Below are 59,676 nucleotides of genomic sequence, written 5' to 3' on the forward strand. Positions count from 1 at the left end.
AACATGTAATGAATAATATACTACCTCATGAATGCAACTTGTAAGGATCTTGGGGTCACCCTAGCTTTTTCTTTTATTTTTGACAAAAAGCGATGTACAACCCTTACACCTGTTCCCTGGATCAGCTTGTCCGCAGACAAACTTGGTTCCCGATTCACAAAATAACGAGCAGTAATGTTACAACTTCAAACATTATGTAACTGCTGCCACTTTCAAACATTTTGTCTTCTTAATACGTCTGATTTGCAATGTAACAAACCTCAGACTATAAACAATATATAGCATGATACAAATAGAGATTAACTAATTTAAGAAGTCGACAGGATGACTTAACAAGAAGGTAACGTGTTGCAGAGTTCTTACCTTATTTTGAAATTGTTTGGAATGATAATCTGTAACTTGCCTAATGATTAATCTAATTTTAATTAATGCATGTCATTATCGTAGTTCAAAGAAATCCCAATTTAGTTAATCTTGTGTATTTTTGCTGTTCCCGAGGGAGACTACCAAAAACATGATTTTATATTTTTGAATTGTTTTCTAATATGCTTGGAATACTTTCATGTTCAATTGGTATACATTGTGGACATATCATAATTTACCACAATATTAGGGTTAATCAGTTGAACTACGATATATGTGCCTAATCGAAGAGATTATTTTGCTATAAAAATTATCCATTCGCTGCATGTGTATACCTACGGATTCGACATCGTTTGGAGGATAAAGGAAGATTTCGACTTTCTTCCGGAAGGGAGGATGTGACGTGAGAAATTCGGATAATAAATTCCCACTCGGGTTCTTACAACACTTACGTAAAAAAGGAAATGTAACAGCATGCCTATAATAACAAAATTTATTATCGCACGATGCAATTACCATATAAGCTGCTTTGCTACATTAACTTTCTTTTACATAATATAATTACTTAACGTTCTTGGCGCCCTTCTTTCAATCAACAGAAAATGTTCCATTTAACCTAACGAAATCGGTTTATTCCTCCAGTATAATTCTCTTGCTAACTAATCTGGCGTTAGTAGATATTTCTTTTAAATAACTTTCTCTTGCTGTACAACCATAAATGACGCTATAGACCAATACAAACTGCAAATGGATGGAGGGCCTCAACGTTGGCCGCTACTCACGGATCTTCCGTCTCGTGGCTCCTCTCTAACCTAAACAGACAATGGATTAGCGTTCCCCATTATTTTACTACAAAACGGAGCACTGAGTTTCGTCCCCCAGGAAATGGTATACTGTAATAAAATAGTTACAACGATGCATACACTTATCAGTAAAAAATGAATAGTTTACATCATGTACTCAATCCCTCTGCTCTAATTAAGATCACATTACCACCTGATAATAACAGAACCCCTTTTCGTTATAGAGTATTACTAAAAGTGAACTATCCCTAAAACTAACATTATTATCATATAGCCAATTCCCACCATTCAAATAGAAAACGGATTTGTCTCTGCAGCACTTATCATTAATATTCAACCGATGCTTTTCAATTAAGTTAAGCACAAAAGGGTTATTCGGTAACAGAAAAAGAGGGTGTGGCTATAGTGTGGGCCGTTCAATAATTTGAACCGTACCTTTTTGGTAGAGAATTCATAATTCAGACTGATCACCAACCACTCGCTTGTCTCAAAAGAAACAAAATCGCAGTTGCTATAACAACCTTATACAAATATTCAAATAATACAATAGTAGTAGATTTCTCTCACAATTACCAACCGTACGATTTGACGTATGTGCATGTTTTTATGCACCTTAGCCAAATGAATAATCCTTTTCATAATGAGCATTAAACCTATGTAACTAAACATACAGGTCTTTTGTTTGATAAAGGCAAATAAACATGTTGCGCGTTTTGTTAAAGAACTGTGGTTCATCAAAGCAGGAAAAGACGAAATAACGTCATAAAGGCTATTTGGCTGCTATATATAAAGGTTATCGCAACCCCTTCCCTTTTTTGTATCGATAATTAAATCTATTTAAATGCAGGTAAGACCGATGGGAATCCACCAATCCCCCTCAACCCCCACCCCCTTCGAAAAATTAGATATAAATAAAAATTATTGTAACAATTAAATAACGAAATATTGAAGCTCTGCATTCTTATTTTTCTCTTGAAGCAAGCCGTATATGAACCTTCTTTCAAATCATTAAAACCAAACTTGAAGCCAGAATGGAATAGCTTATGAATTGTTGATTGCATGCGCTGGGAGAGCCTGTAATACTACGTTAAGAAACAGTGCTTATGTAAGTTCCGATTTAAGACTGCAAGTGAATATTATGTTACAGATATACCATGTTTAGTTGCATTGAGACACTAATTTGTACAATCTCGTAGACACATCCAAGCCTTATGACGTCACATGACTTGCCGAATGACTGGATTAAACTCACTGGGGTCGAATCGAAAGCTCTAACAGTTGAGATAAACAAGTTCTACATAAACAACTCCAGTCCAACCACCAAACACCGTCAAGGGAACCACACACAACTAAGGAGCGAACACCGAAGAAAGGCAAAAACCCCACCAACAGAACTGACGCAAAAGAGAATACACCAACAGCCGAACACCGAAGAAAGTCTAACAACCTCACCAACAGAACGGACGCAAAAGAGCATACACCGGCAGAAGAACAATACACCAACCACCCTATAATCCCCGGAAACCCCGACGAGGATCCTATATATTCATGGAGCATAACTTGAAGCTACCAGTTGTCTGACGATCGCTAAAACGCGTGAAACTCCGAGTTACAACTACTAGTGTTCCACTAGTCTCAACTAGTATCAACATATATTCCTCTCTGTCCACTGGACATAGGGTGGCATACTCCTATTAGAGTCTATATCAATCCGCTCGATTGTTCTCCTTCAGGAAAAGTGCCAAAAAGCAGCAGGAGAACATCTTTTGTGACCTGTTATCAATCATAATCTAGTTTTTTGTGGCTTGCATGTTGAAGAGCATGAATGGAAGTACATGTGGTGAGAAAATTGGGTCAATTGAGGCAATTTTAGACCCCTTAAGGTCTCCCAGGAGCAAAGTAGGAAATTTGTTTACCACTGAGTGAAGAGGTTTGTTTACAAGTGACGAAAACTTCCGGCTCGGATAGCAAAAACTTTTCACGGTCATGGTACAAAAAATTGATAATGCCATGAAAGGCCAACTTGTCAGCTATCCGGTGATGGGTAGCGTTTAGCTAGTGAAAACTTCTATCTAGACTTAGAGACCACATTACTTTTGTGATTTAGTGTGTAAGTCAATGGGGCTTTTAATGGGCGTATGCTACCATAGAGCACTCTGCGCCAAGATAGACGCCAACCAACCAACTCCCTCTCTCTCCACCTCTCTCTCCACCTCTCTCTCTCTCTCTCTCTCTCTCTCTCTCTCTCTCTCTCTATATATATATATATATATATATATATATATATTTATATTTGTGTGTGCGTTTGTTTTTCTATCTGACCGAGGACTTGAACAATAGAATTCCAGGTCCTCGGTTGTGATTTCTAAAGAATCACCACGTCCTCAGAAGAATTTCTATTGTATGGGGTATTGTTAAGGTTAGGGTACGTGGATTTGAACAATGGAAAATACAATGGGGTCCTCGGTTGCAACGTAAAACCAACATGTGTGGGTGTATGTGTGTGTGTATATATACCAGTTAATATTGTCTTCGTTCATTCGGTCGTATTTGCGTAAAAGCTCAACGAAAGCAACACAAGACAAGGCGAGCACAAGACAAGATTATTTAGAAAACATTCTTTTCTTCTGTGATTATCGGTGTTTCTATCCATATTGTTCAATTCCGTCTTTTACAAAGTATCTACGTAATATTCACACACGCGCGCGCACCCACACGCACCCAATCCATGGCTACATCTGACGTCCTTATCAATATCTCTATAGTCCATCACAGACCATTCTTCGTCATTCATATATTTACTTTCTTCTGTTTTCTTCCATTTTGTCATTAAAGCATCTACATCCCATCAATGGTTGAAAAATGCGTTTCTTTCAATTGATATTTCGGCGTTTAATTAGTAGAAGGTGTACCGACATGTCTGCATTCAATTTCGTATAACTAGTAGATATTATGTCTGTATGTGTTACATCATCTGAAGCTCAACAAGAGATAAGGAGAGTGTTCTTAAAGCTTAAATGTTTTCTTTACTGCTTTAATTCCTGTTGTTCCTTCTCTTCTTAATTAATGGTATTAAAGGTAATATTCACAGCAAAAATAGTGACTTTTCGTGCATTTTATGTCGGAATAGAGACCATTATTTTTAGTCACTGCGCAGTCTTGGCCTCTCAAATCATTTGGTTGTCCTTCTTCCCAATTGTGATACGTCAGTGGGCTACCGTCCTCATATATCCATTCTCCTTGAAAGAAAATAGAAAGACAACAAGTTGACAATCCATGTAGTCGCAGATCTCATTCCAAAAATTTGGGTAGATGGCCAATACGAGTTCATCACTGTGACCCACAAGGCTTGATGTACATAGAACTTGTGTTTTACAGACCCCATTATAAATACCCAAGTAAGAAGTTTGTTCGGTAAAGAAATGTTGCTTTCAGTTTAGTGTAAAAGTAAGTCAATGAGAGCGTTGTGATTAATTTAATCACAAACAGCCGTAGTTTTTGCCATAATATATATATATATATATATATATATATATATATATATTTCTGGGCACGGTTTGTGGAGGTATCGACCAAAGACAATGGCTGGTTTAATGTGTTTGTTTGTTACCTTCTTTTTCCGAGTCATGGATGCCTATCCAGATGTTTGCATTCGATATGTTGGCTTGATATCGAATTGCATTTACTTCATTATTCTCCTCTTCGTTGTCAATGTGCACGAGGTGACCATTGTTGAACAATTGACGGCATCTGTCCACTGCGTCAGACCAAGTTGACGTATAGTTACTAATCCAGTACATCGATTGGTCTATTTCAGTCATAAGTCAGTCGTTTACAAAGGTAGAGAGAAAAATGAAAAAGAATGACATAAAGAATCACCTCCCAATATTTCAATCTCAGTAAGTTCACCATTATGATATCTTTCAATAATTTCCTTTTATCTATATCTTGCTAAATGTTGTTATCAGTTCTACTGAAATAAAATAAATCCCAATGTTTCAGTTTACATTGGAATTTTAAACATTGTAAGTGCAACATTACTGATGGTAGGAGAAATGTCCAACACTAACTTTATAAGGAATAAACACAGGTTGATTATTGTCCTGAGGTACAATGCTGTAAGTTCAGTTTATTAACATTTCTGTCAACGGTACCTTTATATTTATAGTTGGCTACCATCAACCGAAGACACTTACGGTTTACTCTCTCCTTTGTTGTAGAATTGTCTTGTGTCATATTGAGCAATCTATGCTCCGTTGCACCGTCACATGGAGTACCTACAGTACGTTCATTAACATCTGGGAAGAGGGTATAAACATATATATCTGCATATATATAAATATATATATATATATACATATTTAATACAAAGAAAATCCATTTAAGCTCAAAAAGAAAATATTATTAAAAAAAGTAAAGAAATTAGATATGACTCATATTTCACAAATAAGGAGTATTGTTAAAGAAAATATGTTGGAATTGGAATTTTCGGTGCCCCTAGGACCTTCGTCAGCAATACTTGGCAGTGGAATGAAAAGTTCAAAATGTAACACAATGAAAGTATCAGTTGGGAAGCAGACCCAAGGTTCGCCGGAATTTATTAAGCTTTGGTGACATTTTGAATTTCGGCGGTAATCGTTCACTGAGAGACCAGGGGCGTATCCAGGGGGGGCGCAACAGGCGCGCGCCCCCCCTATTGGCCGTCACCAAAAAAAAAAAAGTTTAGCAAAAAAAAAAAAAAAAAATTGATGACGACCTTTATGTGAGATGTCGGTGATCGCTCAACCCCCCCCCCCCCTCCCGTATGCTTTATTTTTTGTTTGCCAAAAAAAGGTTCTGGCGAAGTTCGGCGGCATAATAGTTTTAGAAACATAGATGGTAATTGTGTTTGTATTATCACTATAAACACTAAATGACATGCCAGCCATACTAAATTGTGCATTTTGTGTCCATATTTACTGGAAATGTTGCTTATTATTAAGGTCGAAAAATGGATCACATATGGCCATGGGCGGCGATCCTGGGTGGAGGGGGGATATATCCCCCCATGAAAATGGGTGGGGGGATGTAATGCACCATATCCCCCCCCCCCACCAAATGCCAGGGATAAGAATATTTTCATGCCTACATTTATGCATCTTCGTTAATGTACGGCTCTTTTTTAGCTTCATTTCTCGGCTGCCATAAACGCAGTGCGATCTTTTCAAATAAAGCGTCTTTATAAAGCAAAAATAGTTGACTGTAGGCTTCATTGGCCCTATAACAACAAAATGTATTATTGCGCCCACGGTATTGATATAGTACATATATGCACCCTCATAGTATTCATATAGGCCCTATAGTAGGCCTACACACGTACATGTTCCCTCGAACAGCTGAGAATCTCATGTAACCAGGGTAATGCTTAATACACGTTTCACCTGGATGCCCTAGCAATCGGTACCTAGGAATGTAACTATGTGTAATTGTGTATTGCATGTGTATAGGCCGCATGAGGCCATTTTCTTCATCGAATAATATAACAGAGCTCTCGAACATTCTAACGTTGCGCCTGAAACAAGATTGACAGGGGCAATTTTCCCAAAATAACACCCGAAATTTAAAAAAAAAAGTATTTTGGATCCTGATTATGAGATATTTCGGACATGACATCCCTATTTTAAAGTTGGGTATATGCGGCTTGGAAACCTCGGGAAGTGCCGTTTTCGGCCATCTAGAGGGTTTGTTAATCCCAAAATTTTCTTGTTAGATAGTCAACAAGGTCATATCCCCCCCCCCCCCCACTCGGAAGTACGGATCGCCGCCCATGCATATGACACCATTTTGCATTTCAGCCCTTCTTTGAAAGCAAAAATTGTACACCCCTCCCCTTAGACCCATCCCCCAGGACGGCGATCATTCATGCCTGGCGCCCCCCCCCCTATTGGAAAATCCTGGATACGCCCCTGGAGACGACAAATAAATGTTGAAATAAATGTGTTGTTTTCATTAAAACCTCATTCAAATGTCTACTGAACCTGGAAACTAAGATAAAAAGGTTTCTGACTTACCACTAGCGATAAATTCGAACAGAAATACTCACAGGAAATCCGCTAAATTACAGGTGATATTTAGGTCACGGCTGCAAAAGCCGTAGCGACCGATCATGAAATCGACTCATAAAAGACTTAAAATACCGGAACAAACGCCAAATGTTCACAAACAGTTAGATACTTTCATTCTAAACACAGAAACATCCGTCAATTATCACAGTCTGCTTGAAAACGGCCGATCACAATTCATTTCACATGTCTCCAATGCTCGCGGGTGATGTTCGGCCGCCATCTTTGAAATTTTAACAAGTTAGCATCCTATATACAGCTATACATTTAACACAGCGTATGCGCTGGAATGCAACAACACAGAAGCCAGTGTACATACTTCGATCGATTTTAGCAGATGTAATAGGTTTATATAGGTTTTTGCTTGGATAAATCCATACCACAAATGAAAACATTCGTAAAATTTCAGGTTGCTAGAAAACAACCAGTCAAAATTCAGTCCACACGGCACCGAGTGATGTTAGACAAATTCAGTGATGACTGAATTTGTATAGAAGTTAGCATCATATGATCCAGTTCTACATTCAACTCGTTTCCACGGTTCGTAGGGATATTCATAAGCACTACGTAGCAGCCGATGCTCAATCACCTGGTTCGGTTTCAATTGCACGTTTCAACGATGGTGTGTGCTGGGGGAGGTGGTGGGTGATCTCAGACTAGTGATGTGCTTAGCATATTACATCACACCCTTTCTGAAACCTTGAGCATGCAATTCAAAGAGTGGGGGTGTGGTTACTATCGCGAATTAATTTCTCTGCATGTGCTTAACCTTATCATAGTAACATTGCACTGCATATTCCTTAGCATGCCATGAGAGGTGAAGTCAAAATAATTATTGATAGGAACAATCCCCACCCCCACCCCACCCACAGGAGGTATCCGCCTGTTGCATAACTTGCATGGTGATGGATAAGTATGTGCAACTGCATAACTGTAATCACTTTCTTGCAAGAGACTGCAATTAAAGGAACAGAGGAGCAGAATAGCATGTTTGTCTTTAAGGAGCTGTAAATATTATTAGTCTTATGGACATGTGGTATGAGGTACAAGATCCAATTTCTGACACCTTTGACAAACAAAGAATCAAATAGAATACCAATTGTAAAGGAATTTCTCTTTTATTGGAGGAAAATTACTTTTACCTGAAAGACTGATTGCCTTAAAAAAAAAGGTTAAAAGAAACCTTAAAAGAATTACTTGTTTAAAATTAGAGAAGAGGTTAAGCAATACTTAGTAGTTTGTACTAAGGTGTTGTTCATCAAATATATGAACACACAATACTTTTGATAGTTGCTCATTAGAAAACCGCAATTTTAAATTGATTTGAAACCCATAAAAATAATGTTACCATGCTGTATTTGCCACAAATATGCTAGATATTCAACTATGGTCACCTTTGTCAAAATTCTTAAACTATTTGTATTTTTGCTCACTGAGACAAAATGTCTGAGAACAATTCAAAGAGTAAAGACCTCAAGGAAAGTACTTTTTGAAAACTTCGAGCAATTATAGCGTGCTATAATTTGGGGCCTATACTGACTACCTTTAGAAATCATTCAAAAAACTTCAAAGAAACACAACAGATACAGTATAAAGACGCTTTTCCATAAATGTAAGTTAAAAGGTGTAATTTTAATTGAAAGAATTGGATGACTATGTCTTCAATGAACTGTTTTGGTACGGCCAAAGTAAAGGAAATGTTTCATGCTGTTTCATGAACAAACACTCATGACAAAATAATTGTTTGGTAAGTTAATGTGAGTGAGATTGACAAAACTGACTTTAGCATTTTACTTCTGTTCTTAGCAAGCACATTAAGATGTTTATGAGGTGTCAGCAAATATGTAACGAGAAAATTCAGGGTGAAGTAACAATGTAACAACCTGTGCGACAGCAAAACTTTCACAATTTCTCCACTTGCGTTTTTGCAAGGACCAGCAAATTGATCTGACTTTACACTCTTGACTGGAAATTACTTGATTAGTAGCCTGTTGAAACAAGCTTTAATTAAAATATCTATTATACCTTGGTGAACAAATGCCATATTACTGTATAGGGTTAATGGGCCACCCAATCTTAGTATTAAGCCACATCCCCTCATTAATATACATAATCAATATACCAAATATTATCATTTACCTGTCATCGGCCAACAACCACAATGTCTCAATGCAGTTAGACCAATTGCTGGGACTATATTTTTGAAACATTAACTTTGAAATTGTGGCCTCATTAGTATTCATGATGAGTACCACGACTTGTCATTATTTGAAATTTGTCAGGTTTGACCCTGTGACAAAGCAACAAGAACAGGTCACTTTTACCCATTAGATTGTGTCTACACAGTGAATTATCAAACGTAGGTGTCACATATGCATAAACACAAAAATCAACTTGAGCCTTATTAAATGCTTAGGTTCGTGTACTTTCTGCAAGGAACAAAAGATGCACAATTGACTTCCCATTCCACCGCAACATTATTTCAACCTGGACCTACAAAAACAACCACATGCAATTGCATCAATATTTGCCACATGATGTATGACAATGAAGATAATATGGTGAGGTTTTTATTTTACACATGCATATTTGTTGAAACTGAATGATGTAAAAAAAAACACATTAAGGAAGCAACTTGAAATAATTGCAGGCTACAATTGTCTCGAATATCGATGCATGTACTATATCCCAACTGCCCACATAGGAGAATCCAACCCGCAGATGCAGAAAGAGTCCTGAAAATAAAAGAAAACAAAAATAAATATTAACAGAACATTGGATAATAGGAGACAATATATAAAGTCACATGACGAATGACTTCACATTGCTTTTAAAATGCAACAGGCAGAGATTAGTTGCAACAAGCCCATATTACGTAACATTGTAGTGGAACTTGTAAATGCATTTTCTCTCTGAAAATGACAGAGACATACAACAGTACAAGTTGAAGAACTTTGAAACAAAGTGAAATGGGCACATGCACAATCAAAAAAAAAAATAAGTGCAATATGAATTCACACACAAAAGAATACTACCAAAATGTGTTGTGAACAATGTACAAAAATTCAGTGCAGAACCAATGTTCACCTGTCACTGACTTGACCAACCTAGGTATCTAGGTACACCGGATTAAATCACACAAGGGTAAAACTACTTAGTACTAACCAGAGCCGACCAAGGCAGTCCCTTTTTCTTTAAATGTAAGCTTTTTAATTTTCAAGTACTATTATATGTACTAGTACATTTAATACTACTAGTAGTAGTAGCTGGGCTGGTATGAAGGTATTGCCATTGCTGACAACCACCAGTGGCAGAAGTCAGTAGTAAACTTAAAATTACCAGCATAGGCCTAGTATTGTGTAGTTGTACTGTAGGGTCCTACTGCTCGGTCACTACAGTACTAGCACTACCCTAAAATTCAAGGAAACGACATTGTATTCGTAAACAATGTCTAACATCATTCATAAACACAAGGTCCCGTAATATGAATACACTGTACTGTAGAATACTTAAAACTATAACCCTAGGATACACACTATGGTAATGCGCATACACATGTACATATTCAATTAACCACGATAGGATACGTTGATGCCGGTGATCAAGAGCAACCTTACAAATGTCACTTTAATTCAACCCAGAATGCTGGAACAACTCCGAATTTAGCCCAAAATCATTGTTCAATTTGTTTTATACCATTGACCGGACGATGGAGGTAGTACCTTCTTGAAAACGGAAAATGTGCAATTCGAAAGATGAAAGGTTTTTACTCACGTTTCGTTTTTATTTTTCAAGCCGGGGCGAAGAAATTTCCGAATTTCATCCACATCGTGAGTCCGATATCGTCGCAAACAGATATTTAATGAATATTTAACTTCTTTTCTTCAAGGTTTTGGTTCAAGCAATTCGATTGCTGCTCTATGAATATGTATTAAAACGGATTTTCAGACGATATCCAAGCTGCAGTGTACTGAAATGTAGTGATGGACTAAGCTCCCACAATGCATTTCACCGCTTTTGCGAAGTGTTTAATGATTGCAAAATAACGGTCAAAAGTCGCAGTCTGATTTCTGACTGGTATGACGTTAGATAAGTGTCAGTGGCATTGATGAAAATATAACAAAATAAATCATGACTATACAGGAAGCGGACTAACGAGCAAATAATAGGAAGAAGGGATTACATTTGTTTGATGAACTGGTAGTGTTTTAGGGGTTCCAAGTCTTTGTTGAGTCCCGTGATGTAAGACTTAATACGAAAGATCCAATCGATTTCTTTTCGCTTACGTTCAGTTACGGATTTAAAGTTCGAGGCAATTAAACGTATTTTAAGAAAAGTTAACAAATTGTTTTCCTTCTACAGATCTACATTTAAACCCTTTAGAATAGTAACATAGCCCATTATAGTAACTTTCCCCAATGAGTTAGACAGAGATGTATTTAATCGCCCACGTTCGGCAGATCTGATTGATCATTCGATTCAGAATGTTCTCATCATGTTATTTTATATTTAGTGACGGCTTGATTCAGCCTTTTAAAGTAAGCAATCCAGAATGTTTTGTCAACAAATTTCCTTAAGTTGTCCTTAAAAACTGTTAACATACTATATCTGTATATCATGAATCCTGACAAATGTTGCTAGAAAACAAAACTCTAATAATAAGTCAAATTGGTATATTAGGTAATTATCCAAAATTATTCAAAATTCCTTAGTACTATTTGAAAACGTTTGGAAAACCGTTATTGAAGCAATGTAAAACAGACATCGTTTCAACGGCACAATTTGTTTTCTTTATATGCGGACACCCTTACCACGTGGTTTTGGACGCTGATTGTATGTTCAGAGGTTCGAAACCGGTAAGGAAGGTCGTAATTCCACTGTAGGCGTTTGGCACCTGTATCGAACAATACTAGTTCTGTTTGGTGACATATTTGCCTTACTCTAGAGATCAAACATCATGCTGACCAATTCGAAATCATTTGTGATCCCTAAAGCCGGATCTCGAAAGAGATACTTTGAACTTTGACTGTATTAATGAAATGGAGGTAAACGACAAAGGCAAATGAATATATATAATTGAAATCGCAGTGAGTTGGAAAATCAAGAACAGTGAATAAACTTCCAGCCTCCACAGTCATTCGAACCCAGTCCTCCCGCTTTATATGCGGACACCCTAACCAATAGGCTATGGACGCTGATTGTATGTCCAGAGGTGCGAAAACGGTAAGGATATATATATATACATATTCTATAATACTGAGAAATTTCATGCATCCTTGCGAGTGTGCCTACTCTACTAGCTCTTCTCTCAAATATTCGGAAAAGCTTACTAATTTTTTTAAACATTTTAGAATAATAACATTTCATTTTGCTACAAGTGTTCATCTCTAGAACCCACGTGCCCATATCAAGACATTCGTTGTAGGCGTTGCTTACTTGTAGACACATATATCCTATTATAGCCATTTCCCCCATATGTTAGGCAGAGCTGTAGCTAATCGCTCTCGTTCGGCAGATCTGAATTATCAAACGATTCAAAATGTTCTCATCGTGATTTTTATTTTAAATTAGGGCCGATAAGAGACCAAATGATTCAACCTTTTAAATTAGGCAATCCAAGAAATGTCCTTAATTTTACCATTCAACATTTGCTAACAAATTGTCTCTGTATATCATGAATGAAATCCTGATATCTGAGATATAAAGCAACGATATTCGAGTAGTCGGTTGTATACCTACATCATACCATATTCCATTGAATACTCTCAAATTAGGAATATTAGGGTAATTGTACAAGGTAACCCAATGTTCCTTAGTACTATTTTAAAAAATCATTATTGTTTACATTATTGCTTAAAATGGTATCTGGTGTCATGGAAATATTTAGTTTAGTAACTTACCTTGGTAGTGTCTGTCTGGTATAAAATTTAGCAGTGATGTCACAATGGACGAATCGGGTGGCACTTCTAAGTCATGATCCCCGTGGCAGCTAGTCTGTCTGAAAATGGAGCTACGATCAGACGTTCTGTGGTGAGAGTAACAGATGCTTGCATCTAAAATTAGGAAAGTGGGATAATATGATATATTTGTCTTGTTAGTCAATAAGTTAATGAAACATATTCAACGAATCACTATTCATAATCATGAGGCACGATATAAAACAACACCCTTATTTAACATCCTAGAAATGGTTGATTCAACAGAGCTGTGTTGACAGGGACGATCGTAGATGTGTCATCTTAAACTCTTAGATTGTCTCTAATAGGCCAATAAACGATCAGAGACTATATGAGGTATAACCACTAAATCAGACAAAAGAGCCACTACAATATAGTCTGATCGTTCTGGTAATAACTGTAACACTTTTCGTGAAATATAATAGACTATTGTATAACATATTTATGCCCCTCCACTCCCTTTTCCCTTTAGTCCCCGTTGCGCATATCAACTAATACGAAGGTGGTTTTATACAAACGACACCTTCCGAATAAAGATTCCATTCAGTTACATCTAAATAGCAAATCCAGAAAACAGCAATGAATGAATTTGAAGAGAAATTGTTGACCTAAATACTAACAACTTTAAATTCGTTCAATACTTATTCTATCATTTGGGGTGGGGATTTAAACTTTGTATTTAACCTTGCCATTGATAAACTCGGTGGTGACCTAGAACAAACTTTAAAAGTCCGTGATGAATGCCTAGCTCTCATGGATATTCAAAGCCTGGTCGATATCTGGAGAGAGAAACCCTCTCTTAAAAGATTTCAGCTGGCATTCTAACATTGCCGATATACATTGAGATTAGATTTTTTCTTTATATTTCGTAGTCTTGTAGGTAAAATCGTCAATATTGAATTTCAGCCTCCTCTTCAATCTGACCACTCTATACTGGTTTTATCGATTCAAATTCATTCATTCAAATCGAAATTTTACGCAGTATCTCCAACCTGGAAAGAGAGTTGTATGAAAAACCACATAATGCCCGTAATAAATTAAAGGTTTTTATCATGACAAGCTTCATGGCATTATTGTTCGGTCGAGAGCTCGTTGGGTTGAGGCTGGTGAAAAAAAAACACTAAATATTTTCTGAAGTTAGAAAGACGCAACAAGGCAAATAACAGCATATTTAGCTTAAATATGAACAGGGGCAATGTCACCACCAACAGTAGAGAAATTCTTCGTGAAATAGTACTTAATACTCTCATTCACAATGTTATCCTTCATATTTTATTAGAGATTTGGCTGACTTTCACTCTGAGGAATCGGACCCCAGTTCTTGCGACGGGCCCATTACTTTAGATGAATGTCATTTACCGTTGGCTCAATGGCCAACGGTAAATCTCCTGGTAGTGATGGTCTCTCTACTGAGTTTTATATACATACACGTAATAATGTTATAGCTAACAATAGGCCTATTAGTCTCCTTAACACTGACTACAAGATAGGAGCAAAAGCATGAGCCAACCGGTTAAAACGGGTCGTCGACAAAACTGTTGGGGATAACCAGACTGGTTTTATCAAAAATAAGTTTATTGGGGAAAACATTAGGTTTGTGCTTGACTTAATCGATCACACTACCACACTACCACAAATAACATTCCGGGTCTTTGTTCTTTATTGATTTTGAAAAAGCTTTTGATTGTATCGATTGGGATTTTATTGACCACACCCTTATTTATTTCAACTTCGGGAACAGTTTTCGACGTTGGATCAAAACACTCTACACTGGTAGTTCTTCCTGTGTTCTAAATAATGATTATTCGACATGTTTCTTCCCTATTCAGAGAGGTATGAGGCAGGGTTGTTCCCTTAGCCCGTACCTCTTTATTCTATGTGCAGATATTTTAGCTAGAAAAATTATTTGTGACTAATCGGTCAAGGGGATAAACATATTTGGGCGGGAGATTAAAGTACTGCAGTATGCCGACGACACCACTTTATTTTTAGACGGTACCCGCAACAGCACTGTTAAGGTGCTGAATACCTTAGAGCATTTTCGACTATCATAAGGTCTCAAAATTAACCTCAGCGAATCCCAGTTTTCCCCCCCCCTGGGTCCTTGCATTTCAAATAACCCAGCTCATGTCAGTGAATTCAATATTTTGATTACTACCTCTCCTATTAGGTATCTCGGTGTCAACTTCACTCACAATGGTAACGATCTCTTTCGCTTAAACTATGAGGAGAAGCTATCTAGGCTGAAACACCAGCTTAGAGTTTGGAATGGGATTGATCTCACACCTATTGGCAGAAACACAATAGTGAAGTCTTTTGCAATCAGCCAACTCGTCTTCCTTTTTCAGGTTCTGCCTACACCCCCCAAAAGACTTTATTAATAAAATCCAAAGCATTCTTTTTGACTTCATTTGGAACGGGAATCCTGACAAGTTAAGAGACTTACTATGTACAACCCAATTGAAAAGGGAGGTTTAAAAATAATACATGTTCATAGCTTTGTGGAAGCTCTTAAAACCTCATGGGTCAAGCGTTATTGTAATAATACCAACACTATGGGTATTGGAAGCTCTTTTTTCATTCCTCTCTTTCGCCGTTCGGTAAAGAGTTGCTTTCAAATGTAATTTTCATGTCGAGGATATTTCCTGTATCAAAAATATCTTCATTAAGCAAATTTGCATAGCTTGGAGTAAAGTTACCTTTAAGAATCCTTCGGATCACTTTGGTGATCAAATCCTTTGGAATAATTATTTTATTAGAATTGATAATACCATTGTTTATGACAAAAAACTTCACGTTGCCGGTTTACTGTTTGTTAAGGATATATTTTTGCCAGATGGGAAGCCATTGTCCTCCAATGCTTTTCTAACCAAATTTAAGATATTAAGGTATCCTTTTACTTGTTTTCATGGGATCATTTCTGCAAGTCCTAGAAGTTGGAAAGATTCTGTCAGTTTAGAAAACGGTGTCGAGGAACAGCAATATCACCATGTCAATCTTATGTCTAGCATTTCTAAATTGTCACAAGTAGTCTATCCTCGCCTTATAGACTGTATTTCACTCCCGCCAAAAGCCTGCTCTAAATGGAGCGTTACCTTTGACTTCTCTCAAGACGATTGGTTAGTGATATTTAAGGTGCCTTCCCGTACGCTTTCTGAAGCAAAACTACAATATTTCCAATTCAGATTCTTACACCGAATCTTAGGAACCAATCGGCTTTTAAATTTAATGAAAATAGCGGCTTCTCAACTCTGTACATTTTGCAATATTGAAGAGGAAACTATTGAACATTTATCCTGGTCCTGTCATGTGACGCCTAATTTCTTTTTAGATTGCGAGCAGAAATTTTTTGGTAGACAGTTTATCTGCTCAAAAAGAGATTTTTTCTTCGGTAAACTGGTAACAGGTTACGACCCATTGAATTTTTTTTATCCTTCACATAAAATACTTTATCTTCAATTGTAAACAAAACAATGTTAAGCCTGACTGCTACAATTTCTTCTATAAAATGAAATTCATTCTTAACGTTGAGAAGCACATTGCCTCGAAGCGAAACTCTACTATCTTTGCTCGTAGAAAATACATTGCATTAAGGACTTGTTTTTCTCATTCATTCAATGAACTCTGCGACTCTTGACTTAACCTCTGCTTATCATCTATGTTTTTTTTTTGATATGTATACATATATTTCGTATAAGTGGAGAAGAAGAAATACTCAATTCAGAATCAATTTTCACATTATGTTAATGATTCCTTTGTATCATTCAGATGACATACCTATGTCGTTATCAGAACTCTAAATATAATCGATGTACCACATACATGTTTAATAATCGTGAATAAATGAGACGGGGTAAAAAAATTAAAATGACAATTTTTTTAATTGGTGGTAAATACATATGATCTGCCAAGCTTCGCATCAAGGCATTATAAACCTCTAGTACCGATAAGAGGGGAAATTAAGGGAAATTATAATTAAGTAATTTATTTTTAAGATAACATAAAAGGATCGGGCGGAATGGCAATAGAAGACAAATGCAGGTTACAAATGAATTTTATTCAACAAGAAATATTGCTGCTATAGAGCCCATCAATGCCTATTAGCTGCTGCAATCATCACAAATTATTTGATGTCTAAACTTGGTATGAAATGTGTGTATTTATAAATATTTTTTACTATCTACGTATTTAATATTTATACTCTTCCTGTCAAAACTAATAGGGCATTGCTTTGCTTCCAGCCTGTAAATTAAAACCTCATTGTTTCATTTCGCTGTGTGAATTCAAAGAAGAAACACAGAGCATATGATGGCAAATGCTTTATTTGTTGGTTTTTCGATCACTCCAACGACACTTTAATGTAAATGGCACAATATTTTAGTTTCGCATCGATCATATACTTTACATTGAATGTTTGCAAATTTGGAAAGATTCACAATATTCATCGATACAACATATATCCTTGCGGTTGTCTGTTTTTCGAGTGATCTGCGTGTTTGTATTTTAAACACTTGGTGGAGTTCAGGAAGTGCAACTATGAGATCGTTAGATCAAATCGGATATACTTAAGTACTATATTTTTAAACCTTTTTTCGTTTTTAATGTTATTTCCCATTCAGGTTTTCGTTGTTTATTTACTTACATGTAAATAAAAAAATGACAAATTCGAAAAACGTGATATTGTGAGGTTCTGAACAGTGGCTTCGAAATCAGGCCGGACTCTGGGAGCCATTAGTTCAGCAGGCCGCCATTTTGAAATCTCCTTTTTTCCTTAGAGAGTACAATGCAAGTAGTAACACATATTTTTTTATTTCATACTATTTCATACTCATATGTAAGTATAACACGATGATGAGAGTTAATATAGGTGCATGATCTTGTCTTCACAATATTATGCACCTGCCACGCATAGTCTACTGTTACGAACATTGGTAGCCCTATCTGTACTCATTTGCAGCATAACTATGTAATTAATAGTAGCAACATTTCAAACAATACATATTTCTTCCACTGAAAATTGTATTGTGTTCACGAAGTTTCCGTGCATCGTAAAGCAAACAATTCATTATTTGTTACAACGCTTTGTTTATACACGACATTGCAAAGCACATTTTACACTTTAACGAAAACAAAGAGCTGATGCCAACTTTATCGTGATGATTCGTTTAGAATCAATAAATAATAGAATAAGTAACATAAATAAACTGATATTTCTTTGGCAATAAAACTTTTCTAATAAACCAAGTAAATTTTCCGCACCGACTCTAATTAAAGTATTCTTGCTAAGTGATCTTCCTTTTCCTTTAGATTAACTTGAAGTACAACTATCAAGTGTGACATTGTTATATATGCTATATATATGCAGCATTTTTAAACCTGTTATCAACTTGTCAGCTGAAAAATACAATTTGAGATAAAATTTTAGTAGAAATTGAAAATAATAATTTTCGCCCTATAACATAACCACTTTTGTTAGAGGACACATTATGACAAACGGGTACCGACGAAACAACAACTTAAATTCGTAACCTTAACCATCTTTCCAATTCCGTGCAGTAAATTGCCCGTAATGTTGTTATATATATACCATGCTCTTCTAGGATACTTCAAGCATAGCAACACTAATCAGGGGAAATTAAATTCCGCATATTTGTAACTGGACAAAATAACACAAACCTGCTGGGATCACTAGAATGACAATCAGAGGTAAGTAGCAGGTCCTCTTCATCTTGTTAGTGGGTTACCGATTAAAGGATTGATTGAAATATGTTGAAACGATTACACCGAAAGCTTACAAAGATGTACTGCATGCTCTACAACAAGGTTATATATCGGTTATATATTTTGTTTAATTATTAGCAGATTTCATTGAGAAGTAATCGATATTTCCTTTACGATATTTTCTCTTTTTTATTGTTGTATCCATTTGATATGAAAATTGTTCCATCAGTTCCCCTGGCAACTATGGAATACATTCAAACAGAAAAGTTAATCAATTTTCAGCCATACAAACAAAATGTGCGCCTAGATGTCCTTGTGTTTTGTTCCGGTTTAATGAGAAATGATATGCCCACATATGCATAAAACGTAAGGAAGTAAACGTATTGACTTTTCGTGTTATAAAGTACAGGTATCCATAAGATACTGATTTCGAATTGGTTTCTCACTAATCCAATATTGGGATATAATCCTAAAATTGCATGCACCAAAGGAAAAGATTGTCTGACTGAATTCACTTACTGTTCACCTAGCCTTAAGCTAGGCCAATTTGCAGTCATTTTGAAAGTTTCATATTGAAACACAAGATAGACTTGATCAATTTCGTGGTACATTTGATATGTATAAGTTGTGAATTGTTTTATAGCTAGTTGCTTCATTCCAAGTGAATAATTTTTGCAGGTTCCATCCTGTACCTTTAACTTAGATGACTCTATATATGATATCCATCCCTTTAGTAATCATAGTTAGTGGTAAAGGCTGTAGAATTAAAATAAAGCATGAACAAAACTTACCACGCCCTTTCGCTAATAGTTCCGTAATTGGTTGGAAATTAATCAAGTTTCTCAATTTTTAACTGCACGTTATTTTGTCTTATTTTGCCGTTATAAAACAACTGACCTAGATTTTTAGTTGAAATTCCTTAAGTCTCTTTGTTTATCATTGTTTGGTCCAATTGAGGGGAGGTGATTTGTGTCTTTTGGTGTCGTAGAAAAAAATTGTAGTAACGCGATTCGTAACCTTTTCTTTGTGAGAGTTGTTGTAAACCTATGAGCTTGAAAATACGAATGTTGTGTAGCACCCAACAAACAGTAGTTTGTTCTGCATGAAAACGATATATTTCTAATTGCCAACAATGTAATATGCAATTCTCAATATCATTCAGCAGCATTGTAAGTAAGATAACATTTTTTAACAAGAATTATGTTTGATAAAGGTAATCACAAACCTTGTTTTACTTCTTTTCAACCGGATGTGAAAACAGAAATGGCGTTGACATGGCATAGATTGTTAGTGTCACATGCTGTCACATACCTTCTGTGGGTAGATAGAATCACTTCAGTTTCATAATGTTTCTACAGGCTAATACAACTGAGTAAATTATTGAAATACAGACAGGAAGTGGAATGGAGGCATTTATCATCTCCTTAATTTTTACTAACTCAGTTTGTTTCAAGCCACTCGAATAAAGAACGACCTTTCAGAGAATGGAGAAAAAATCATGGTGTACACTGTAAAAAAAATCTGCAAAATTTACTGGCAAAATGTTAAAAAGTTGCTGGGACGAATATTTGTATTTCCTCGGATTAATCGCGTGATAGGTAAAGAGTGATACCCACTTTTCGTGTTTCATCAAAACTGAGTTGCTGCAACCATGGTCTGGTGTTTCCTCTATAAAAATCCTTTTGGTCTTTTTTTTTCTCAGAACAATTGATTTAGTTTTACTTTCAAAAAAGTTGGTTTATTACCTTTGTTTTAACAAATAACTCTACCCCTGACAGGTAATTACTCTTTTACCAAACTCTGGCATATATTTCTTGGAATGTTGTTTTTGTTATTATTCCGGTGAAAGGAAAACCTGGAATTATTTCTGCATACACAAATAACAAAAATTAAAGAAAAATTGAAAATAACCTAATCCAACCGTTCTATCCTAACAAGATGAGATATTTACTCACATCAGACTACTACAGAACTGAATGAATTCAGAATCACAAGAGACCATAGTCGACACTGGGAATTAGTGTCAGGGGAAATATGAGGGCATATGTGACAGCGAGGTTTTTTCGCTACGGAAATTGATTACGGAGGTAGAAACTGGGTTGGGAAATATGGAGAATGTAAGTGAATCGAAGGTTAGGGGGTTGACGGAAAGCTAGTATGGGGGTACCTTAAACGATTCTCCTTCGGATTGACCGTTTGATAGTTCTCATATGGAGCTGATGAGGGGATTGTATTTGGGCATAAGCGGAATACTTGTGTTAGGATTTTTTGACTTGTAATTAAATAAGTCCTCACGATTTAATTTGTCGGTGTCACGCCTGCATTGTATTTTAGCATTCCTTGTGGGTGGAAATTTCCACCGGGTAGCCTAGGCCTTTGCAAATTGTTCATTTCTTCTTTCGAGTAATGTATGCATATTCTAGGAGGTGAACAATGGGGAGACGGGTTCTTCTCGGGTAATGTATGTAGATCCAAGCTAGTGCATAATGGGAAACGGGTCCATCGGAATTCGTAGATTGTGCTTTGGCGGGTAAGGGCAGGGGTCAACTTAAGGTCGCTATATAAGGATTGGGGTGTGGTTGGATGAGGCATTCTGTGTGAGTCTCACCACCGTCCGGTCTTCGCCGTCTTATTCCTCGGCTTCTGTGTGTTAGCCGTTATCCAGGCTTCTTTGTATGAGCCTATAGGCTTCTTTGTATGAGCCTAAAGATTGGGAACGTTGATATTTTGTGGCGTTGCGTTTTAGCCTAAGCCATATCAGCGTATCCTGAGGATTACTGGGTGTATCCGTTGTCTAATTCGACGAAATCATTTTGGACACATTTCTTTGTGTATGTGCACCGCAAAGGGCGTGTTACTGTGTGTTACGTCCCTGGCCGTTTGACCATGTTAATCCGGGATTATTATTAAGACGATCCCGTAAGTTGATTTTTTGTCCGTATTACTCACTTATTTGGTATCTGTATTGTTGATCGCACAGTAGAATTTGTGGAGAAATTAATATATTGTATTTTAAAGAGTCTATGGCTCACAATTCAGTCAGTTTTGTAAAATGTGTATCCATGCTTAGGCATACGAATTTGTTACTGTTTAGGGTCAAATGCGTTTAAAGCATTTAAGGTATTTTAGGTCGTATAAGTGTGTACGAATTATTAGTTCGCCTCAGTGCCTTTGGTTGGCTTGGTTAATTTTGTATATTATCGTGTATAGTATTGAGTAGCTATTATTCGTTTCATAAGGGTTGGCCCGGAGGTTCTTGGTATTATTTAGTAAATAGTGACACCATTTTTGGTTGTGTGTTGCTTGCTGACTTTACGTCAGATAGGGGCTATATTGACAATATTTAGTTGGTGTGTATATAGGTATAGTCATATGGTTGCCATTTGGCGCATGCCTGAGAGCAGCTTTGTTGTACTTTTGTCATATAGGGTTGCAGTGTTGGGGCCCGACGGCTACGCTGGTGTGAGGGGCTCGCCGTACCGTCTGGAGCTTACCTGCAGGGTACCAGCCGGAAGAAATCTAAGCGATAGAAAAGAAATCTAAGCAATAGGGAAGAAGTCTAAGCGATAGGGAAGAAGTCTAAGAGATAGGGAAGAATTAAGCGATAGGGCAGATCCTTAGGAGTTATTTGGAAGGGTTGGTTGGGTTAGCGAATGCTAACCGACGTGTGTATTTTTTGTGTTGGGTATATATATGTTTCTTTTGTCGAGACCAAAAAGTCATTGGTCGAGTTGTAAATAAATTATGTTTCATTTTGCAAAATTCTTGGTGGTCTGTCATTTATTTATGTCATTCGTCTCGGGTGTCGAACGCTAAGCAGATTGAGACGTGTCCAGGTGGGGGATTACTCCTTTACTTGTGACAGTCGGCCCTAGCAATACTCTACCTAATTAAGTGAAGGGCGAAACCGACGTTTAAGAAATAACTAGCGAAAGAGATAACTGATGTTCATAGTCAAATTACTAATTTTTGACAATGATGTATAGCCTCTGTAGCAAATCTACGACTATATATATCTCATATTCGATGTTAGCGCAAAGGACCTTTAAGGGTGCAATCAGTGTGATCAAAGTTAATCACTAAGCAGGGCACCAACTATCACTTTTGTGATGGGAGCCAAGATGCCACATCGTCCTGGGGTTAAATTATAATTAAAAAACAGCTGGTGTATAATTAATTATAACATATATACTTGATTATTACATCATAAAAGAACATTTCAATTTCTTCTGCATCCGTCTTTTATTGAAAGTTAGTCAATGATTTTTCATAACAATTAGGAACTTTTATTACGTAACCATTGAACTTTTCAATTTCTTTTGCATCCGTCTTTTATTGAAACTTTTATTACGTAACCATTGAATCAGTTACATTATTTTACTGCAGACAAAAAGAACAATATTCCACTATGAGATATAAAATTAGGGTAACTAGAATAATGATGCTAGATGGTGATAGAGATTGCTCCTTAATAAATACAAAGAAATTAAATTATATATCAAATTTTACACTTCTGTCAATATCATTGGCAAGAAAGCCATTTTGAAGAAAACAATTAATTGCTTTAAGAAAATGTCCTCCGATTGAAAGTAAGATGATGACATATGAGCAAACACCCTCTCCATATCATGTTAATATTTTATTTTATTCTCTTTAACCGACAGCTCATATTAAAATGACACATTAATTTATTTTTCGTGAGTCGCTGTTTAAGTACTATTCCTCTTATAAATGCATTTATAGTTGAATTCACAAGGCATCTGGGTTTATACTGAACTTACATAATCGCTTGCATAAATATCATGTATATTAAAGCATTATATCATATAATATGTAGCCTTAGAGACGGTCTATAAGATTGTAACTCTATTGTAAATTATAAATAATCACGACGATGTTATTTGTTGCTGTCAAACTTTGCACACAAAAAATGAAAATCAGTATATCACTTTTTGGCGGACACTACATCCTTTCCAATTCATTATTCTGATCTATTTAATTGAAGCAATCTCGCTGGTAGAAGATCCTTTGTCTAACACAATACAAAGCTTTAATACACGGCAGCAGAAGTTTCAAATATAAGAAGTAAGGAGGGAAGCCTACTTGATAATAAATTACGTACAAGTCATCAGCGAGCTATTTGAATAGTTGGAGAGAACGTATTGACAACGTATATAGTAATAAAGAAAGTCATCATATGAAATGATTAGGTCCACCACGTAATAAAACTGTATACGCCTATACGTTGTTGAAACAGAACATGATCAATAATTGATAATGATCTTTCTTTTTACTATAAACAGTTGAAAACAATCATTATGAAAGCATAATACATTTTTACCCCTTTGGGTATATTAATTTTTCCAATTGCAGTATTAAGTAGTGCATGATTCTTAAGAAAGTGACTATATATATATATATATATGGCGCAGAGTGCTCTACACTGTAAAACCCAACACGTCAAGACAACTTGAAAAAGTCGAGGTAACCCGCTGCCTTAACTTTTTTAAGTTCACTCTACTAACCCAGAAACTCCATAAGTAAGACTTAACAGTAGTGGTTACAACCAACTCACTGGTTTTACTTTGTTACACTTCATGTTCATCAGTTGTGGCAACAGATATCAGCAAAGTCCAACAAATTTAATCTTTATCTGTTTTTGAGAAAAAGCTGGGCAAGTTATGGTAACTAAAACATTAGAGCTGATACAGCATAGCCTTTCCTCGTTAAACTGACAAGACCAATTCAAGTTTTTCCCACTTTCCATTATCTCCAGAGTTAACTTTGAATATTTAAGTTGACGCTACTTGGAATATTCTAGGCAGCGGGTTACCTCAATTTAATTGAGTTATGACAACAGACAATTTTAGTAAAGAAAACTATATATTGCTAAGTTAACAACACAACTTTATTTTCAACCTCTGAAGTCAGTAACAATGTACTTTAACAAGGAAATAGAAGAAATAATCAAACGCATAAAAAGTGCCTAATACTTTTATCGGTGGAAACAACGCCAAAATGTATCAATAATGAGATACAGAAGAACATGGAGCATGGGTACATGCCTGCTGCAATCATTCATTTCCATGATTCATTTGAGATAGTAAATACCAATTTCAAGTGCATGTGTTCTTTGGTATGAAATACAGAAGTAAAATTAATATGTTATGGCTGCTGGAAATAACCAATGTTGTTAAAAGCCAAGAAGAAAGAAGTAACCACTCCTCTCAGCCATTTACAATATGATTGTTTTAGCTAAAGACTTTTAATTTTGTGGCAAATAGTTTTATAGGTGAATCATAATTACATCATGTAAATAGGCAACGATGCTCAAAACACCAATGTTTCATTAACTAAAGGAATGCACTTAAAGTTGTCATTAGCAAAGCTATAGTGATGCGACCAATTGTTCTTGCATCTGTTTTTATAACAAAGACTAGTTATGATGGATAAGAGCATTGTTCAATTGTGAAAACCAAGCATAGAACAGGAACTTCATCTTTTCAATGATATGAAAAATTTCTTTTCAGGGTATTTTGATCCCTTATATTAGAAATTACCATGAAACTAGTTCCCATGAAAGCTAACAATATGTTTGGGGAATCACATACAACCTTTCATCCTAGAAATGGGTATATGAAATCAAGCCAGGGTTCAGCAAATAGCCCCTGTTTGGTCCTTTGTACTCAAAAACTTACATTTTAATCAGAAGATAAAGCAACTCTGTAAAACTCTTTTAATAATCTGAGAGGAAGCACAACAGTCTTTGCTCATGAAAACCTGCATGCAAAGTAAAGTCATAATGAAAAATGTTTGTTTTTTAGATCTTTACAGCAAAGCACTTTATTTTTACCCATTTGGAACACAAAATACTGTACTTTGAAAGAATTCCATTGTCAATCCTGTCTTTTGCCAGTTTTTGGATCCTACAAACACTTGTATTACTGTGATTTGAATAGTTTCATCACAACACAGATATATCTGATGCATTTTCCTTTATCAGTATATATAATATTAATACTGACTTCCTGTAAATGATTTCACAGTACATCCCTCATTGGGCTTTGTTTAGGATGAACATGTTTGTAACTTCAAATTTTGCAAATTATTTCTGAAACATATACTATGATACCAATCACATTGATGCAAGCAAGCTGTTAGAAATTCTCCATAACTAAGCAAGTACAAAGTTATTATTTGACAAACAATGGCTCTGAATAAAAATGAAAATGTAAACTAGAGTTTAAGCCCGATAGAATTTTTTTCAGACATTTTTGGACCCTTCCAACTCACTAGAGGTGTGGGCTATTATATCATTTCTCTGCCTGAAGAAAACATCGGCATATCATAAAATTAACTTTGTTTCGCTCTTTGATTATTACAATGATTATTATTAGTGCCTATTCACCCAATCAACAATTCTTCATAAGTTGAAATGTAAAAGCAGAGAAACAATTTCCAATGGCATCCTGTTCCATATTACAATTTGTTTCAACACATTTTCAAGATTTACCAAGAAACAAGATAATTACCAGTCAAATGGAGTTTTGCAATATCTCTCTGGACACCACATGAACTATTTAAACACTTCAGATGCATGATAACTATGAATGTTTATAATGGCATGTAATGCCACAGGCATGGTTTCAAATTGTTAAGAGGGTTATTTAAGTAGCCTGACGGCTTATTTTTTGTTGATAAATTACACTAAAACAGCAATATATTAACTTCTTTAACTAAAGAATATTATTGTTTAAGCTGTCAATTAGCAAAAATATTCAGCAGTCCCTTTTTCTTGAATCTATATCCAGGACACAATTTGTACTTACCATTGATCAAAAAAACCAATGGTGTTGTTAACATATACAGTAGAATGCAAAAATGAAACAAACCAAAATTAAAGTAAATTTCCTCCAAGGTGGTAATAAAAACAGTGTAAGAATTTTGACCAAAGGTGACCATATTTGAATTTCTGGTATATTTGGGGCAAATACAGCATACAGTACCTTTGTGCTACCAAAGGTAACCATATTTGAATTTCTGGTATATTTGGGGCAAATACAGCATACCTTTATGCTAGTTTTGCATGTAATATTGTAAACACAATGCAAAATGTAACTGTTAAATTGTCACAAGGTAATTTCTAATAAAAAGTATGTACTCTTATTTACTGTATTTGAAGTATTGCTAAAACAAGAATATAGATGAATGAGCTCTTGTATTATCTGATCATACCATACACTACAGAATGAGTTATATAGCCTACCCCTGTCTCAAAGTGAAACAAGTTCTGAAACTTTGGTCTGGTTGACAATATTTCCACCATTCTGTCAAGGTGTTGGTCTAGTGAAGAAAAGAAACTGCTGTCCAGAGCAAGGTTGCTTAACCTCGAAAACTCAGCCTTCAACTGAAAGAATAAAATGAGAAATGCAGAAAACAATATTTAGTTAAGTTTGCCATATGAAAAGAAAATGGCTCCCTTTTGCCAGGTAGCAATATTATAGAAAGCCATTTCCAAGGTGAGAGTATAAATGCAACTTGTAAGTGCATTTGTCGATGGTAGTCAACTGCCAATCGGAATCCTGGGTAAGACCATATATAATATACAGTTATAAACTAATTTTACAGGTATTTAGTGCAGATATTAGTGACAAACAAAATAAGTAATGGTGACTGACATCCATGGGTTAAAAAATACTAATTACTAATGCTAAGAAATGCTTAAAATGCTAATTACTGATCAGATCACCCTGCTGCACCATATTCAGACCACATACTTTGTATCTCTTTTTTTCTGTATTTTACCAAAATTTTATACATAAGAAATAAAACATCTCTAACACTAATCACCCACTGTGATTACTTTTACTACTCATTATAATACACTGCAGCTACTATATCATGAAAAATACAAAACAAAATGTCCAATTTTAGTGAAGGAGACAGCACCCCAATAAATTAATTGACAATTAAGGAACTTACTTCACCGGGAAGAAATAAGGCGGGCATCTTTCTACCATTTCGTTGACGGCTGGCGCATTTAAGACCAGGTCCTGTCTACGGTATGCATAGGTCCTTATCATCATTTTTTAAATCTTGTCCATGACCCTGTTTCTCTTTTGAACTTCTGTGCAAAAGTTTTCTCAATAAGACTCCATACTTGTTGCATATTCTCCAATTGGAATGTCTGGTAAGTAATTTATTTCTGCTCTCTTTGGTTTTTTGTGTTTTGATGAAGACGTTCCAGGGTAGGAGCGCTTCCTTGGGTTAACGTTTAGACGTAAACGTTTAGAAACTGCCTTCAAGGCTTAACTTATCTTTCAAAGTTTCCATAAGGTTTTCAACAGACTCTGGACGTTGCTCAAGGGACACCTTCTGAATGTCCTTTGGTGACAACACTACCCTCAATTTGTACATAGTATCAATTTCTGAGCAATCCTATGCATGAAAAGAGAACAATGTAAGTGAGTTAGAAGCTGGCTATATCGTTTCGTACACTCCCGTTAGAATTACAGTACTGTACCACATAGTAATATTTTAGCAGTAAGTGCAACAACCCATTCAGCTGCAGTATACCAAATGCACTGCATAAATATGCAGTACGGCAGCTGATCTACTGTACATCTACTCTTGGCTACTTGCATGAGTAGAAATTTTGCATGTAAATGTCATCCAAGTACTGCATCTTTCAACGTTTAGTAAGGCTCATGCTTTATCACAGACAACTCAACTTAGGGTAACTCCTATTGTTCTTCATGTATATCTACAGAGTGTTTTACCACAACCACTTTAGCTTCTCTCATAGTGTAGGAAGTTACAGGGTAGTAATCTTTAAGATTACCTGGACAAACTACTTGATCATAGTTTTCAGTCTGTCACTTTGTATGCTCCAATGTGGCTTTGAAAAATAGATTTATGCAATTTTACTACAAGCCATCCATTGTTTTTATCAACAATAATAGTTTGTATATTTGCTAGTACAGAATGACCACTATCACTGCCAATCACAACAAACATATCTCTAAATTATACCTCATTCAAATTTGCTCATCAGTACCATGTATTAACCACATGAGCTCATGCTGATGAACCGAATGTTTTACTCCTTTGTCTCACACTGCGCAACTGTTAATGGTTAGGCCTATCTGTAAAGCTCTATAGCCTAACCTAATGCACAGCCTACGTTCAACGTGAAATGGAGCTTATAAATTTTGTAGGCTAGGCTGTTGAAATAGTAACTTTTCTAATCCAATTCAATCACGCATATAATTTCATGCTGCAAGTTTTAAACTTTGACTTGGGCTAATTTTAACAACATATTTCAGATTCAGTCGAATTTTTGCGAATATCATTACTGTATTGAGCATTAATCATTCTAAATACGAACCTTAAATCATCCGAGACTTGGGAAAGCTGGCCCCTGACGTATGTTATCTACTTAGTCGATATACGTGCGCGAGCGATCACTTACCGGTAATTTTGTTTCAATACGCACAGTCTTCTCTTTCCAGTCGTTTTCATGTAGAAATGTTTTGATACTCGACCATCACAAGTTGAAACAACGATATCTTCATACGTTGATCTACGTTTCCGCATAAAACTTACGTAAATCATGTTGTAACGCTTATTTTAACATTATTGAGTTATCCTGACTGTCATAACCCTTGTTCAGAAAGCTCATCTACCGGTTGGGTTTTACAGTGTATGTCCAGTGAACAGAGCGGAATATGTGTTGAACTGACGATCGCTAAAACGCGTGAAACTCCGAGTTACAACTACTAGTGTTCCACTAGTCTCAACTAGTATCAAAACATATATATATATATATATATATATATATATATATATATATATATATATATAATATATTAATATTTGTATATATCAATATATATATGTATCATTATATGTATATATCAATATAGATGTTACGGTATTAAAATTATGCTGATCTAACTCACAGAGATCAATTAATATACATATTCTTTTTATCAAAAAACATAAGATTTTTTTTTGGTTTTTTATGAAAAGTTCGCAATACTTTTGTAATGTCTTTTGATGGAATTAGATATATGGCTTGAAAATGAATCCAAACAATCGATTTTCTGGATACAACACCTGTTCTTTACTATCCAATGAAATAGTTCATGGTTGACAGAAGACACGGACATGATCCCGAAGGAAATCGAACACAATACAAAGCTTTAATACACGATGATAATTGATTGAAATAAAGAACGTAAGGAAGGAAACATTGTGTACAAGTCATTAACGGGCTATTTGAATAGCTGGAATGAACACGTATGTTAAACCATAACATCATCATATCAATACGTCCATATATTGCTAAGATATATCGTGATCAATAATTGATGCTTTTATTTTACTGTAAACAATCGAAGAAATAAGAGCAAAGAAACTTAAATTTTTACCCTTTTGATTTCTATTATTGTTTGGTTTTGTTTTCTATAGCAGTAATAACAAGTGCATTTTTCTTACCACGGTGTCCTCTTTGTTTTAAATTGATGCCTTGTTGTATTTTCCATAATTTCCTTATTTTTTATATCCTTAAGTTCCTTTTTTTTGGTGCTAGCTACATGGTTATTTGCGTATATTTAAAATTCCTTTTTACTATTTTAAATGTAATTTCAAGTAGTATTTTTGATTCATTTTTTCCCTGTTTGAACTCCATTCAGAGACATCCACCCGCTCCCATTTTGCCAGAAAAGACGATGTTGTTGAAGTAAATATAAAACCCACAATCAAAGAGCACATTCGTCGTTCATTTAATTTAATTTTCTCTGTTAGTTTCTTACCACGTTTTAAATCAATCAGTTAAATTGTTCGTTCGTTGAAAAATACGTTTCTTTCCAGTGTCACATTTGATTAGTAGAAGTACGACGTACTGAGAAGTCCGTATTCGATCGATGTATAACAAGTATAAATTATGTCTACGTAACAGTTTAACAAGAGCAACACAATACAAGAAACTTTGGAAAGCTTAACGTTAAAATTCTTGACTCTTTTAGCAGTTATCGTTGCTTTCCTTTAGTCAATTATGTCTTTTATTCAATAACAACGTAATATTCACAACAAAAACGGTACTTCTCTTCACACGTAACGTCGTTATAATGACCATCTTTAATCACGCCGCGGTCTTCTTCGTATCCCCATCCACCAGTAGGTTCTCCGTTACCCCAATTGACATACGTGAGGTTGCTACCGTCCTCATATGTCCAAACTCCTTGAAAATAAAAATACAATACCAACTACGAAATCGACTTGTTCAATGCTTTTTATACGTATTAACAGAAAGTAACTTATATCAATTGTGGATACACTAAATATCACCAGTATTGTCAACGAATTTAGTTAACTGAATATTTTCTAAATCTAGCTCTTTTCATGTTCAGGTAAATCAGTTGTTTTTAACCTTCAGAAAGCTTACCAACCCACACCTATTCCCATTGTCCCTCCATTTGTTCGCAAGTAAGCTAATTGAAATAATACTAAATGACTAAACCCAGTAGGGCCACCCAATTTAAATGAGTACACCAATCCGCCAGTATTTCATATTAGATGATTTAAATTCATTAGCATAATCTATCAATTTTAAATTCAAATAATTAACGCATCGACAAGTTAATACATGTAATAGACAATGGTACCCAATAATATCGTTATTTTTGTCTTTGTTTTAGCATAGAGATGTTGCTTGTGACTTCTAGTTAAGTAAAAAAAAATTTAGGATGGCGTTGTGACTACTTTAATCAAATGCAACGGTAGTTTGAGTTATATTATGTATGCATATTTCTGATCACGATCCGGGGCATTAGCCACCAAAGACAATGGCTGCTTTAATGTGTTTGTTTGTTACCTTCTTTTTCCGAGTCATGGATGCCTATCCAGGCGTATTCATACCCTATGTTGGCTTCATATAGAATGGCATATACTTCAGTATTCTCCTCTTCGTTGTCAATGTGCACGAGGTGACCATTGTTGGATAAATTGTGGCATCTATCTACTGCTTCAGACCAGGTTAGCTTATAGTTACTAATCCAGTACATCGATTGGTCTGTTCCAGTCATTAGTCAGTCGTTATCAAAGGGAGAGAGAAAAATGAAAAGGAATGACATAAAGAATCACCACTCCATGTTTTCCTTCGCATCTATGTGCTGTTAAATATTGTTATCAATTCTACTAAAATAAAAATATAAATTAAAAGGTAAATATTGTAAGTTCACCAATATAATATATCGGTACAAGAAGTTCACACATATTGATTACAATACTGTAAGTATTGTAGTGACAGTATTGCATCTCAATTTACTACAAATTTCGTCAATACTGATCTTATATTAATAGTTGGCTAGGATAATTTTAATAATTTTTTTAAAATCAGTCACCGGTTGAAAATGACAAAGCTAAAGAGTACCGTATTTCACGACATTCAAAAAAGGTTACAATGTAATTTTCCTAAAAACAACTGTTATGCAATGTAACAGTAAAGCAGACTAAGACTAATTGAGATATAAAAAACAATATTTGACAGCTGGAGGAGGCATGAATCAACTCTAGATACGAGATCATATTCTTACTTTATATGTATAGATATGTATAGATAAATAGATATATATATATATATATATAAATATAGATATATATAGATATATATATATATACAGATATAGATATATATAAATATATATATACACATATACATATATATATATATATTTGAAATTGAAGTGAATTGGAAAATCCAGTACAGTGAAAAAACTTCCAGCCTCCACCGGGATTCAAACCTATGGACCTATGGCTATGGACCCTGATTGTATGTCCAGAACTTCGAAAGCGGCAAGGATATATAAATATGACAATGTACGTAAATATCAATTGTTTCCGAATCAAAGAAATCACGTATCTTGAGGTTAATTTGTCCGGTTTTGGCCCGGTTTGTTACAATAAGAAAAACATACAGTTATAACATATAGTCTACTTGCAATAGCCAAACATATACTTTCCAAAGCATTAATACAAATAGATAGGGCCACAGTCGAACTGCTCTTTGACCTGTTCAGATAATGTATGCCACTTCGTGTATTGAAGAAGTAGAGATTCCGAAAAAAAAATCTAACACGTGTTTCCTGTTTAGTTATTCTTTGTTTCAATATCAATTATTTTTCAGAAGACGTTTTGATAAAAGTAGACACCTCCACTAGTGCAGTGATTAATGAAAAAGATCGTCATCTTCAATAAATGAACGACAAATTAATTAAACCCGCTTGCAGGTCTACCTTTGGAGATTGATATCAAAATTCCAGTCTTTGCATGCTACATTTAATCTTGTTTTACCTCCTTTCTGGTAGGCCTCGTGTTGTTGATATAGTACAAACGTTAATGACATATCGCAAAATTCTGCTCCGTTTTCCTTGTTTCTGTCAATCAGCAGATACCCGAGATAACAAAATACAGCTAATACAATATGTAGTGTTGCATGAGTCTGCATTGTTTTATCACGAGGAGGTAACCACTAGTGTAACATGAGCGATGCCAAGCTATGTTAATAACCTAATATTACAATGATATTAATCAATCATATAGACACCATGTAACACTAACTACCTGCTCGCATCGTACCCATCCCAACCCACACTCTCTGATACCAAAGTCTCCTGGTTTGTTATTACACTTGTCGTGGAAACATTTTCCCTATGTACTGTGTACGTAAGGTGATGATTGAGGTATAATAGAAAGGATCAATGTACTATGCAACAAGGCTTGTATTAATCATATAACATCCTAAAATATAAACACAGTAGAAAGCACGTGATTATTTCTTATTGAAGCAACAGTACGGTTGCGTATGCAAACTGGTGTATTGGCTCCATTTGATTTTAATGGTAACCAAAGTAGCAGTAACAAAATATTGAAAGTAGCTTGTCAACAGAGATGCTTGACTTGTAAATTTATGAAGGAGAAATACTAACTTCATCAAATATTTCCTTCCTTTGTATAAAATTATCATCTTCCGTTGCTATGACAACATAATACAAATATTCCAACTACTCAAGAGAAGTAGCTTTCTTTCACAATTATCAACGGTAGAACTTGATAATAATAATTAATAATTATAATTTATTCTTTTATAGCGCTTTACATCAAAAGAAAGATCTCAAAGCAGCTTCACAGAAACGCATAAAATAATACAACTTAAAAAATATTACAGCCTAAAAATATTAGTCTAAAAATATTGCATCCTAAGAATTACAGAAATAAATAACTTTAACAATAATTATTTAAAAACAATAAAATTCAGAAATTAAAGACAAAAGCAATGAAATATGACAGCATACAATAACACTAAAATACAAAACTATTACAGCCGAAAATTAGCAACAATAAGACTATCAAAACAAAAATAGAAAATAAATTTCAATATAAAACAATCAAAAGATGGCAAGATGGTAACACAAACAATATGACTGGAAGTTTAAAAAGAATAATACTTTCGAAAAAGGTGAGTTTTAAGGAGTGCCTTAAAAACATTTAATGATGGAGCTGCCCTGATGTCATTGGGGAGTGCATTCCATAGATCAGGTGCAAAATAGGCAAAGGATCGTGCGCCAAAGCTTTTTTGGGAATCTGCCCGGCTCTAGTCGTATCTCCATATAATCTCTGCTCCCCTGTCGTGTGCGATTGGCAATCTGCAGGGGCGCTGGAAGAGCCTGGCGACTGATCAGAGAGCCAAGATAGTGAGGGGCAGTGCCATTTATAATATTGTAAGTTATGACTAGAGACTTGAATTCGATCCTTGCAGAGACAGGTAACCAATGAAGGTCAATCAATCTGAGTGTGATGTGTTCATGCCTCCTACTCCGTGTAACCATGCATGCTGCCGAGTTTTGAATCAATTGACGACGTGCCAGTTGCTGTTGCTCAATTCCATAGAGTAAACTATTACAATAATCAAGGTGCGATGTAACAAATGCATGAATTAATCTTTCTGTGCTTGTGCGATCTAAGAGCTTACGAATTTTCCCAATACGATACAATGAGTATGATGCTGACTGACAAATTTTTGAAACATGACTTGACATAGAACTGATTTCATCAAATTGCACTCCTAAATTTCTGACAACGGAAATGGGTTTAACATGAGTAACACCAACTCTGAAACTAGATATGTCTGTTTGAACTTTTCGGAACTTACTGTGAAAATGAATTACTTCTGTTTTGCTATCATTGAGTACAAGTCGATTTGCTGCCATCCACTCACGAATATCATCTATGCATTTTTCAGGTATGAATGTCCAGTCCGATAGATTTTTACACGAAAAATACAGTTGTGTATCATCGGCAAAGAGCATAAGGTAACTTGACGTATGTGTACCTGTTTACGACTCCTTAACCAAATGAAAAAATCCCTTTCAAAATACGTATGGAACGTATATGTAATTTAACATAGGTCTTTTGTTTAAGGTCTTTTGTTTAAGGGCAAATAATCATATTGCGCTTTTGATATAGAACTGTGGTTCATCAAAAGAGAAAATGACTAATTTACGTCATCTATATGGCTGCTATCTATAAAGGTTAACGCATCCTCCTGTTGGACTGATATTTAATCAATTTAACAGTATGTAAACGGATGATATCCCCCCCCCCTCTCCAATCCAATCTCCCCCCCCCTTCTCCCGCAAAAAAAAAAAATTAAAATAATAATCATACTAAATTGAAATAAATAAATAATCGATTGGTCTATTCCAGTCATAAGTCAGTCGTAAAGAAAGAGAGATAGAAAATTGAAAAGGAATGACAAAAAGATTCATATTTCAAGAATTTCCTGTGATCTATTTCTTGATAAATATTGTTATCAATTCTACAGAAATAAAAGATTTCAGGATTTCAAGATTTCAAGATTTCAGATTTCAAGATTTCAGTTTACATTGGAATTTAAAACATTGTTAGTTCACAATGATGATATTGGTAGAAGAAATGTCCAACAATAACTTTATAAGAAATTAACACATGTTGATTATTATTAAAATTTCTGTCAACGGTAACTTTATATTTATAGTTGGCTACACTTACTCTTAACACCATCCTCTGTTGTAGAATCGGGTCGTTCAGTTGATTTTGTTGTGTCATGTTGAGCCAATGTATTAATGTGTGTCACATCAGCGTCAGCTGCTGCTGAAATAGAAAAATATATAGAACAACAGGAAAGCGTCACTGGCTGGGAACACGTGAGAACTAAACATAAGTTATTCTTTTAATGAGATAATTCTATAATTAAGTTGAGTAATCCAATAGCTTTTGTTTTTGCTAAGATGACATCAATGTTAGATGACGACCGTAGTTCTACTATCGTAACGATCAATTTGATGTCAGAAAGTTTGTATTGGAGGGCTTTATAAAGTGAATTGCCAATTCTCAACATCTAAGCCCAACCAAGCGGGCGGTTGTAGATGATCGTTAATACAACAAGTTACATTTGAGACATGTGGCCAAATAAGTAGACTTAGTCACTAAAAGGAGAGACAATTGACAGAATACGAAGATCTGTCAAAACAAGACATATATATGATAGTCTTACACTTGTAGACTTAGTCTCTAAAAGTAGAGACAATTGACGCAATACGAAGATCTGTCAAAACAAGACATAATAAGATAATCTTACACTTAATAGTAACAGTCTTTAAACGAAAAAAAATGGCACAATACGAAGATCTGTCAAAGCAAGACATATATAAGATAATCTTACACTTAATAGACTTAGTCACTAAAAGGAGAGACAATTGACAGAATACGAAGATCTGTCAAAACAAGACATATATATGATAGTCTTACACTTAATCGACTTAGTCTCTAAAAGTAGAGCCAATTGACACAATACGAAGATTTGTTAAAGCAAGACATATATAACATAATCTAACACTTAATCGACTTAGTCTCTAAAGGTAGAGCCAATTGACAGAATACGAAGATCTGTCAAAACAAGACATATATATGAAGGTCTTACACTTATAGACTTAGTCTCTTAAAGTAGAGACAATTGACACAATACAAAGATATGTCAAAGCAAGACATATATAAGATAATCTTACACTTAATAGTAACAGTCTCTAAAAGTAGAGACAATTGACAGAATACGAAGGGCTGTTTAAGCAAGACATATATCAGATAATCTTACACTTAGAGACTAGGTTTCTAAAAGAAAAGACAATTGACGCTATACGAAGATCTGTCAAAGCAAGACATATATAATATAATCTTACACTTAATAGACTAAGTCTTCCCCGCAAAAATATATATATAAAACAATAATACTAAATTGAAATAAATAAATAATCGATTGGTCTATTCCATTCATAAGTCAGTCGTTAACAAGGGAGAGCGATAATTGAAAAGGAATGACATCAAGATTATTCTTTCAATAATTTCCTTTTATCTATATCTTGCTAAATATTGTTATCAATTCTACTGAAAAAAAAAAAATCCCAATATTTCAGTTTACATTGGAATTTAAAACATTGTAAGTTCAACATGATTGATGGTAGGAGAAATGTCCAACACTAACTTTATAACGAATAAACACATGTTGATTATTGTCCTGCGGTACAATGCTGTAAGTTTCAATTTATTAACATTTCTGTCAACGGTACCTTCATATTTATAGTTGACTACCATCAACCGTAGACACTTACTGTTAACTCTCTCCTTTGTTGTAGAATTTTCTTGTGTCATGTTGAGCCATCTATTTTCCGTTGCACCATCACATGGAGTACCTACAGTACGTTCATTAACATCTGGGAAGAGGATATAAACATATATATATATATATATATATATATAGGAATAACGGAAAAACTGTTAAACAACTATGCTGCATTTAGAGAAAGGCTTGATCTCGAGTGAGATACAATAATTGAATTAGGTAGGTGATTGGAAGTAAAACAGCCAATGTTTGGTTTTTGCAGAGCTTTCGAGCAAAACTAGCTCTTCTTCAGTGCATGATCACCGAAAGTGACAAGGAGTAGCAGGAATTGAAACTGTTTTATAGAGGAGATGTCGGCATGGTTGTAAAGGCAAAGCGATTTACTGATTTCTGCTGAATTGAGCAGAAGTTTTAGAAATTCGGATTATTTTAATCCGCGTCGGATTATTTTAATCCGATTCCGTCGTAATTGTAAAGGAATTGTTTTGGTTTAACTGGGACGGCAAATCGTTTCTGATGTTTAAACCGAATGGTGCCGTGGTCTTTAGGTTTAGTTCCCAGAAATTTTCTTTCGCTTTCCTAGATTTATCTGTCCAAGAATCGTTCTGGTCAATGGCAATAACACGCAAATTCTCAATTGAATGATTTTGGAGATTGAAGTGATTTGCAACAGGTTGGTAGATCTTTTTTGTTTTGATCGCCGATCTATGTTGTGTCATTCTCATTCTAAGAGTGTTTTTTGACTCTCCAATGTATTGTAAGTTACAAATATTGCAGTAGATGAGGTAAATGACATTTTTGGATAGGCAGTTAATTTTGTGCCGAATTTGGAACGTGCGTTTGGTTTGGTTGCTCTGAAAGGCCCCGGTCGAATCGACAAGTAAGCACGTTTTGCAATTTTGTGTACAGGGCGATGATCCTGTAGTTTCTGTTTTGCTTTCCCCTAATGGGGTGTCATCCCGAAAGGATGCCCGAACTAAGATATCCCGTAGGTTGCTGGGTCTTTTAAAAGCGATGACAGGTAATTCTGGGAATACTGATTTCAGGCGTTCGGTGCCTTGAAGTAGGTGAAAATTCTTCTGAATGATATTAGCCAGTGGTGGGAGACCAGGGTGGAATTCAGTAACCAATGGTACCCTTTTGGAACTGGTTTGACGAGTTTTGTACGTCAATGTTTCGGTACGGGGTTTGCTTTTAGCCTTTTTGATGGCATTTTCAATAGTACCCGAAAATACTGTCTGTTTAGGAGGTGTTGTGACAGTTCTTTAGTGCGTGAATCAAAATCGACTTCAGAGGAGCAAATGCGTCGAATGCGCAACGCTTGACTGTACGGAATATTTCTGGTACAGTGACGTGGATGGCAACTGCTTGGTAAGAGGTAGTTGTGCTTGTTCGTGGGTTTATTGAACAAGTCTGTTTTGAGTGAACCATTTTGTAGGGTCACGGTGGTGTCCAGAAAGTGAACGCCAAGTCCAGAAAAATCAGCAGTGAATTTGATAGTGTGATGAAACGAGTTTATGTCATCAATGAAGAGTTTTAGATTTGCCTCACCATGGGTCCATATCAAAGATATCGTCAATGTAACGTAACCACGTGTGTGGTTTCAAGTTTTGTCGAGATAAAAATTCTTTCTCGAGGTTTCCCATAAAGATGTTGGCAAAAGACGGTGCCATTTTGGTACCCATTGCGGTATATATATATATATATAAATATATATATATATATATATAGTAGTGGTCCATACTGATAATATAAAAGATGAACAAGCGAATATTTTTAACAACGACATACTGCTATATTTCGGAGTGGTCACCACTCCATCGTCAGGCAAATGTACACGATCAATTAAATACAAGGGCTAATATACATCCGAAGACGACAATAGTGATAAGCATGAGTGCAGTTTTTTAAACTAGGAATGATTAGAACAACCAGCAAACAATTTTATTTTAGTGAATTTTTAAACTAGGAATGAATGGAACAACCAGCAATAAAAAGTAAATAGGGATTAGCATAGCTCCAACCCGTAGCTCGCTACATTTCTATTTAAGTCAGCATTTATGTCTTTTATTAGGAGACTCTCTTTCATCTTCCTCCTGAACCACTGGGGTTCATTACCAATAGCATTACCATCCACATAGTCTGCTGAAATAACTACAAAAATGTCATCCACATATCTTCTATAAAAGTTAAGTTTAGGACAAATTTGGATCAATTTCTCCTCAAGGTGGCACATAAAACAGACACTCAAGGAAGAGCCCATGGCACACCCATCAATTTGCTCTTACATAGAATTGTTAAAAATAAAGTGGGATGTAGCTGCTTTAAGCAATAATTTCCTACGATCAACACGTTCAATTGTACAAACAATGCGTTTTTGTATATATATATGTAATTCAGAATAACATCAATTGTATTTTCTACAGGTATTGAACTCTTTTCATAAATCTATTCAATTTACTTATGAAATGGACTATGTGGATGATTTTCTACATTATGCCAACAATGTTGTATATAGGATAAACTGTCCAGACTGTGATTCCTTTTATGTCGGAGAAACCAATAGACGGCTTAAGGATAGATTCAAAGAACATCTGATGAGCTCCTTTGGTGGTCAGAAAGGCGCTATTAACCTTCATTGTACTGCGCACAAACATAATCTGCCTACTTTTGTTGACCATTTTGCCGCTATTGGTAATGAACCCCAGTGGTTCAGGGGGAAGATTAAAGAGAGTCTCATAATAAAAGACTTAAATGCTGACTTAAATAGAAATGTAGCGAGCTACGGGTTGGAGCTATTCTAATCCCTATTTACATTTTATTGCTGGTTGTTCCATTCATTCCTAGTTTAAAAAAATCACGAAAAAAAATTGCTGGTTGTTCTAATCATTCCTAGTTTAAAAAACTTCACTCATGCTTATCACTATTGTCGTCTTCGGATGTATATTAGCCCTTGTATTTAATTGATCTTGTACAATTGCCTGACGATGGAGTGGTGACCACTCCGAAATATAGCAGTATGTTGTTGTTAAAAATATTCGCTTGTTTATATTTTATATTATATATATATATATATATATATATATATATATACATATATATATATATAATACAATGAAAATCCATTTAAACTCCAAAAGAATATATTATTAGAAAAAGTAAAGAAATTAGATATGACTCATATTTCACAAATAAGAAGTATTGTTTAGAAAATATGTTGGAATTGGCATTTTCGGTGCCCCTGGGACCTTCGTCAGCAATACTTGGCAGTGGAATGAAAAGTACAAAATGTAACACAATGAAAGTATGACGTTAGATAAGTGTAAGTGGCATTGATGGAAATGTAAGAAAATAAATCATGACTATACAGGAAGCGGACTAGCGAGCAAATAATAGGAAGAACGGATAACATATATTTGTAGAACTGGTAGTGGTTTAGGAGTCCCAAGTCTTTGTTGAGGCCTGTGATGTAAGACTTAATATGAAACATCCAATCGATTTCTTTTCGTTTACGTTCAGTTACGGATTTAAAGTTCGAGGCAATTAAACGTATTTTAAGAAAAATTAACAAATTGTTTTCCTTCTACAGATCTACATTTAACCCTTTTAGAATAATAACATAGCTCATTATAGTAACTTTCCCCAATGAGTTAGACAGAGATGTATTTAATCGCCCTCGTTCGGCAGATCTGATTGATCATTCGATTCGGAATGTTCTCATCATGATATTTATTTTTAGTTACGGCTTGATTCAGCCTTTTAAAGTAAGCAATCCAGAATGTTTTGTCAACAAATTTCCTTAAGTTGTCCTTAAAAACTGTTAAAGGAATAGTTCAGATGTCTCAAATGTTTATCTTATATGAAAGAAGACAATAAAAGAAACCCAATAGTGAAGAAATTATTCAAATATCTTTTTCCGTTTAGGAGATATTCAAGTTTAAAGTTCTATCTGATTGTGTAGAAACTGCTGAAATCAGACTAGCTGTGACGTCATATCCTCGCATTCCTGAAAAATCTTTGTTATTTTATTAACATATTTTGTAAGATTTTATGACCTACAACCAAAAGATACGTCAGGAGATCTCATATGTGTCAAGGGAAGTATTTGAGATTTAACATCTGAAGAATGTTTGATTATATTTTTTTAGATTTGTGGGGGAAAAAATGTAACTTTTTTTTAATGAGATATATTGACACATGTTAAGGAAGTGAGGATGTGACATCACACCCTCACAGTTAGTCTTTCTACACCAGTCATTTGCAAAGAAATTGTGAAATCTTCAAAGTGTGATATCTCCTTAACAGAGAATGCTATCATGGTAGTTTCTTCACTATTCTGTTTGTCTTTTTAAGCTCTTTCATACAAGATAGACATGTCAGACACCTGACCCAATCCTTTTTAACATACTATATCTGTATATCATGAATGAAATCCTGACAAATGTTGCTAGAAAACAATGATATTACTCTAAAAATAAGTCAAATTGATATATTAGGTAATTATCCAAAATTATTCAAAATTCCTTAGTACTATTTGAAAACGTTTGGAAAACAATTATTGAAGCAGTGTAAAACAGACATCGTTTCAACGGCACAAATTGTTTCTTTATATGCGGATACCCTTACCACTAGGCTTTGGACGCTGATTGTATGTCCAGAGGTTCGAAACCGGTAAGGAAGGTCGTAATTCCACTGTAGGCGTTTGGCACCTGTATCGAACAATACTAGTTCTGTTTTGGTGACATATTTGCCGTACTCTAGAGATCAAACATGATGCTAACCAATTCGAAATCATTTGTGATCCCTAAAGTCGGATCTCGAAAGAGATACTTTGAACTTTGACTGTGTTAATGAAATGGAGGTAAACGACAAAGGCAAGTGAATATATATAATTGAAATCGTAGTGAGTTGAAAATCAAGAACAGTGAAAGAACTTCCAGCCTCCACAGTCATTCGAACCCGGTCCTCCCGCTTTATATGCGGACACCCTAACCAATAGGCTATGGACGCTGATTGTATGTCCAGAGGTGCGAAAACGGTAAGGATATATATATATATATGTCATATACTATAATACTGAGAAATTTCATGCATCCTTGCGAGCGTGCCTACTCTCCTGTTCTCACTCTAAAATATCCAGAAAAGTTTCTAATTGTTTTAAACATTTTAGAATAATAACATTTCATTTTGCCACAAGTGTTCATTTCTAGTGTCCATATCAAGACATTCGTTGTAGGTGTTGCTTACTTGTAGACACATATCCTATTATAGCCATTTCCCCCATATGTTAGGCAGAGCTGTAGCTAATCGCTCTCGTTCGGCAGATCTGAATTATCAATCGATTCAAAATGTTCTCATCGTGATGTTTATTTTAATTTAGGGCCGATAAGAGAACAAATGATTCAACCTTTTAAATTAGGCAATCCAAGAAATGTCCTTAATTTTACCATTCAACATTTGCTAATAAATTGTCTCTGTATATCATGAATGAAATCCTGATATCTGAGATATAAAGCAACGATATTCGAGTAGTCGGTTGTATACCTACATCATACCATATTCCATTGAATACTCTCAAATTAGGAATATTAGGGTAATTGTACAAGGTTACCCAGTGTTCCTTAGTACTATTTAAAGAAATCATTATTGTTTACATTATTGCTTAAAATGGTATCTGGTGTCATGGAATTATTTAGTTTAGTAACTAACCTTGGTAGTGTCTGTCTGGTATAAAATTTAGCAGTGATGTCACAATGGACGAATCGGGTGGCACTTCTAAGTCATGATCCCCGTGGCAGCTAGTCTGTCTGAAAATGGAGCTACGATCAGACGTTCTGTGGTGAGAGTAACAGATGCTTGCATCTAAAATTAGGAAAGTGGGATAATATGATATATTTGTCTTGTTAGTCAATAAGTTAATTGAAACATATTCACCGAATCACTATACATAATCATGAGGCACGATATAAAACAAAACCCTTATTTAACATCCTAGAAATGATTGATTCAACAGAGCTGTGTTGACAGGGACGATCGTAGATATGTCATCTTAAACTCTTAATTTGTCTCTAATAGGCCAATAAACGATTAGAGACTATATCAGGTACAACCACTAAATCAGACAAAAGAGCCACTTCAACCTGATCGACAATATAGTGTGATCGTTCTGGTAATAACTGTAACATTCTTCGTGAAATATAATACACTATTGTATAACATATTTATGCCCCTCCACTCCCTTTTACCTTCAGTCCCCGTTGCGCATATCAACTCATAGGAAGGTGGTTTATACAAACGACACCTCCGAATAAAGATTCCATTCAGTTACATCTAAATAGCAAATCCAGAAAACAGCAATGGATGAATTTGAAGAGAAATTGTTGTCCTAAATACTAACAAATAAACAATGTACAGAAATTGAATACAACCAGATGGTGAGCAATGTTGAAAATACAGACTTTTTGAGTAGATGAAAATAGAAATGTATCTCGAAAACATCAATTGGACACGTTCTTTATAATTATGTCTACTTAATGCCAAGCTTCAAAGCACTGTTACTGACAGTATGAGCAGTATGAATATCATGTTACTATCAGAGACAGCTTAAGAACTATTCATACTGTCAGCAAACTACGTTGAAGCATGATATGAGGGGACAGTATGTTGTAATATTAGAATTGTTCCAACTTGCTAAAAAAAATAGTGTTAGACATTTTACATTTTAATTAATCTGCGGACACTCTGCCGATAAAATAAATTTCAATGAAATATTTGGTAGATTAAGTATTAAAGGGTAAAACAGGGTATGTTAGAATTTACCAAGTTGTGTTTACTAGACGTTGATACCCTCATTGATTCATGGTATGAGGAGTAAACCAAACTTTAAAATAGTTTAAAGGTGAAAACTTTGCAGACCGAAGTAGAGAAGACAATCACTTGGCTGAGCTCAATAAGCTTTAATATAGTTGACTACGACGTGTCAGTGTTAAATTGATTGCTATATTACATAATTTAATGACACAAAATATTAATTACATCATGTTAACGACTGATGTATTTGACAGCCATGCAGAAATCACAGTAACAGTTATAAACAAGATATCGTGTCACAAAGGAATAACCCATAAAGTTCCACAGTACCGCTTCAGTACAGGGAGATAGATGGTGAATTGATCACGCGACCACGCATCAACCTTGTTAAATATGATAAGGAGAATACATCTACATTGCAAGACAACTTCAGGGTGCAATCCACCAAGATCGAAAAACGGATACAATAATGCAAGTCGTTAGTTCCTTTACTACTCACCTTTATTTTCCACAGTTTGATGTGTAGGGGCACCTTCCGTTGATATTAAACCTAAATATGAATTTAGAACAAAATGTAATGAATAACATACCAACTATACATGTTGACCTGGGTAAGATGAATGCAACTATTGAGGATCTTTGGGCATCCTAGCTTGTTGGCCAAAAGCGATGTACAACCTTTACACCTGGTTATCCGCAGACAAACTTGGTTTTCGATTCACGAAATAACGAGCAGTACTGTTAGAACGTCAAACATTATGTAACTGCTACCGCTTTTTGCCTTCTTAATACGTCCGATTTTACAATGTAACAAACCTCAGACTTGAAATAATATGCAGCATCATACAAGTAGAGATTAACTTATTTAGTGAGTCTACATGGTGACTTAAAGACAAGGTAACGTATTTGATGCTTCTGAGCATAACTTTCTGCAGAGTTCTTTAATACCTTATTTTGAAATATGTAACCCTAATGGTTAATCTAATTTAATTGATGCATGATATTATCGTTATTCATATAAATCACAAGTTAGTTAATCTTAAAAAAAAGTGTACTTTGCTCTTTCTGCTGGAGACTGCCAAAAACATGATTTCATATATTTAAATTGTTTTCTAATATGGTTGGGATACCTCCATGTTCAATTGGTATAAATTGTGTACATTTCATCATTTACCACAATATTTGTGTTAATCAGTTAACTACGATATTTGTGCCCAAACGCAGAGATAAGTTTGCTATGAAAATTACCCAGTCGGTGCATGTGTATACCGACGAATTCGATATCGTTTGGAGGATAACGGAAGGGATATTCTAATTTCTTCCGGATGGGAGGGGAAAACAGCAGGAAGCACATGTAAGCGTGCTCCCATGGACTAAGGACCTGTATATATTAACGATCAAAACATTACAAAACAATAACAATACATGTGTATAGGTATATATACATATTAATTATATATTAATTAAAGCTTTAATAAAGACGACATTTAGGTTCCATACCACACAAGGAACTTCGACTAAAATATGAATCGGTGAATTAAAGTTAACTTACTCTAGCATTAGCATTAGCTTTAGCATTGTAAATGAGGAAACAACCCTTCCAAAAAGGACATCACACCGTGTTATAAAAACATGAATAGTATATATTAAAACAGATTTTCATTTTCCTTTCTGCGATTGTTTGTTGTTTTCCATTTCGTCACTGACAATGTCAGTAAGGCAGACCTTGCATCCTTACCCTCTGACTACGAATCTGTCCATAGGGATCTAGGGTGGGTGCAGCATCGGTTTTTCAGCCACATTGTTTCATATACATAGTTAACAACTGTCACATTGGATATGGTCCTTTCCTATAGCCAATTTTACACCATGCTTCACATCCATAGTATTCAACTGTAACAATGACATTTTCTGTTTAAAATAGGTGGAATAGCAAGTATGCCACATGTGTTCTGACAACTTTAAACGTGTTTATCTCGACCGAAGACAAAATTACCCTTGTCCGAACTAAACTTATAGAAGTGCGGGAGCAGTTCAGATAAACCTTAGCTAGTGGTCAAAGTTAGTGCATGCAGTTATTTTAAGACTTGAAATTGAAGGTGATGCAAGAACGACAGAACAAACAAGAAAGCAGTACAAACCGTATAGGATCAGTAGTATTACAGTGAGTCCTATCTCCATCTTAGTATTTGATGCAGATTCTTCTTTAATAGTAATAACGCTGTTGTAATTATTATGAAAGTTTTCCTTGCCTTCTTGGTCAGTTCTGTCTTTCATTAAATATCAAAGTAATATTCACAACAAAAACAGAATGTTATAACGACCATATCCTGTTATTTTACCGCGAAGTCTTCACTTTCTCTGTAATCTATTGGTTCCCTGTTTCCCAAATTGAAATATATCAATCGGCTACCATTGTCATTATACTTACTTCAAACTTTATATTTCTTTCCGTTGCTATAACAACCTTAACCTATCATAAAAAATATCCAAACAATACAAAAGATGTAGCTTTCGCTTACAATTACCAGCCGCATGATTTGACGTATATAATGATTTTTATACGTCTCTTTAGCTCAATGAGTAAATGCATTTCATATTACGCATGAAACGTATGTAGTTTAACATACAGGTCTTTCTTTTAAAAGGCAAATAATCATATTGAGCCTTTTAAACTGTGGTTCATCAAAGCAGGAAAAGACAAAACCATCTTTATGGCTGCTATCTATAAAGGGTTATCGCACCCCCCCCCCCCTCCCCTCCCTTTCTGCTGGACTGATACTTAAATCTATTTAAATGCAGGAAAACCGATGGAAATCCCCTAAAACCCCTCAAGCCCCGAATAATAAAAAATATTGTAACATATATAACGAAATATTACAGCTCTAAATTCTTATGTTTCTCTTGAAACCAGACGTACATATAAACCTTTCAAATCATTAAATCCTAACCTTAGTTAAAGCCAAAATAATTGCTTAAAAACTGTTTATTACATGTGTAGGGAGAGCATGCACTACTACGAAAGTTTTGCATCGATAGGTTACCGGTACTATATAAGCCAGTGCAAGTGAAATAAACACACCTGGAAATCGAAAATATCGAAATATTCTAATCTAGAAAAGTATGAAAATTCAGTATTTCTTTCTTCCTCGTTTTCCTCCGTTTAGCTTTTGCTTGATTTGACTATTTTTAAGTCAGTTCCTAAAACGTTAGTATTGTTGTGACAAAGACATGTTACAGTTGCATTGAGACACTCACAGCAAACGGTAGTACAAGGCTCCTTGCTTAAACTGTTATCAACCCGACGGAAGAATATTTTGAAATAAACATGAATAGGCATTATACGTCATCAATTAATTTGCCACTCATGTATACTTTCCTTTCTATAGCGAAGTAGAGAAACGTGTTTCATTAAAAAAAAAAAAATTTAAATATAATTTAATTGAAAAAAAGTTGCGAAGAATTTGGCTTCATATGATACTAATTAAACAATGGTGTAAAATTCATCGTGAATACAAAGTTTAAAATGATGAAAGCATAAGTCAATGGAACATATATTCATTGTAAAGCTCTGCCTTTCCTAAAGTGTGTCAACATCTACCATTCAACCGCTTTTAAGTGATCTACAATTCAAACTTAATTGTATGCACATAAATGTCGTGTGTTCATGTTTAAGGCCTACGACGACGTATTCTGGTACTCGTAAAGCCATAAATTTTTGAAATAAATAATGCCCAAAGTCAGATTCCAAATAACATGTATCGCAAAGAGTTGTTATGACAGACGTCACGTGATCAATGTTATTCATGTCAGAGGACAACATTTTTCATGGAACGAACGTGACGATTTACGCATGCACATGTTTCGGAGTTAGAATCAATACAGTAGCCTAGCAGAAATGAGCGCGAGCTGAAATTTTTAAAGCGGGCAACTCCGTCTCTCGTTGACACTCTGCCATCCCAACAGTCAGGTGATGATTTTGGTACAATTTAATTTGCAGATACAATGGGCTACATGTTCCATCAAGCCTGACTCTTGGAAGGTCCCTGGTTCATTCACCCTGCAGATTGCAAGATAGGCAATTCCCTTTGTTGGGCATATTTTATCATATTGAACGCTAAATATGAATTGACTGTCGTTATTTCATACGAAAATTCAAGTGACCATGTATACAAACATAGAAATTATTTGCAAGTTGGGTAACTGAGCTGAGCATTAGGAGGTGTAACGTGGGGAGAAATTACCAGTGTCTTCTGCGACCTTGCGTCGGACTGAATAATATGAAATGGTTGAAACCAATGTTATTTAGGGAATTCAACAATTTTCAGTAACTGGGCCTATTTCTTTATTGGTAGGCCATCATTGACAAAAAGAGACAAGAAAAACGGTTGAAATGCTGTTTCAAGCAGGATCGTTCATAGAAATGGCATTCTTTTATTTATTAATGTCATTTTGTGGGTTAAAACACAAAACTGGTGACCCTCGACTAATAGCCAACAACATCAGCCATCGCTGCAGACTAACGGTACGTCTCTGTCTTGTGGTTTGTTAATGTTTTCATTAATAAGACTTTATACTCATTGCTCAATGGCCTAATTGTCAATCCAAGTTTCCAAATAGTACTCGAGTAAATGTTATGCAATGTGTTTTGGTAACGGGCAGGACCATACCACGACTTTCTACACTTTTGAAGGAAACCACATACTTTTGAAGGTGATCTCGGTGGAATTTATTGGATTTTCGAATTTGAAATAACGTCTAAATGTTAATGGTCATATTTGGTGGTGGTGTTAGTGGACCTGTACCACGTTCTTTGAGAGGACTGGACTGATCTCTTCTCTTGTAATATTTCGGTCTCTCAAGTCTCAAAGTACTCGAATGATTCCAATTTTATAGAAATATTAAGATTTTTATAATTTATGCCCGTCTCTCAAGTTTAAAGGCATTGAAGACTCGCCCCAAACCACGTACGGCCATCTGAAAAAGTTAACTTTCTGTTGCTTGCAAGTGACGTTTTGTTCGTGTCGCTACAAAATGCAGTCAGTAATGAAACGTGATACCTGGTTATCTTTAGCTGGACCGGGGATGTCCATCGCTGTATTGTTTGTATACTGTGCTGTGGGTATTGACCGCAGCTGTATGTACTGACTGTACACTATTGTCTAAATACCGATGGTAGCAAGCTGTGTGTGTGTATTTTCTGGGTTCGATGGTGGTATCTAACACTTCTGTTACACCTCATTCCAAACTAGGTCAGATTACCGGCATTAGACGTTTCTTTTTGCGCGAGTCTTCACACCCTTTAAGTGCCCCCATTTGCCCTTTTGTCCTCCGTTGCGGTACACTCTTGATATGTCATATACAGTAGTTTACTTTTTGTAACTGTCTGATCACTTTCAGTGGCTGCTGTGATTGTCTTGCTGATACTGGCTGCTAGCTTCCAACAAGTTAAATGCAGAACGCTACATTAGGAGGGTGACGGTGTCACAGTATGTTAGCACCAATCAAAATAGATCTTAAAGAAGGTTTGGGGTTTCAGCCAATCGCTGCCAAGCACCCCAAATCAAGATGTCTGCGCCCATAGATGTAAACAAAGTGCAAAGCGTATACGAGAAAAATGGCGACTTCCAGCCCGACTTCAAGCGTGTATAGTCAAGTTGAAGGAGCATAGAAATAGAGAAATGGCGAGCGGTCGATTCGGGCGCTTTGGAAGTGATGGAGAAGTCCGAATTTCGATATAGCCTACCTATAACTAGTAGTAGGCATAGTATTAACTACTGTATTTCTACTAGTACTACTACTAGCATACTAGGCGTAACTGTATTTTAGGAATGTAACTGTGTTAGCCTTACTTAGGCCTGCAAACTGTACTGCCAGTGTCATGCACGGCAATTCACTCTGGTATTTTAATAATTATTAGTACCCTAGGGCCTAGGATCAATACTTAGCTTTGTACTGGTAGATCCAAGGGGAGGGGTGTCGTGCTTACCCAAAGGCGATTCACAATATGTCTAATGCCCCATTGTTTGTCCTTTGTACACTGTATAACAATGTGCAGCGTATTGTCTGCAATTTTGGAAAATATAATATTATTACCAAGTACTCACTCCACATGTTCTTGAGCACTAGGCTATACTGTACGTATTTCATGGACTTTTGTGGATGAAATTGGAAGCCCTCAGTTTGTAATGACTTTGTAAACTGCAGTGATTGAGATCCTTGTTTGGACAAGGTGTTGAGCTATTTTTATAAAATTGTGGCAGGTGATCAGCATGAGATCTAAGAGAACTTCATATGTCATTCAAAAGCATGACTATCCAGTCTGGCCTTAATTTCAAAAGATGGTTTACTGACAACACACCCTGACAGTAGATGTCAATGATCGTTAACATGCTGATAAAAAAGGATAGTACTATAGCAGTATAGAAGCACAACCAAAAACATTGGAAAGGAAAGTAAAGCTGCACTCAAAGACACACAAAATATTTTGCATGGTTCCATGACTGGTCTATGGAAGTTGCCATCATGATATTGTATGAATGGAGACTGGAGCAAAATGTTGTTATTCCATATTTAATGGAGTAGCACCTGGTTAATGGAGATCAAGCACAGTGTATGTAAAATACTGGTGTAAGTCTGAGCAACTGGATATTCGGAAGACTCCCCCATATTGGAATGTAACTTTTAGCTCGAACAAGCTATGCCACTTGAACTATTGTGACTCAGAATCTTCACTCTGTCAATCTATCTAGCTGTTATCCATCTGTTATTCATCTTTCTACAGTACCTTTTTGAAGTAACTACTGAATGGGTGGTGTGAAAACCCCTCATAGCACTGGGACTGTATGACAGCCTTTGGCTTAGCCATCCTTTACCAACTTTAAACCCTGCAGTCCTGTGTTTGAGGCAAGTGGGATTGCTTGACAAAAGATTGAACTATTAAGTCTAGGATGTCATCATTTACAGTTTGTATTTAGGAATTCTATAAAAATTATGTCTATTTCTTTCAGGTTGACACACGATGTGGTCGAGTACTTATTTATGAATCAAGTAGAGCCTTGTTTACAGGAAATCTGCAGCATATCATACAACATGCCAGTTTCAGGGTTTGCAAATCACTCAATCTTTTGGTCATAGGCGTAGGAGCCTAATTTGATTTGGGGGGGGGGGCTGTAACGACTTGCCCCAAAAATATAACCAAAATTTTTTGCGTGCCCCGCGCGCATACAACATCTTACTGTGCTATCATATAGACATTCATCGGTTATTACATCACATGCCACTAACCGATGAATGCCTATACGACATGCACATTAAGATGTTCATAATAATATCAGCTTAACCATTGAAAAACACATTGCAAATTATTCTTCTTTCAGTAAGTGCCCGAAAAATTCTCTGCATACTGCCCGAATTTTCACCAAAAAAAAAGGAAAACACATTGCAAATTATTCTTCTTTCAGTAGGTGCCTGAAAAATTCTCAGCATACTGCCCGAATTTTTACCAAAAAAAAAGAAACACACATTGCAAATTATTCTTCTTTCAGTAAGTGCCCGAAAAATTCTCAGCATATTGCCCGAATTTTCACAAAAATTTTGGTTGGGGGGGCTTCAGCCCCCCAGCCCCCCGCCTCCTAGGCCTATGCTTTTGGTATATATGACCAGTTTACAGCACTTGGTAACTTATCAGTAGTATTAAAAAAGCTATATAAATTTAGGGTTAAAATTTCACAACTTGAGTGTGGTATTACATTTATCTATGGTTGTTTAAGTGCTCTGGAAACTCTTTTTGTGATGGATTTTTGTGAAAGTTGGATGCAATTTCCTCTGCAATGTCACAATTGCAACCACAAGCATTCCTCTGGCAACTAGAAATGTTCATCTACACAAAATAATATACTCTACACAAAATACCAGACATCACACTCATATTTTCATGCATATTGTGTTGAAACTTTTTATCTTTTCATTCTATTTATGTCAAGAGACATGCTGAAGGGCATAAGAAGCCTCATAGAGAAAGGTTCATGAGTGCAGTAGTAGCAGAAAGACATGACAGTAATCACATGGAGACTGATTTGGTTGGACATTCCAACTGAAAATTATATGTTCTACTAGTTTTATCAATTTTTATGTCTTTCACCAGCCATGATTGCTAATAATGAAGGCATACTGTGCATACCTGAGAAGGCAATGGGTTGGGAGGAGGCATATTTCTTGGTTTTGCAGGTTTATGTGTATGTAGTTGTTTAATATCATATTGTGATAAGTTAAATACTGTCCTTGGATACAGTTAGTATTTTACATTTGCAGACATTCTTAGATGTTTACTCATTTAGGTACTGTAAAACTTCATAGGATCAAGCAAATGATCCAAATAACTATGATTGATCACAATTCAAGTCAATTGAGAAAGCATTGTATGCAAGCAGAATAACAATTAGAATGGTTGTTCAGTGATGATAAAAAAAGGGGGTGTGGCAGAAAAGGTTTGTAGGTATATTTGCTCAAGTTACTATCATAATTATCATATTTCTGCCACCTAATCATACAGTTAATCAAGAAGAATTTTATACTAGTGACTAATAATTAGTAAGCAATGTTAAAATAAATAACAATTCTTAACATTAAAACGCTATAGAAATATGCCCTTTGCAAATCACAGGTGATATATGTTCTGTACATTTATTGACAGATCTATTTAGTCTAAAAAGGTTCTTTTCACTGTGAAAAGGTATTTGTTGTGGCATGAAATAGTTATCCCTCAGCAGGGTTCATATTATGTTATTTTCTGAAAATTGCAGTAAATGAGCCCACCCATTGTATGTTAAGCATTCTGTGGTTTCAGTCAGTCTTTTCAGTCAATTAACATTTCTTTGCTGTCAAGGTAGTATGCAATTACCTCTTTGTTTAATTAACAAGAAATATCATGTTGCATTGTGCCTGGATCAAACACAACAGTTAACTTAAATTTATGTGCATTTTGTGTACGGCATTTTGTAGTTTTGGTTCCTTGCTGAAAGCAAAGGAACCTTTGTAATCAGGTGGGTGTGGGTGTGTGTATATGTGTATGTGTGTGACACTTAAGTTTTTATGCACGATAACTCAACAAGGGCTATGATTGATCAATGCTATATTTGGTGGGTGGTCCATAATTTGTTGATAAAAATATTGATTTTGGTGCTCATATCATGAATATTAATGAGGTCACAGGGTTAAACCTACAGTAGACAACCATAAGTCACAGTCCCATCAAAAGTGAGTGTGTTATTGATAGGTAGCTTACACATGGCGATATGTGTTACAATGGATAACGTGTGTATTTATGAGGAGGTGTGGCTTTGTAAGGCAATTATTGATCTTGCTTCATCATTACATACTTGGAGTGTTCCCTGTTAATCAATGAGCAGCAGCAGGAACCATGAAATGTTTTCATTCTGGTTGACAGTACCTTGCTATGCCAAATGTATCTTGGAAATACCATAGCTGGTTGTGTTTCATATGTAAATTAGTATGTGTGCTTTGTGCTTGCTTATTTCTACTTACGATCTAGTTGCTGGAAAAAGCAGCGATTTGTTTTGTTATTCAAGTGATATCAAAGCATATTTGTGGTGAATAAAGGCAATACTTTAATCTGGTGACATTGCCACTTGGTGATTTCAATAAACTCAAGTCTCAATTGATAATGGTATTTGGTTGAATAAAATGGATAAAAATCCACATTCTTGACATTTTTATTATTACGGAAGGGACTGAAATGTTGTCAAGGTGCTCTCTAGCATAAAATAATTTAAAATTATTAGATGAACCCAATTGCCTGTGATGCTACATCATTTGATGTTGTGACAACTATCTCACATGCAACCAGCCTTCACACTAACTCCGTCAGCATGTCTACAGCACATACTGAGCAGAACATTTTGGGTGTGTCTCCCCCGGGGATACTGAGCAGAACATTTTGGGTGTGTCTCCCCTGCCCCCCCCCCACCTATCTGCCATACCCTCACACTGGATGTGAATGACTTTGCAAGTGTGAGGGTCCATGTTTAATGTTACCACAAAAAACATGACTATCTCTCTAGGGAGGCTGATTTTTTATAACATTTCCACTTTGCCCCCTCCCCCATACCCAAGTGTTTTCGTAGGGAAAACTCGGAAAGTTGCACCTACAACAGCACTCTTATAATGCTAACAACAGCCCGAATAATTTAAGTTTGGAAAAGGCAATGGTCAGGCAAAACTCTTCCTCGCACCAACATCATGCAGTATACTACAGGGGAGTGGGGGGGGGGGTCAATAACCTCTCATAGGTTGGTCTGATAGGATGAAAAATCTCAACACTTTAAGGCTTCTAGCTTTGAAATATGACAGGTTATGTATCTTACATCAATGTAAACAAAAAGGTATATATGGCTCTGAATGTAAGTAGAACATAAATTAGCTCTAAATGTAAGCTAACAAGAGCGCCCTCTACTAATATTTATTTGTTCCTTGGCCACATTTGCATGCCATTTAAATTTAATCACGGGACATTTTAAATCGGGCAAGACTATAAACAATAGTGAGTCCCATCTGTGGTCTTGTACCAACAACATAAGTTCTAAGTCAACGTGGCCTCCCACTGTGGCGTAGCCAACATTCAATTGTTAGGGGGCAAGATTTTTCTTAAGAGGGGTTGATGGTAGGAATTACCAAGAAATATATGTATTAACGGGCACCTCGTCTGCACAAATACACATCTAATGGTTCAGTGGAACATGACACACTTTCACTTAATTTACCTCTATTGCGGAGACAGTCGTCGTGGTTTCTGCATAATTCCGCACAATATGAAAAGGATACAGTGAATAAATTAGCTACTCTAATTCACAACATGCCCAGATTCCCACAGAAACAAGTTTCACTAGGCCTATAGGACCTATACGTGCAGTGAAAATTCTCCACAAGTGGCATCATTGGTCGCTGAAAATAAACATGGGTTGCTAGCGTTAGTTTGTAACGGTTATACAACTGGCCAAATTATTGGCGCTTATTCTGTAGGACGATATTGATCAACGGTCTCCGTATGTGGGTATGATGAAGGCCCAAAATGTATAATATCTCGGTCTGATTACCAAATTCTGACCTTACATGAAGTATGAACATGAGCCATGAGGTATGAATACTTGTGATCAGAACTCGAAAAAATGTTAAAAGAAGTATAATTTTGAATACATCACTGGATCTCATTTGGGGGGGGGGGGGGCAAGACTGTAGCACAAAGCAAATTTGAAGAAGAAAAAACATGGCTCCCTCTGGCTACGCCACTGGCCTCCCCTAGCTGTATAGACTCGGAATGATATCATAATTATCTACCCTTTCATTCTCCTCTCAATCCCTACAATAATGCATTTGATCGTCCTGATCATTGCATCAATGGACCCAGCGAGTCAAATTCTATCACAAACAGTATTTTTATCGATTTTTATGACGTTATATTGTGGAGCGGTATTTTGCGCCAATGTAAACTTTGCCCGACTGGCTTGAAATTCTATATTTAAATAATAAAGACAAAGCTCAGTTTTTCAATGTCATATCGATTGCCTCCGACCTCTGGTAATTTTTTTATTATATTTTTTAAATTTTTGTATGTCTTTTTTAACATGCCGCCTTTTATTCAAGTATAAGAAAAGATGTGAAACTTAAGAAGTAAGAGAAAATGTCATGCTGTATATACGCCACAAATTATTATGCCATTGCATGTTGCATTTCCGACTTATTGACGTACACGACTACGTCACATCCGCTTGGAGTTAAAAGACGGGAAAATCGGGATTTAATTTACAAAACGTACCTTTGCAATTAGCTTTCAAGGTAATTATAAGTTTCAAGTTCACAGATCTTTCCAGTGCTGTGGGGTTTGCCTTAGAAAATATTCTTATGAAGCGCCCTCACATGGAGAGCAACTTCCAATGAGCTTATACATGGATATCACGTGAAAGCATCGGTCTGCCATAATATGCATTCGGAGGTTCAGCTTCCTATAGACCTCTTCATTTAGACACCATAATTAATGAGGCTAATCCTAATGGTAAACCTATAGGGTGTGGGTTAACGCCATAATTGTTTGGAAAATTCTTTTCGAAGTCGAAATCCTTTCCACTGAATGCCGCACATATAAATTTTAGTTCCAACCAAGATTTTGACTTTCTTAAGACTTTAATATTTTGGACATGCCATTCTCCTGTGATTCTGTGACGTTATCACACTCGTTTGGAAGGTGGGGAAGTTTTCCATAGAAACTATTAGTTCTGCAAGTTTCTTTCGATTTTTAGCCTCAGTTTGAAAATATGGCCAGTTTAGCACTTTAACCATTTTTAACTTCTAAACCAGAAATGGTATGAGCATCCGTCTCGAATATGTTTGGGAACTAGTGACCCACTAAGCCATAAAATTAGAAGATCGGACCCCCACCCCCTTCAAAGACCCCCCCCACTCTTACGGAATACCGTTGAGAAAACAGGTGTATTGGACTATATATGCTACAAAACATGTGCATTATTGTGTATAGCTGATCATGTGAAGTTTTATTTAGAAGCACTCCTTCCTTCCGCAAATTGTTCTCATCTGTTATTGGTATATTTCGAATCAGCCTGCTGAACTTTGGTCCGGTGGTTAGCTATTCAAACATCTTACATCACTGCTCATTTATTAGCCGTGCTGCTGGGGTATTTTTCTTTATTATTCACTTTTCTTAAAGGATAAGAACATCATTTACAAAAGGGCAATGAGCAGCCTAGTAATGAGCAAATAAGAAACCAGAAAGTTAAAGATTTAGTGATTCCTTGCACATATAGGAGAAATTTTGTTAGGGCTTTGATTTCAACTAGAGATTTGGATATACCATGTTTGTAGGTTATTCACAGTTTGGGCTGTATTGACCTTCACCAAAACAATAGGGTTATTTAATTGATATGGATCATCGACATACCAAGTACATATCAAAACCTTATTGCTTACTACAAAGATACTGGCCAGAGAGAACCTACAGGAAACTCAGCAACTTACGCGAAATGCAGAGCGTACACCGGTTTCGTTGCGACAGTTTTGTACGGATGCCTGATCCGGACGACGAAATGATATAGGCTTGTGCATCATGATCGTAATGCAGAAACATGTATGTGATGACAGTATGGTCGATGTTGGGTACCGTAGAATGGGTTTTCTGAAAACTACTTCTCTTGACATCAAAGGAAATTTGACACGCATGAAATTCCAGAGCGATTTTGTTCTCACCAAAGGCAATCTACGTGCTTTGTTTGTACATAAACGCAATTTCACTTTTAGAGTAATTTCTCACAAGATTTTCAGACTTTCACCTCAGATCTGCTGACCTCACATGACTGTTGACCCGCGTCCAATATAATAGGGATCTCCTACACAATATGGGCCATCTACATACTAAGTATGAATCCTTCCAAGTTACCCCTTCCTACAAGATATTGTGTTTACAAGCAGTTTAAGAGGTTTTTTAGTTTGACCTCTGGTGACCTCAAATGACCTTTGACCTCCACCAAAAACAATAGTAGTCTTTTTCCTAATATGGGTTACCCATATGAAGAGTATGAGTTACATACAAGCTTCAATTGTTGAGATATCGTTTTTGCAAGAAAGTGTCTCATACACACATGCACACACACACGCGCGCACACACACACGAACCCACACAATCACCATGGCATTGATTTCTTCAGTCTTTGGCAAGGAATCAAAAGAGGCCTCTTTCTGGATATAATGCCCCAGAGAACTACAGCAACTGAAATACAATGACTCAGACTTTTCTATTTTATTCTTTTTATTTCAAACCAAAAATATAGTATAAATGTAAAAATACACTAGGTACACAAAATATGAATATATAGGGTAAGAGAAAAGATGTGATAAGGAGCTTGAAATAAACTTGATTGAAATGTACTGTAAAAGTCATTACAATCCCAGTTACCTATACCACTCCACCCCCTCCGAAGACTTAAAAATAGTAATAATGATGATAACGATGATAATGACGATTAATATAATAGTAACAACAACAATAATAATAAGAATGATGATGATGATGATGATGATGATGATGATGATGATGATGATGATGATGATGATGATGATGATGATGATGATGATGATGATGATGATGATGATGATGATGATGATGATGATGATGATGATGATGATGATGATGATGATGATGATGATGATGATGATGATGATGATGATGATGATGATGATGATGATGATGATAACAATAGTAACAACAACAACAAAAATAATAATAGCAATAAGAATGATGAGGATGACAATGACGATAATCATAATAAAAGTAATAATAGTAAAAACAACAACAACAATAATAATAACAACAATAAGAATGACGATGAATAATAATAATAATAGTAAAAGGCATTTATACATTAAGTTGCCCATGGATTGGTGTACCTGAAACTCTCGACCTGCCCACCCACCCTCCCCCACCTCACCCCTCCGCTTTTCTTAATGGATGTGTGCAAGTAACCATGGTTCACTATTTCACTCAACAAATGCTGCAACATGCTTGGATCACAGAAACACTGAGTGCTCCAAACCACCGTATTTCAGATGTTGTCAGCAACTGTTTCCATCGTCGAGGCATTTCAAGTAACACACTTTGCATTGAATTGGTGCCTTCATGAATAAAATGTAGTAAAATAAACAAATAGTTAGGAAGCAATACAATATATTTCGTAGATTTCAGGAAGTTAAGAAAACAAACTTAACAACTGTTCATAACTTTCTGCAGATCATTTCTCATATTTTTGCTTTGTCGTGGCTCCTGCTTCAAGGTGTCCTTGTTATTACAGGGTATTAAACAAAGTCATTGCCCACGAAACCATGAGTATGATGCATTGAATTCAATGAATTTTTAATTATTTCTAGAAGTATAGAACAAATTAAAACCATGGGATAAACACAATCATTTCACATACTGAAAGGTGCCTTGTACTTACTGCATTGGTCAGGAGAGAAAACCCATAGGTTACCTTCATGTTTAAAGTTAAGCCTCTATTTTTCCATTTCTTCTTTGTTTTAAATGATTTGCTTGTAATCCTTTCAAGAATATTGTTTCCCAGAAGACATACTGTGTTTATGCTTCTAATTGGCAACACCTCTCAGTTTTAGTCAGATACCTC

At 35.7% G+C, this 59,676-nt stretch overlaps 2 protein-coding genes and 2 long non-coding RNA genes across 8 annotated transcripts; 1 reads left to right on the forward strand and 3 right to left on the reverse strand.

Moving 5' to 3' along the window:
• Positions 1-3,470: 3,470 nt before the first annotated feature.
• On the reverse strand, positions 3,471-19,025 carry LOC139977511 (perlucin-like). 4 transcript variants are annotated; one of them, XR_011796578.1, is made up of 5 exons: positions 11,042-11,346; positions 7,217-10,002; positions 5,363-5,464; positions 4,777-4,974; positions 3,471-4,405 (listed from the first exon to the last, which is right to left on the reverse strand). XR_011796578.1 is itself a non-coding variant. In XM_071986863.1 (5 exons), the coding sequence occupies exons 1-5, from the start codon at positions 18,950-18,952 to the stop codon at positions 4,239-4,241; spliced, it is 672 nt and encodes a 223-aa protein (XP_071842964.1). In that variant the 5' UTR covers positions 18,953-19,025; the 3' UTR covers positions 3,471-4,238. The 4 variants fall into 4 exon arrangements, 2 of the variants coding, with proteins under 2 accessions (XP_071842964.1, XP_071842965.1); XR_011796579.1 differs by having other exon boundaries at positions 10,964-11,346; XM_071986863.1 differs by lacking the exons at positions 7,217-10,002; positions 11,042-11,346 and adding exons at positions 13,168-13,320; positions 18,901-19,025.
• A 6,817-nt stretch (positions 19,026-25,842) lies between these two features.
• LOC139977799 (uncharacterized) lies at positions 25,843-29,641 on the reverse strand. Of its 2 annotated transcripts, none has more exons than XR_011796696.1 (3): positions 29,417-29,641; positions 27,928-28,383; positions 25,843-27,352 (listed from the first exon to the last, which is right to left on the reverse strand). It is a non-coding gene; the product is annotated as an uncharacterized lncRNA (long non-coding RNA). The 2 variants fall into 2 exon arrangements; XR_011796697.1 differs by lacking the exon at positions 29,417-29,641 and adding an exon at positions 29,333-29,370.
• Positions 29,642-31,010: 1,369 nt separating this feature from the next.
• LOC139977322 (uncharacterized) lies at positions 31,011-46,809 on the reverse strand. Its single transcript, XM_071986609.1, has 7 exons — positions 46,615-46,809; positions 44,973-45,023; positions 43,373-43,525; positions 37,653-37,754; positions 36,037-36,138; positions 31,823-32,020; positions 31,011-31,189 (listed from the first exon to the last, which is right to left on the reverse strand). Exons 1-7 carry the CDS (start codon positions 46,748-46,750, stop codon positions 31,011-31,013), a joined length of 921 nt encoding a protein of 306 aa, XP_071842710.1. The 5' UTR covers positions 46,751-46,809.
• A 3,136-nt stretch (positions 46,810-49,945) lies between these two features.
• LOC139977822 (uncharacterized) lies at positions 49,946-53,537 on the forward strand. Its single transcript, XR_011796704.1, has 2 exons — positions 49,946-51,379; positions 51,484-53,537. It is a non-coding gene; the product is annotated as an uncharacterized lncRNA (long non-coding RNA).
• Positions 53,538-59,676: the final 6,139 nt, after the last annotated feature.

Source organism: Apostichopus japonicus, chromosome 12, assembly GCF_037975245.1.
Source record: "Apostichopus japonicus isolate 1M-3 chromosome 12, ASM3797524v1, whole genome shotgun sequence".
NCBI classification, from domain to species: domain Eukaryota; kingdom Metazoa; phylum Echinodermata; class Holothuroidea; order Aspidochirotida; family Stichopodidae; genus Apostichopus; species Apostichopus japonicus.

Excerpts from the sequence above, each read along its gene's own strand:
- LOC139977511 (XM_071986863.1), bottom strand. The coding sequence starts at position 18,952 with ATGAAGAGGACCTGCTACTTACCTCTGATTGTCATTCTAGTGATCCCA. Across the intron at positions 5,465-13,167 it reads ACCAGACAGACACTACCAAG|ATGTTAATGAACGTACTGTA; the intron begins GTAAGTTACTAA and ends CCCTCTTCCCAG. Across the intron at positions 4,975-5,362 it reads AACAAAGGAGAGAGTAAACC|ACCAATCGATGTACTGGATT; the intron begins GTAAGTGTCTTC and ends TGACTGAAATAG.
- LOC139977322 (XM_071986609.1), bottom strand. The coding sequence starts at position 46,750 with ATGAAAGACAGAACTGACCAAGAAGGCAAGGAAAACTTTCATAATAAT. Across the intron at positions 45,024-46,614 it reads AATACTACTGATCCTATACG|GTTTAATATCAACGGAAGGT; the intron begins GTTTGTACTGCT and ends ATTCATATTTAG. Across the intron at positions 31,190-31,822 it reads CCATGACTCGGAAAAAGAAG|GAGTTTGGACATATGAGGAC; the intron begins GTAACAAACAAA and ends TTTATTTTCAAG.